The 72,089-nt window shown below is 35.8% G+C and overlaps 5 protein-coding genes across 6 annotated transcripts; 4 read left to right on the forward strand and 1 right to left on the reverse strand.

Moving 5' to 3' along the window:
- The first annotated feature begins 6,720 nt into the window (after positions 1-6,720).
- Positions 6,721-7,685, forward strand: LOC132309253 (MLO protein homolog 1-like). The gene is made up of 4 exons (XM_059807575.1): positions 6,721-6,837; positions 6,999-7,056; positions 7,206-7,418; positions 7,570-7,685. Exons 1-4 carry the CDS (start codon positions 6,721-6,723, stop codon positions 7,683-7,685), a joined length of 504 nt encoding a protein of 167 aa, XP_059663558.1.
- Positions 7,686-13,285: 5,600 nt separating this feature from the next.
- LOC132309254 (MLO-like protein 12) lies at positions 13,286-17,151 on the forward strand. The gene is made up of 6 exons (XM_059807576.1): positions 13,286-13,505; positions 14,266-14,306; positions 14,413-14,586; positions 15,170-15,214; positions 15,285-15,413; positions 16,429-17,151. Exons 1-6 carry the CDS (start codon positions 13,286-13,288, stop codon positions 16,858-16,860), a joined length of 1,041 nt encoding a protein of 346 aa, XP_059663559.1. The 3' UTR covers positions 16,861-17,151.
- A 7,290-nt stretch (positions 17,152-24,441) lies between these two features.
- Positions 24,442-25,458, forward strand: LOC132306418 (fasciclin-like arabinogalactan protein 13). Its single transcript, XM_059803802.1, has one exon. It carries the CDS (start codon positions 24,554-24,556, stop codon positions 25,286-25,288), a length of 735 nt encoding a protein of 244 aa, XP_059659785.1. The 5' UTR covers positions 24,442-24,553; the 3' UTR covers positions 25,289-25,458.
- Positions 25,459-40,865: 15,407 nt separating this feature from the next.
- On the reverse strand, positions 40,866-42,232 carry LOC132309255 (uncharacterized). The gene is made up of 2 exons (XM_059807577.1): positions 41,600-42,232; positions 40,866-41,435 (listed from the first exon to the last, which is right to left on the reverse strand). The coding sequence occupies exons 1-2, from the start codon at positions 42,230-42,232 to the stop codon at positions 40,866-40,868; spliced, it is 1,203 nt and encodes a 400-aa protein (XP_059663560.1).
- An 18,217-nt stretch (positions 42,233-60,449) lies between these two features.
- Positions 60,450-70,090, forward strand: LOC132306419 (prohibitin-1, mitochondrial). 2 transcript variants are annotated; one of them, XM_059803803.1, is made up of 6 exons: positions 60,450-60,580; positions 62,408-62,595; positions 64,635-64,751; positions 67,741-67,911; positions 68,670-68,882; positions 69,481-70,090. In XM_059803803.1, the coding sequence occupies exons 2-6, from the start codon at positions 62,419-62,421 to the stop codon at positions 69,673-69,675; spliced, it is 873 nt and encodes a 290-aa protein (XP_059659786.1). In that variant the 5' UTR covers positions 60,450-60,580; positions 62,408-62,418; the 3' UTR covers positions 69,676-70,090. The 2 variants fall into 2 exon arrangements, with proteins under 2 accessions (XP_059659786.1, XP_059659787.1); XM_059803804.1 differs by lacking the exon at positions 60,450-60,580 and adding an exon at positions 62,037-62,110.
- The last annotated feature ends 1,999 nt before the right edge of the window (positions 70,091-72,089 follow it).

The raw sequence follows: 72,089 nt of genomic DNA on the forward strand, positions 1-72,089 counted from the left end.
ATGAATATTCATACTGTTTAAAAATTTGACATAAAATATGCCCCTTTTGCCTTTTATCCTTCGGAAAGTATCGAAGGCTTGTTTATAATCTATAATAACTTTTATGTAAGGTTCTTTTGTGTGTTTTTTTCCTCTATATATATTTCCCCTACACCTTGTTCTCTCTTTATATATTTCCTTTACGCCAACGTATTCTCTCTTTGACAGAAATTTGAGGAAATTACAGAAGGATCAAGTTTCAATCGTGTTCCACATGTGGTAGTGGTTAGCTGAGTTCATTGAATCCGTGTTCAATTATTATTGTGGAGTTTGGTCCACCCACTTTTTTTTAAAGGAGGAAAACGAACCACAGGCAAGAAAAAAAAAAAAAAAACAAAAACGGTGATGATGAAGTGCTTGTATGGTGTTATCGCAAAAGAAGAGATCACAGGAGAATTTGAATTGTGCGTCCATTATGGAAGTAATGATGAAATGAAATTTCAAGATTGCCCCTTCATCCCCCCCCCCCCCCCCCAAAAAAAAAGTTGAATTGTAGTGATGACACCAAGACGGTGAATTGCGCGCGCATAGTGGAAGTAATGATGAAATGAAATTTCAAGATTGCCCTTCATTGTGCTCCTATTAAAGTTGAATAGTGATATTTGTATCCATTTATTGCAATGAATAACTATTGTTTCACAATACAAGTAAATAAAGAGCCCGACAGTGTAACAAATCGGTGCAAGAATAATTTTTTATTAAAATTTGAGTAATGATATTTGCATTGATTTATTACAGTGAACTACCTAACCAAATTTATGTATTTTTATAATACATATACTAAATTTATGTATTTTTATATGTATATATGAAAAAATTCATATAATATTTCCTAAAATTTTATTTTCTAAAATTATCTCTTAAATTTTGTATTTTTTTTTATTTGTTACTTTTTAAATTTGTTTAATTTTCTTTTAAAATAAAATCAAATTTTCCTTTTTGAATCAAAGTCTAATTTTTTTTGCCATTCAAAATTCTCTCATTTTTCTTTCCTTTTTAAAATTTTTGTTAACTATTTATCTTTTTTAAATGACTCATTGACATATTATTTTGATAATTGATTTTTTTTTCCCTTTAACATTGTGCCTTCCTGAATTTAATTTCTGACTTGCTACATGACTAATTATGTGTTTATTTATTTATGAATACTAACCATGTGGTATTATTACTTAATGGATGAAAACAAAAAAAATGGAAAAATGGTGACGATGAAGTGCTTGTATCAGTGGTGCTATCGCACAAGAAGATATCACAGAAGATGAGAAAACTACCAAGAATGTGAAATGTGCGTGCATAATGGAAGTAATAATTAAATGAAATTCCAAGATTGCCCCCTCATTGTGCCCCATTTAAGACTGCAATTTAGGTGGGTTGGGCAAGTTTGAGCTATAACTTGAGCCCAACCCACTATATGAATACTAAACCCAAGTCCAACCCTAACCTTTTAATCAACCTTAACTATTTAACTCAAACCCAACCCATCCTTCTACTTTTAAATTCGGCCTTGCAACTCGAATTTAGATTCCGGATAAAAACTTCGGATTAATTCGGTTATTTATATGGCTAATTCTTACACTAAAAATTTAATATGATTTTGAATTAGTTTTAGATTAAATTACTCTTTAACAAGAAAAAGTTTAAAAACTTTTTATAAATTTTTAATAAATAACAAACAAATTTTTAGAAATTAATTCTCCTAAATGTTAACATACAATAAGTTAACATTTAACAAAAAAGGTTGAAAAAGAAAAAAAGTAATCATAGTTTAAATATTATATATAATATATTTTAAAAGTAGAAATATACATGAAAATAATATTATAATTCGGGTTCGGGTTGGTTCGGATTACTAGCATTTCAACCCAAGTCTAACCCTAATTAAATTAGGGTTGAGATTTTTTAACCCAAACCCAACCCTAATTGTAAAAATGATTGCCCAATTCTGTGAAAAATTGGGCTGGGCTCAGATTGGATACGGGTTACCCAACCCAAGTTAAACCCCTAGCCCCATTAAAGTTGAGTAGTGATACCTAAGTGAAAGTTTTTTATTAGTTATTTATGCACAATTCCACTTCCTGGCAATTCAAGGTAACAAATCGGTACAATAGTCATTTTCCATTAAAGATTGAGTAGTGATAGTTACATCGATTTATTACACTAAATTACCTAATCGAATGTTTCTGATTGGTTATTTATGCATAATATATGTAAGGGGAGGTTTTACTCTCTTATTTGTTACATAGATGGACCAATTAAAAAAAGTAGATTTTACAATTCATTGCGGTGCAAGAATCATTTTCCTTAAAGTTTTAGGTCATGAAAAAAAGTGATTAATTACTCTCTCTCCACAATTCATTGCAACAAATCGATATAAGAATCATTTTTGTTAAAATTTTAGATCATGAAAAAATTTCAAAATTCTAAAAATATTTGGATGTCCATGCCTTGCTACGTGACTAATTATGTGTTTATTTATTTATTTATTTATGGATACTAACTATGTGTTATTACTTCACGGATGAACAAAAAAAAAAAAAAAAAAAAACAGATATGGATATTGAATAGGTTAATTTTAAGAAAATTATAATTATTGCAACACCCACCCACCCTGACTGATGATGTGTATCCAACTCTCATGTGAATGGTTGATATGGTGGTTTGTGGTGAGCATTGCTCTTAAACAAAAGTTAATGGAGCATTGTAGAAAATTGAAATCCTGAATTTTGTGCTTTGAGTGGAGGCGTGGAGCAATACTGGATCCACTAACTCTGATGTTCCAAATTAAAGTATGATGTTAGTTTTACTTTACTTCATTAAAAAGGGATCAAATTTGCAGTCAAAAGTGAAAGTAAAAATAAAAATTGAACATTTGAGTCTTGAGCGGAAAAAAATTTGTCTGCAAAATTTTGATTTTTCAAGTTGAGATTTAGTATTTGATTTGGGTTCAATTTCTTTTTCTTTTTTTTTTTTTTTTTTTTTTTTAACAAAGAGAATTACAAATTTATTAATCACCCAATCGGATTCAACCCGGACTTGAGTAGTATTGCTCATAGCACAAGTTGGGATTGGGTTGGCATTTCAATCCACTAGCCTTCCCATTGTGTGCAACTTATAAATCATCCCTTTGGAGCTATTTAAAAATCTCTGCGGGGGCTAAAGTCTACTTTCCAAATGAGGAAGTTGAGTGTTCGAGTTTCGGTGGAGGCATAATAAATATATAGCGGATAGGAGTTTGCTTCAACTTTATGAAGTAAAAAAAAAAAAGGTCTCCACAATTTCCAATAACTACCACAAGCTTGTTTGGTGAAGATTGAAGAAATGTTATGGACCATAACAACCAACATTGTTATGTGTTTTCTGCAATCAGCAAGAAGGGGAGTTATCTATTACCCAATCTTTCCAGAAATTCGTAGATGGTTTTGAACTATTGAAACTTAGTGGTCCAGTCTAATCCAAACTCTTTGATTAAAAAAAAAGTGAACCAAAAAGATTGTATTAATATAATACAAAGGAACTTAAACATTAATTTTGATCAAACTGAACTACAAAAGTGACCGAACCATCTAATAATTTTTCTAATTTTTGTATGTCCTTTTTCATCTTAAACATTTTGGTACTTCCTGTCTAACTAAGAGACAAGTGATGGGGGTGGAGTGATGGATATCTTTAGTTTCTCAAAGAGCTATGACTTGCAGCCTAATCAAGTACTGCAGTTGGTAAGAGGGCATTGTTAGGGACATCCAATAAGCATCTAGATTTACTTGATTGGAAAAGTATTGAAGCTACAGATCAAGAGATTTACAGTATTTTTTATTTTTTTATTTTTTTTTCCCTGGACAAACTAGGAGTAGGGATGGCAAATTATGGCATGACACGATAACGCGACATAAGTTAAAAGGATTTGGATTTCTCATAAACAGGTTTTGGTCATAAAAAGGTCGACTAGATTAACCCGTTTACTTAACCGTGTCGGGTTAAGATTGTGGGGTTCAACCCGTATAACCCGTTTATGAACCATTTAATTCAACATATTATACTCGTGAATATGACCTATGTAATATGTTACCTGTTTTAACCCAATTACTATAGATAGTTAAGTCACTTCAACATAAACCTTGTGTATGCCTTGTGATTTTTTTTTTTTTTTTGAATATTTGAGTTAATTATGACAATTTTTTTCTATTATTTAGTATTTGATTAAATATTAAATGTCTCGTTTTGATAAACAGGTTATTAAACGGGTTAACACGTTTACCTATTTAATAAACGGATTGAATTAGTGTTGAGGATTTTTTACACGATTATTAAATAAATTGGATTTGGGTTTACCTATTTAGTATAATACCCTTACATCGACGCGACACGAACACAACCCACGAACACGAATTGCCACCCCTAACTAAGGGAAAGGAAACTCAAACACGGGCACACCCACTTGGAGAACTCGACGTTCTATTAACTAAGCCATTCGTAATGTCGCCAAGGGATTTACAGTAGAAGGGTTACTTGGTTCCAATTTTTTTTTAATTATTTTCTGTTAATTCCTAAACCTCAACTACTACATTTCCCTAATTAACTAGTTTATATATATATATATATATAAGATAATTTCACCATTAATTAACCAACCACAAATTGACTTTAGTCCCGTCTTCTTTCTAAGAACATCCGCACTAGTCTCTCCGAATTTTGTCTCTTCAAAAATGCTTTCGCTCTGCGAGAATGGGTACTCTATCAGGCTCTCCAAATTTTGGCTCTACAAAAAAAATATATTAATTACTTAATTAATTTTTTTTTTTTACCTTTTTCAAAACGGCTACATTAGTAACCGCTTTATTCCTAACGGTTATATTTGTAACGGCTATATTTCGTGTATTAGAATTTTTATTACGTAATAATTGTTTAATATTTTATGTAATGATTTTTTAATATTAAAAATAATGAAATTGTTTCTCAATGGTAATATTTTTCTATCAAACAATATTTTTGCAAATTATTAAAAAAAATTAGGATTGATGTTATAACTTTAAATAATACATTATCCATTATGGACCAAAACAAAAAAAAAAAAAAAAATCAAATTAAAAGTTTTTTTAAAGCAAAAAAATTTTAAAAAATTAATTTTTAATGGAAAAAAACAAAAACAAAAAAAAACAAAAACAAAAAATTTTTTGATTTATTTTTAGCCCAAATCAATTTTGTTTTTTTTGGACAAACAGTGCCACAATACATTTTTTATTTAATAAATTTTTTTTTTTTTTTTTAAAAAAAAAATATGCTCAAATAACTCATTTTTTTATTTTTTCCAAAAAAAACTTGTAGCCAAACAGTGCCATGAGGCACAGTTAAAGAAAAATGCTCCCCCAAAAACAACTCCAAATAAGACAAAAAAAATTACAGCTGGCTTGGGCTCGTGGAATACCACGAGCCAACCCGCGAGCCATTGTGGGCCCACCCATTTTCGCACATGTCATATATAATTAAACCTCTACATATACAAAATATTTTCAGCACATAATTAACTAGGCCAATTAGCCTTGCCTTCGGGTTGCCCGTCGCAATTAATCAGTTGTCACCAAAGAGAAATATGCACGGCTATTGCTATTAACTTACTGAACTCATCAATTCAACTGTGACAAATTGACAATTAACTGAAAAATAAATTAAAAGTTGTCAAAAATTAAAGGGACTTGTCTGTACAGGGACGCCACAATTCCATAATATAGTGTGACCAAATGTCTAGAAATAAGTACAGTATTGATGAGGTTTGCTGACTTTGGCTAATATGTGGGTATTACTTGCCTTTCAATTCTACGTAGAATGATGCAACTATATGATATACATACAGATCTTATATTCACTAACCTTCAAAAACATGGTATTAAATGGTGCATTTGACCTCTCTCTCTTTTAGAGCTGCAAGTTACCTGCACAATGTCACTTAGTAGTCAGAGTAATCAATCCAATCTCATCTTTAACTTATATAATCTAAAAAAAAAAAAATTATAATAACTTACCAAAATCATTGATATTCAAGCAAAATTAATTTAATATTTCTTCTTTTTTTTTTTCCCATAGTCTGCAGACTTCATCCCAATCCTATTTTCTTGATTTTAGAATGGTTATGTAAGGAACGGGTCCTAACTACAAATTATTGTTTTTGGGTTAGAAATCCTTGTGCGTGTGTACAAGTTGTACTTTATATATCATATTTATAGGCCGAGACAACTCTCCAAGTTTAACTTATCCCCCAAATGACATCACAAGTTTAATCAATTTGACATTTAATAGGCATGTACAAGAATTCTTTTTAAGCTATAGAGTCGGAATGACTAGCGTCTCTCTCTCTCTCTCTCTCCCTCTCTCTCTATATATAGATACATACATACAAGTATTATGTACGTATCTTAGGTAGTCCGTGCATATATAGTATTGGAACTGATCTCTAAACTAGTTGACTTGCATGCGCTGACAAATGGCTGAAAGAATTGACTACAGAGATTTTCAACCAAAGGGCCCTTCCGTCTGCTGTACGGAAATAGAGCTATCTGATGGTGATGTGTTTGACAAAACCTCCAGCTTATGGTAGTCAGATAACGCTCACAACAACTTGTATAAATTTAGGAGAACATGGACTAAACAACGTTAGAAGCTAAGAGAAGAAGAGTTTTAAGTTTAAAGATGGACAGAGAAAAACGTACACTCGAAGACACACCCACATGGGCTGTTTCCATCTTTTGTTTTGCTTTCTTCTTCATCTCTTTTATCATTGATGTTGCTCTTCACCATCTGACTCAGGTATATGTGTGTGTATATATATATATATATATATATATATATATATATTTATATATACACACATATAATGTATGTTTGCACACGTCTTTATGTGCTAATGCATGTATGTGTACGTTTGAGTGCATGTTTGAAAATTTGAGAGATGGTTTTGCATGTTCCAGTTTCTCAAAAGAAGAAGCAGCAAATCGCTCAACAATGCTTTGAGAAAGATCAAAACAGGTTATCTACAGCAATCATACTGTTTCATCTCAGCAGATATATAATTTTTTCATATGCATTCCTAAGATGCCTAGATTTTCATGCGTTGATCACTCAAATTTTTAGGCATTATTACCTGACTAAATATTGGTTTTGGACTTAAAATGCAGAAATGATGATACTGGGTTTCATATCATTGCTTCTTACCATAGCAGAAGAAGTTCCCGTATCGAAAATCTGTGTTGCCAAAGCCGTAGCAAATTCTTTCCTTCCTTGCAAGGATCCTCAGCAATCATCCATAGAACCTAATGTTTCATCTGCAGCACAGATCTCAGACTTCAATTCGAACACAAACCTTAGTGGAATCACCAATGATCCCTTCTGTGAGGAAAAGGTGAGGAACATTAGTTAACCATAGTGTCAATCAGTATCATTAATAATTGATCAAACTGCGATAACATACCATGTTCAATATGTAAAATAGGTTCACATAATGCAAATTATGTTCTTTTGTTTGGTTGATAAGGAGTACAGGGTATGGTTTCTCTGGTGTCAAGGAAAGCAATTTTGCAGCTAAACATCTTCATCTCAGTCCTGGCAGTATTCCATGTTCTGTTCTGCATATTGACAATGTGTCTGGGGATGACTAAGGTACCAGAACAGTTATTAATCTTGCATTAACTGAATGGTGTACTGATCTATTGTCTCCAATCAGTGACACAACTTTAGTAAAAAGAAGTGGGATTTTTAGGATTATTTATGATATACTGGGAATGGTTCAAACTGACCACAAGTTTTGATCCATGCGATAAAAACATAGTTTTGATCAGTTTTCTTATATGATATAATGTAAAAAGTATATCAAATGAGCTATATATTCTTTACCCCATGTACATCTTCAATTACTTTTCATTAGATTCAATTTCTAAAAAATCTCAAATAATATTCCATGTCCTACTTTTGGCTATTGTTTGATAGCCTCTTGGTATATCTCAATAATTTCCCATTCGATTCCTCAAGAATTTAAAAGTTTACCTAACCTGTGATCTAGGGGTAAGATTTTGAATGGATTAGTCCCACTTCCAAACGGGGGTAAAGACAGCTTCAGCTATATGTGTGTTTGTGCGCGCGTGTGCAATATACCATTTTCGTATGACTGAATGAAACAGTAAGCTTCCCAATTCAAGTTCCAAATTCCAATCCATGAGTAACCTTTACAATCTAAGTAATCACATCATGAACAATTAATTTTGCATGGTCAATTAGTATCTAAAACAGCGTGGACAATTTATTCCCACCTTTGAAGAAATCCCCTTGAAACAGAACAAACACTATGATGATTGAATTACATTTCTAAATTTCATAATCCAAAAAGAATCAATATTACAGCAAAATTCAATAAAAAAAATAAAAAAAAAAAAAAAAAAAAAAAAAAACCCTTCAACTTTTTTACATTTGCAAATAACCCCTTTGAACTATAAAATCTTCAAAAAGCAATCCCTTGAACTATTGTAAAACCTTGAAATTTCCCCTTGCCGTTAATTTTCTGTTAAAAACATAAATGGGTTCTATTTAGACCAATATGCCCTTTGTCTGGACCAAATTACTTCCATATAAAAATATATGAAGGGATCAATTTTCAAGACTTACACAGGAAAAATGAGTTGGGTTATTTCAATATAAGATCCTAGTGTCTTGACTCAGTTTTGGATAACTTTGTTATTTCAAAATTAAATATCTAACTTAATTTTTCATTCTCATTTTTAAAGTACTTACGTAATTTAATCACTTTACTAACATTGAATGATGGAGGGGATTATTTGCAAATCTTTTATAATTTAGAGGGTTCTTCGATGTTCAGGGGATTATTTGCAAATGCAGAATAATTCGAGGGTTTTCTTTTTTCATTTTGGCCAAAGTATTATATATATGTGTTTGCATGTCTGTATATATGCATTCAGGTAAATATACATTCACGTGTGCATATAGTTACTATCCCATACTTACCTTATGGTTGCTTCTGCCTAATTTTAAAGCACAAAGGTAACGTTTACCAGTTACCACTAGGAAGGCAATTAAGACTTGAGAAAATCTAAGATGAAGGCCCCATTCTAGCATTTTCCTTAAGATTTATCTCAAACCTAAAACATAGCTTATCAAATCAATCTCTGAAAAAGTTCCAAATTCATCTTCAAAGGCGTGGCTTCTCTCATTTCTGTAAAATCAGAATCAATAACTCCACTCCTTTTTCTCTCTTTTCATATCCCTTTTCTTAATTGTTTCTAGTTTAGTAATTATCAAGATTTTGATCACTATTGTAGGAAAATATCATTGATTGGATGGTAATCCACAGTGCCCAGTCACCACCTAGATTGGCCCAACTTTTAATTGTGACGTTCCTACAGCATCTATGATAAAGTTTGTGCACACAATACACTTTTATGGAAATTATTATTAAATGAAAGTGAATTATATATGTTGTCATTTTTTTACTTGCTTACTAAGAAAAGCTTGCTGCTGCTACTCTCTCCACAACAATAAGTGACTAGTCCTAAAAAAAAAATTGTCAACAGATGAGGAGATGGAAAGCATGGGAAGAAGAAACTCAAACCATTGGGTATCAAATTGCTAACGGTAGTAACATTACGACCTGTTATTATATTTTACTTTTTCAAGTAGCTTATGTACTTTTTCAAAAAAAAAATTTACCATTTCATTGCATATCCCAAATGTTCCCTTTTTACCCAGGGAAAAAAATGTTTCCCTTTTCGAGCTGGCTGAAACATTACAGTAAATTCAAACTGATCTTTGCATGCACCTGGGAGCTCATCAAGTCACAATATAAGCACCTGATTCAACACTACAAAGTCCCTTTAGCTAGGTGCATGTAGAACTCTCAAGCATGTGTTTTCTGTAAGGCCTACTACGCTTCACAACCACCATACCATGGACCTATGTACTCCCTCAGGTAGCTTATTCTTCAATCAAAGCAAGGCTCCCTACCACCTCACCATAAGGACAACCTCCTTTACTTGAGAATCACTTAACAACCTCCCGAATTCATATAGTTTGTCTCTCTACTCCCCTCCCCCACCCTCTAACACTCGCACCACAGGAACACAGACTAGTGATAATATTCATTACAATGAGCAGTGTGAACAAAATAAAGAATAGATTAATAGCCTAAAGTGAACAGTATTTATTCAAAATGTAACCATGTTGCACCACCAGATAATGTTAAAAGAACCAGGTAAAATGCTTCACTTGACATTTTTCATGTATTCATTCCAACCCTCAATGTGTTTAAAATCTAATATTATGTCAATTTTAGAAATCTAATGTTGAATCATCAGTAAATTGAGATAAGGAAAATCCAAAATTTACAATGTCAATGATTATCTATGCACTCACAGAAGCAACAAAGTTAAAGTAGCATGCAACAATGAGGTAAAATCAAAATGCATGTGCATTGTATCTGCATGTAACATATCGTATATTTTCTTGTTCTTTCTGCATTCTTTTTGTTTAATAAAATGTTGGAAGTACAGATCCAAGGAGATTTCAGCTCACCCGTCAAACATCATTTGGGCAGCGACATTTGAAGTTCAGGAGTGACTATCCTATCTTTCTTTGGCCAGTAAGTCTGTTCCTTTCCAGGGGGACACCTGTAATAGTTTAGACCATATATTAAGCGAAAACTGACAAAAGTTAGATATACAAACTAATTCTTATAAGCTTGTACAAATTGGCCAAATTATTCCTAAAAATGTAGCTCCTTGACAGTTTCAAGTATTTTAGATAAAAAACGGAAGTGATTTCAAATATAACTGACTAATGAGCTCATAAAGTAACTTTGTCTTTTCAATTCAATAATCAGTCACGGCATCAATATTTGGTTTTTTATATGACATGAAAATAAGTTCCCGAAAATCCAATCTGTAACTTAAAATCGCAAAATTTATTTTAAAATATCCATTGTCATCAGTAGTTTCCTATTATTTTCATGAGACAAACAGTCAAATATCATGAAAATATAGTCCTGAGGAATGAATAACTTTTAGGATATACTTCTCTCACAACTTTGCAATTTCAACACCTTTGAAAAGCAGGTGTGTGTCTGCTTTCTTTTAACTTTTTGTTTTGAGACCTTCAACGGTGATGTGACTGTCAAAGAAAATTTTCTAACATTCATGGTCTTTAATAAAATTCACAATATCAAAAGTTGATTAAAAAATGACAATAACCACTGTCAAAGTGTCAAGTTAATTATCAAATACATATACATGCACACTTCCTTGCACATGCACATACAAAGAAATAGCAAACAAGCTTTTTTTGCCATCAGAAAATTTCCTTGAATTGGTTCCACATTTACCATTGACATTTAATGTCCTCTCTTTGGTTTAGGCTTGTTTTATAAGACAAATCAGTGGCTCCGTCTCAAAAGCTGATTACTTCACACTTCGCAATGGCTTCATAATGGTAAGCAAGAACATCTCAACCATAATGCCAAGTAGGAAATTTAGATAATGGACAAATGGAAAGGGAGGCATTTTAGGATCCAACCTTAACCCAGCTTTTGTTCTTGAGCTCGGAAGAGTTGAGAGCACAAATTTTTCACCAACAGGTTGGGTACTAGGGTTAGGGTCAATTAACCCAGCCTGAAGGGCAATGAGACATCATTAGGTCATAGACTAGATATAAGGATTTCTAGCCCAAGTGATTGGAGGAAAAAAAAATATGACTATTTTCAAAGGGGAAATGTTGAAGATACAGACATAAGTGATCTTCAATTTGCAACCTAAATTTTCATTTTGTAATATAGTTCATCAAATTATATATTAATGTAACATAATATCTTCTCTTTTTTTTTTAATGGTAAAGCAAACACACACGCCCATATTTTGCCCCCACCTAGGCTCGAACACTCAACCTCCCCTTTGAAGAGAGAGAGCTTATACCATCTAGGCTAGAGCCTGTTGGCAATGTAACATAATATCTTCCATCAAACAAGAACATATAATACCTGTCAGCCTTCTATGAAGCAGACACTAGGCTCCAAATACCATCATTATCAATAGTAAAAAAGGTCATTATCCATGGCGGGATTTATTATATATGAACCTAATCTTTAGCATTATTTTTCAATGTCATAAATTCTTCAACGATAATTTTTTTAAAGAAAGAGGTAAAAAGTTATATACATGTGACTTGATTGAAACTGTTACCTTAGAGCATAATGAAAATATAGGATTCTTTACCAACCCCAAGTAGTTCAGAGAAGGCTTTGTTTCTATGTTTATTTTTATTTATTATCATTTTTGTTTTTTCCTGTTTTTTTTTTTTTTTTTTTTTTTTTTTTTTGAAAGGTAAATTAGAAGTATACTACTATAAATGGAGAGAACTGTTTGTAATTATACATTATATAGTATAAATCAGAGAAAGGCTTTGTTTTTTGTTGTTGTTGTAGGTTAAATGTGATAAAAAGGTCAAGTACGGTTGACCCATAGATTAGGGAGGTGGATCAGGGTTAAGCATTTCAACCTAACCAAATTAAGGGACTGGGATATTTAGGCCCTCGTATGCTTGAAACAACCTCAGCTAAACTAGCTTGACCTAGGTTCAACCCTTAAGCATGGATGAGGAACTGTGGACAAACCTTGAATTTGCCTTTAAAGCAGCAATACGAATGAGCAAGGCAAAAAGCATGAATAAACTGACCTGAAGTCCATGGCAGGGTTGATAAACCCAATTGTAACAATGTCCTTTTACAACTAAAATCTGGTTTTTCTTGCTTGGTTTCCTAGGCCCACTTTGCTGAAGGCAGCAAATTTAACTTCCAAAAGTACCTAGCAAGAGCTTTCGATGAGGATTTTGAGCAGGTGGTTGAAAAAAGGTAATGATCACTTTATCACAGAACAATGGCCACAAATATTTAAGACTGAGAAGACTAGAAAAAATATTTATAATCACAAGAAACTACGTTTTTACTAATAAGGAAGAACCAATAAAACCTAATAAAAAAGATCACACAACCAAAAACTAAGATTTTATAAACTCTCTCTGTCTCTCTCGTGCAGATTTTGGATCTGGATCTACTCCTTACTTTTCATATTCTTCGGCGCACATGGTAAGATAGCCTACTGTATCTAATTCACTTAGACTGTGCTTCTTTTGTTTGAGAACACAAAAGGACAAATTAGACTGCATCCATGCTATTGGATTACGGGTGTAACTGTAGACAGTAAAGATGGTAGGTGTTGTGGGGGTCAATTTTTGCCCCAACTGCCTAGGCTGTTCTTGTCTAGACTCAAACAAGGCAGTTGTGGGCAGTTCTTATTGTAGCTTGCAGATAGGCAATGATGGGGCTGTGTTGACAGAGCGAAAGGAAGTCTGTGACTTTGCCCGCAAACATAAGGCAGACCATTCTACTTTTGTGAGCAAAGTAAAGGTTGGGAATCCTTGTTCCTGTATTTTGTGTGCCGTGGCCCGTGTGTATGATTGTGTGTGCGGGTTGGCTAATACTTGATGCGACCAAGGGCCATTACATAGGCAAAGTTTAGGAGAAAATTTGACCCCTATAACAGTAGGTTAATATATATAAATGAAGCATAACATAAACATGGCACATAAAGCCTACCTTTATCCATAAAATGGACTTGCCCACGAAAATAAATAAATAGAGGATTGAAGGAAGTCATTGATATAGAACAAATAGTGCTTTGATACCAATTGACACAGGAGAAGTAGTAACCAGAAAGAAAGAAAGAAGGGGATGAGAATGAGAAGATGAGATGAGACTAGACAAAAGAGGTGAGTAGACAGACGAAAGGGATGAGAGGATAGATTGAATGGGGTAGGCTGGAGAGACTGAGGGATTGAGAAAAGCAAGAAGAAGAGAGAGAACAAGACACGGAGGGAACCCTAATCTACATCAATTCCTAATTTCATTAATCTTTGCCCCTTCTCCAAAAGTAGAGGCGGAACACGTGTGGCTCATCAATGAAAATCATAGCTCGTTCTCCATCAGTCATTCTCCTTCAAAATATAGAATCTATTTGTTTTCGAAAATAAAATAAAAAATTTCTTGATCTCAATACGTGAAACCTTGCATGTTTTATAGACCAATTTCTTCCACAAAACTAAGAAAAGCCCCACACTCTTTTCTTTAATTTGTAGAAACAATTATGTCTCCATTTCCTCACTCAGTGTAAACTGATTTATCTGCAGGGTTCTACAACTACTATTGGCTACCTTTTATTCCTCTAGCGGTACAATGAATAACTCTAATATTGTTATCTTACATACAAATACATGCTTAAAGGATCGTGCTCTCGTTAATTTTTGAATTATCTGCTTTCATATCTTTTACTGAAGATTGCTATGGTTGTGGGGACAAAACTTGAAGTTGTAATAACCAAAATGTGTTTGGAAAGCTACAAAAGAAACGCTGTGATTCTAGGGGCTTTTCCAGTGAAGCCCAATGACGAACTTTTCTGGTTTCGTCAACCTAAGTGGCTTCTTCATCTCATCCAGTTCATCTTAATCCAGGTAGAGAAAATCAAAGAAAATTTCATTTACACATATCTTAACAAACACACCCAAAATCACACACACAAATCACCAGAGAGAGGGATGGAGAGGGAGAGACTCAGACAAGAAACTAAGTCATGAGCAAAAATGAACAACTAAATGCACATAAAATGATTAAAGGAAAATAGGAAACTAACTCATGAGCAAAAATGAACAATTAAATGCACATTAAAAGATTTAAAGGAAAATAGGAACTTTTTAGTCATATCACCATGTCTTCCCATTAGAAACAAAATTTCCCTCAACATAATAGCGCAAGCAAGATGTGATTTGCTTGTCCTTATATTATGTGCTATTTCATATTACAAAATTAATTATGCAAATATAATATCTGTAATAGCAAGGAAAGAAGTAAGAAAATTCAACGGAAATATAATAATGCTTACTACCAAAAAGTAATGTTGTTGTTCAGGCAGGAGCAAAGAATAAGTTATGAATTACTAATTGTTAAGTATATCTTTATCAGATGAAATTATCCTAAATGAAGCATAGATGTCCATATTATGTGCTTTAATAAGATTATGACTACAGCTCTTGAATTATATTGCAGAACTCCTTTCAGCTGGCATTCTTCACTTGGACATGGGTAGGTATCTAAAGTTGGTAAATACAGAATTTTTTTCACATTTTATGCTGACCCCATTGGCAAACTACAGTATGAGTATGGCCTAAGATCTTGCTTCAATAGAGAAGATATGGACATAGCCTTAAGGATTGCTACGGGCGTGATTGCTCAGTTCCTTTGTGGTTATGTGACCCTCCCTCTTTATGCACTCGTGACACAGGTACAGATTCACATATCCCATCCAGAAAAGACCAAATGCAATAGATGTTTCTAGGAACCATGAAATGAAGAAAATTTATTTCCTTTACATAGCATCTGAATGCACGTAGAAATAACTTCAGACAGAATTACTCGGTCAGAAAGAGAGCATAAAATTAAAGGCACTCTTCTGATAGACATTCCAATGACAGGCAATAATGCAAAGCTCTATCCATCATGTTTTTATTTACTAGAAACTAATATTCTACAATTCAGGAGAACTGACAAACAGAAAGTCAGTTAGTGTCACAACCAATACTCCAACTAGAAGAATCGCTGAAAATAATTTAGTGGCAAACAAAGTGAGCAGCTAGAATGCCTAATGACAATTCAGTGTAAGACACCAAGGAATGAGAATGTACCTCACAATTCCCAACAACTTCTGGTAATGTTTCTGGTGCAGGTTTACCAAAAAGGATATTCATATATATATATATGCAGGCGCAATAGCTTCCCACTTAGCACAGAACAAATTTATTTGATAAATAAAAGCTCTTGTTAAAGTACATCAATTAAAGAAGTAGGGAGTCATACCCATGTCTGTATTTATATTAAAGGAGGAGGGAGTCATACTCATGTCTGTATTTATATCAGGTAGAAAACCTAAAACTATCAACAAATAGGCTTCAAATAAATTGACCTAGCTGATCCCTTTGACAGTTATGCAGCCCCAAAGAGAATTATATAGCCAATATAGACAGTCCAAAAATAAACCAAAAATGGTCCTCAAGTTAAAGGGCTGAATCAAGAAACTCACCTCTAGTGCAGGCAGATTGCTGTACAGTCTATCCAATTAGTATAACACCACGACATATGGAATACTTTCTCGCAAATTGTGTCAAATGACCCAAAACAAAATAAACATATTCACTCATAAAAGATCAGTTCGTTGATAAGCTTCTAATTAAAGTGTGTCAATGAATAACTTCTCTGCTATATCTGATAATATTTTTCATCATGATCAATCAATATAACAGATGGGTTCGAACATGAAGAAAGCTGTATTCAGTGATCTTATAATTAAGGGTCTCAAAAACTGGCATAAGCTTGCAAAGCGCAATATTTCCAGAAACAGATCAAGTGTGATCATCTCAACAGATTCATGGCCTATTGACAGCACTGAAACTTCATCATCGGACAGGAAAAGCTTATATAATCCAAAGGTTGGCCACCTTCCTCCCTTAGAACTCATGCTCTCTCCAAGCCAAGAAATCACTGAAGAGACAACGCAACACTACCATATTCCTCCAGCAGTTACAAGCTTATTAAGTCCTGAAATCACTGAAGAGAAAACACCTCACAAGATCGTGGCTAGAGGAACCTATGACGGTGAAATCTCATTTGCAAGCAACTGGAAGGACTTGGTGAGTGGAAAGGGCAGTGAAGACATCTCTTTATCATCAGTTTGAAGACGACCCTGGGTTCATAACTGACTTCAATCTCTAATATATCGTTCCTTGTGAATTCTTCGTCTTATAATGAAATTGCTAAGTGCATACTGGTGCAGACATTCCTTTTTCTTTTTTCTCTTTTTAGTAGGTAAGATACACACACAAGCACCCACTATGTGCCCCTATAGAACTTGATCCCCCAACCTCCAATCAAAAAGTTCTCTAATTCCTGCCTATTCAAGGGGAAAGCAGAAAGCACCACTTCAATCTCAATTGAAAGAACTGACACAAATTGTATTCTTCTTTGGTAGCTAAGAGCAAATGGCAAATTTTCTACTGACAAAAAAAAAGGTAGATCTAGGACATTGGTGGCACATTTTGGAACTACAGGTGTCCCTATTACAGCCCCAAGTAATTAACAAACTCAAAAGTGTTTCAAGACCAACTGTAGAGAAACAATCAAAGACAAACTTCAATCAAATAAGAATGTGCATAGTTGTAACAACAAAGTCCATCAATAACATTGTCGTAGTTCATGCCATGCCACAAAATATTCATTTACAGAATTCCTATTACAAACACTACATCCTTGTTAACCCCAGGGGATTGCACTGAATAATTTCCTTGAAGAAGTAACATGCTGCACAAAAGTTTTGAACCGCATGGAACTCTATACTTCATTGAGGAAATTTCATTGTTCATAAGGTTTACACTAATATTTCATTTCTTACCAGAATGACACATGATATCCCTGAAGTGCTCCAGAAAATTCTTGAAATGGAAGCCATGTTGCTCTAACATTGACCTTTTTCCCACACCAATAAGCTTCCTGTTAATTTCCATCGTTTTGAAAAACTCCTCTTCTAAAGCATCCCAAGTTCAAACTGTAATAAGCAGAGTCTTCAAATTAAGTTCTTATAGCATCATAGCATTATTGAAATGGTTGATTATGAGTTCACATAAAGTCCAACAGCCCCTTGCACCAGAGTCTTCTATTTGTTCATCAAAGAGGACCAAGACTCCTTATCAAGGATTATCCACGTGGCCAGTAACTCTATTGCATTCATGTTACTCAAAGCTAAATATGTGGTACCAAGGCCTAGAACTTAGAGATATCTCCTCTCCTTTCAAAATGAAAGGTGAAGGGTTCAAGTCTCCCCAAGGGCATTCTGGAAGTCTTTTGCAGGGGAAAAGAAATGCTTAAACATGCAGTAAAAACCAAATTGATGTAAAATTTGGGTAGAATAATTTTTGTTATAAGTTTGGGGAAACAAACAAAAAAGGAAAAAAGTATATATTAGAATATTGTCAAAAACCACCATATTTCTTAAACTTGGCTAAAATATCAGGGAAATGGTTCAGAATTTATAGCAGAATTCAGCTAAATAATCTAGAAATTGAGGGCATACAATAATTGTCCATTCATTGGTTGACCCGAGCAAAGTTCAATTTCACCCAATCAAACTACAAGGGACACTACTCAGTTGAGTCCGTTCTAGTCCCGCAACAGTTGGGTTATAGCACTGAGAACTCAGGACAGACCTAACCTTTGGTATTTCACAAAGTAGTTGCTCTGAGAACCCATCAATCTACAAATTAAAAGAAAAACACAGCATCTGCAAATCTGAGTTTTGAAGTAACTGTACTTCACAAATTAAGTCCATAATTTAATCTGCCTTGCCAAGTAATGATACTTCACCATGTCAACTATTACAGGAGTTCATGTCAAAATCACGTGACAAGGGACACAGGTACGACGCATTACAGACACTGTGATACAATAGGTGTGAAAGAAATAGGACATGCATACGGCAGGATATGTCAAAAAATAACAATATAATGTATTATAAAATATACAAAAAAACAAAAACAAAAAATATTGCTTATTTTAACCACAGTATCTTGACTGAAATCACTAATTTGGAGCATAGAGTTAGATGGGTGTTGTTATATTTTAAAGGTGCATTGAAATCCCATTTTTTGACATATCCTGTCGTATCCATGCCCAACTAGGAATTTTATATTCTCAAGTTTCCTTCAGCGGACATCTAAGTTTAGTTTCAAGAGAAGCTTCTTAGTACAATCAACAAGCCTAGCAAATGTAAAATGCAATACCGAATTTTGCTCATAATTCATTTTCTAACTAACCTCTTCTAAAATTAATAACTGAATTAACAAAGAAATTCCGAAAACTTCATGGTGACCACATCCAATGGAATTGCAGTTTAGAGGGAAAAGTCTAAAAGAAGCGAGCAAATCATTCATAATTGATGCCCTTCTGGAAAATACTACATAAACAAACAGATTCTCAACCAGAAATCAAAGGTTATTCATCAAAAAAAGTCAGTCAAAACGCGTACCTGTGATCGTTGCTGAGAAAATCACAAGTCCATCACCATTATTGAACTCAAACCACTTCTTTGTCCGGCATAACTTCATCAAATAGCACCACCCAATTCCACCAACAGTCATCAAACCACTCACCACATACACAATCCCGGTGGCTATCGCCATAATCAACACCAAAAACCCAAAGAACAAACCCACAACTTGTAAACGGCATGCCACCTCCCAGCGGCGACCAGCGAAAATCAGACGACGGGCGAAATCAAAGAAAATTGATGATGGTGTGGTGGCTCAAAGTTCTCTGTGCAACTCAGCCTTGAGTCCACTATCGAATCGTTCAAATCCGTGCGCCCTCAGAATTGCGAATATCCCCGCCAATGAGCCGCGTTTGATTTACAAGGGCTGGATCTTGAAGGATGATCAAACCCTAGAAAGCTACGGTATTTTAATTGATTCTTACCATATATATGTGGGACATTTTGCTAAAACCAGTGATAGGCTCCAATGCCATCGATGGATCTCTATCAAATGAACATCCAACGTAGTCAGCATCTGAGTATCCCTCCAATGCCAACGTCCCACGTTTGAATAACAGTCTGTCATCTAAAGAATTCGTTTGACGACTGTCCAATGTAAAGTAGTTGGTTCATGCATATGTTGACACACTTGATTCACGACCTATGCTGGATTAGGCTTAGCAAGTGTAAGATATTGTAGAGCTCACACAATACTGCGATACTCAGTTACATCATGTAATATTTCATCCAATAAACCAACTTCTATTGTGCCAAAAGGCGTGGTGCATGATTTAGCATCTTCTATGTTGGAGCATATAAGCAAATCAAGAGTATATTTCTTCTATGTTAGGTATAAACCATCACTGGATGTATAGGCTTCCATTCAAACAAAATATTGCAACGATCCCAGATTTTTTATTGCAAATACTGTTGGAGTTATGTTTCAAATTGATTTTATTAATCTATATTTATGAAGACTTTAAGTATTTTACAAACGCTAAACTTAACCTGATACATTTAATCTACTTTAGTTAATATGTTATTTATGATCATAATAAATATATCTTCATTAATACTAAGTTAATTACATCCTCACTTATATTGGAGTAAATAGAAGGTTTACCTAGCCTACAAAAGACACTCTCAATACAAGTAAGAGAGAAAAAAGAGATTTGAAAAAGTATTTTCAAATTATTGAGTTTGAGTGTATGAGTTTCATATTTTCCGGACGGAGATAAATATACAAGTTCATAAAGAGAAGTGCAACATTCATGAACATACAGATTTGATATCTTGGCTTAGTTGAATCCCGAAAATAGTACTGCCATTTGTCTTCCGTTTGTACGTGGAAGAGACTTCAATTATCTTTAAGAAACGATTACGAGCCTCAAAGCCTCAATATTTCCCATTTCAATATATTGGTTCTAACAATTTGAAAATAGTTTTCTCTCCAATGGATTCATTTTTGTTGTTGTCCAGCATTGTTTATTCGGTTAATTTCTGAACCGAATATCCAGGTTTTTTATGGTAAAAAATATACCAACGGTGGAAAGGAAAATTTTATTTTTCCTTCAACAATTGAAAATCGTTTTTGTCATGACTTAGCTATGTCCAACTATTCTGGGGGACAAAACATTATCTGAACAAGTTTTAATTTGATCAATGAGAAGATATCAAGGTGGATTGAATTGGCATATCATCCTACTAATGTTATGTTTGGTGTGAATGGAATCAAATGAAGGTGGAATGAAATGCATTTGTTTCCATTCTTTTGTTTAGTGTGTCACATTACAAGTGGAATGGCCATTCCTAAGGAATGCCCATTCCATCAAAAAGGTGGAATGCCCATTCCACTTCTTGAGAGGTAGAATGACCATTCCATTCCCGCCAAGAATTAATAAAGTAATAAAATAATTTAAAGAGATAATTCACGCATACACACACTATATAAAATATAATACAATATATATATATATATATATCTATATGCTGTTTTTTCCCCTCCTCTCTATCTCGTTTATTTTTCTCTCTCTATTATCTCTTTCCCTTTTATTTTTGCAAATTAATTTTTTTAGTTAATTTTTTTTACTAATAATAAAATGTAATTTAAAGAAACAATATAAATTCATTTTATTCTAACTTTCTTACCAAACATAAGAATGAGAATGAGATTCCATTTTTACACATTCCATGTTTACAACCAAACGGTGGAATGAGAATCATTATTCTCATTCCATTCCATTCCATTCTCATTCCATTCCCACCTCTATTCTCATTCCATTCCATTCTCATTCCATTCCCACCTCTATTCTCATTCCATTCCAATTCATTCCACCACACCAAACATGCCCTAAAGGTGACCAAAATTCTTCCATACCTAGTGGGGGAATCGTGTAACCCAATATCCTATGTTGGTGGGCACAAGAGTAATTGGATGAAATTGCACTTCTGGTAAGCTGGTCATTCTAAAGGATGAACACCATATTCCTAATATTCAAATGAATATGGTTTATAATTCCTTTCCTTTCAAGTGTGGCTTCAAGGTTATCTTTGAATTTGGTATGTTATTTGAAATAAGCATTTCATTAAAGGTATATCTAAATTTGTAAAATACTTGTTTTTATTTGAAATAAGCATTTCATTCAAGACTTTTATTGAATCTTAACTTAAAACTTTTTCAAATAAAAACAAGTATTTCAAATAAGAATCTTAACTTAAAACTTTTTCAGACAAGAATTATAATTACTTAACAACAAGTATTTTCGAACTAAATGCAAATAAAAAATAGTTTCATTCCTTCCAAGTACGACAACAAAGCTATAATTTTTTTGATGCTAGTAATTTTTAAAAATTTAAATAATAAAAAGAAGAATCACTTTAGATGCGAGTTAAAGATCAAAGTGGTTAGACATGTAAATATAATATGAGTTGAAAGTAGCTTGTAGTGCATACAAATACAACTGATTGTGGATCTCTGGTCAATTGTCTGATAGAGAACAGAGCTCATAGCAAGGCCATGAGAGCTCCCTCAGGGTAGCCTTACCTTGTCCATTAACACAACTTCATTTTGCAATAATTTCTTCCAAACTCCGATTAATTAATTATCCAACCAAGAATATGAATGTGCAATTAATTAAATAAAGCACAACTGACCAACAGTAGTTGAGCATGGTAGACTTGAGGTGTTATTATGAACAGACAGTTTTCCTTTTGTTTTTGGGTTGGTGAGAGAGACTAAGAGGTTATATGTGACAACCTAAGAATGATCCACCTGTTCTAGAACTTACTAGGGCATATTATACATAGAACTTGGTCCCACAAATATTTACTTTTCAAATATCTACACAATGAAAACAAAAAAAATTTAGAGTACAAAAAATGGAACAATGCGGGAATTCTCTCAATCAGCACATGACAAAACGGACCCACAATATGTATATATATGTATATATACGCTATTAAAGAATAAACAATATATATAATGTGATATGCATAGTAAGTTAGAAAAAATTGAGGAGGACAAAGCGCCCTTCCTAAAATGTAACAATATATATAATGGTCTTGTAGGGCTCCAACATATATTATGTTTTTTTTCCAACAAGTCCAGAAAATAAGAGTATTTTAGCCTTGTGTCGAATTGATGAGGTCTAAATTTTTTTTTATATAAGTTCAAAAATGTAATCGGTATTGGAGTTATATAATAACAAATATTAAAGTAAAATAATAATTATAAATTACCATAAAATCATGTTAATTGCAATTGAAATCAGAATAAATAATGATCACTAACAAATACGTAGTATTAGGTGTTCAAAGAATATTGTTCAGAGGTTAATTAGATGTATTATTTTAATATATCTGCCTCTTTATATTTATATTATTTTATATGCAGGTTGTTAAAACTATACATCATTGTCTACAAAGCACATAACATGTCGACGAGGCCAATGTGGAATACCATTGGCTTGAAGGTGCGTAATTGGAATAATGGACCTACCAAATCATCATACATGTATGTATGTGTGTGTGTGTGTGGTATATATATATATATATATATATATATATATATAATGACATGCTATGTTGTTGTTTTCTGTACAGATAGTGAAACTAGACATATGGTAATGGGCGTCCCACATGCCATGTTATGACAGGCTGCTTTTCATGTACACCTTCTGTTTGTCAATTTTGATTAATTAATTTTTTTCAATGATTAATTAATAAGCTGCTTTTCATGTACACCTTCTGTTTGTCAATTTTGATTAATTAATTTTTTTCAATGATTAATTAATAAGTTCATATATATATATATATATATATATATATATATATATATATAAATCTGTCATATATTATATAATATGTAAATCTGTCAGCTACTTAGGTGGATGTGGTTAATATATTCAACTTAATTTAATTCTGAAATGTAGAGTCCAAGGGCATTAAACTGGAGTTGAGCTGGATTAATTATCCTACATTATATTTGCATTAATAGTCAATTGGGCAACATGGTTAGTTGAAGTTGTGTTTGGTCCCATTTGATATAATTAAATATAATTTAGTTTGTATTCTATATTCATAAACATATATACATCAATGAAATCTCAAAACAAATAAAGATAATAATCGTCAATTAAAAAAATTATTATGAAGTTCACATCTCTTCCAAAATTGTAAAATTATTATTATATACATTATAGTTCAGTGAGAAAAAGAAAAAGAAAAATGATTTAAGATACTGCATGGTATATCTAATTTGCTAAGATCTCATTAATCAGGGATAAAAAAATATGAATAGAATTATCGTTCAAATTAATTAAAAAGTTTGTCTTGCTATTTGTTTCGACAGTAAAAGTTTTGTGAATAGTCATTTGTAATGAACCGTTTATCCTCATAAGAAAAGCTATGTTGTAATGAGTGTCGCAATGAATTGAATTTTCCTTTAAAACAATGTTTATTTTTATGTGTCCATGCATATAATGTTTGATCTAATTAGTGAGAAAAGCTTAATTGGAAAATAAATATATTTTTTGGTGATTAAAAATAAATTTATTCAGACAAATTAACATGTGGATTCAGTAGTTTATCCATGTTTGATCTAATTATATTGTAAACTATGGTAGACCCGATATTGTAGGTAGACCTAATATTGCATACTATGGTTTAATATATAATTTCTTTCTACTTTTTCATTTTTCAATAGTGTTTGTCTTGATTCAAAGTCCACAGACAGCTCATTCCAACAAAGCCTAGAGGCCCTTAACACACACACATCTTATCCCATAAATGATAAATCCCACCACTTCCAAACCCCAAGCTCCACCACCACCACCACCACCACCACCACCATGGCTTACACACCTATCTCTCTCATTCCTCTAGCCTTGCTGCCACTTCTCTTCCTCTCCTGCCCTCAAACCCTAGCCCAATCGGCTCCGGCCCCGGCCCCCTCCGGCCCAATCAACATCACCGCAATCCTTGTCAAAGGCGGCCAATTCACCACCTTCATCCGCCTCCTCACCTCCACAACCGACGTGGCCAACCAAATCAATACCCAAGTCAACAGCTCCACCGAGGGCATGACCGTCTTCGCCCCCACCGACAATGCCTTCGACAACCTACCGGCCGGCTACCTCAACAACCTCGAATCCCAAAAACAAGTGCAGCTTGTTCTGTACCATGTCTTGCCAAAGTTCTACAGCTTGCCTAGTCTCTTGACCGTCAGCAACCCGGTCCGGACCCAAGCCACCGGCAACGACGGTGGAGTCTTCGGCCTCAACTTCACCGGCCAGGGCAGCCAAGTGAATGTGTCCACCGGCGTCGTGGTGACCCAAGTCAACAACCCTTTACGTACAGACTTTCCATTAGCTGCGTACACGGTGGACAAAGTGTTGTTGCCGTTGGAATTCAACCAAACCAAGTCTCCAGCACCCGCTCCGACACCGGCAACCACCACCGTGAATGGCACAAAGACCAATACGACTGTGGCGGCGGAGCCACCTTCGAATGGATCGGGACGGATGAGAATAGGGTGGGGTTTGGTTGCAGGGATGGGGTTGTTTTGCATGGGGTTAGTGTCATGATCGAACAGTAGATGAGTGTAGTGTGGTGTAGTGCTATGTGGGTTTGGCATCTATATCTACATGCATTTTTTTTTTTTTGTTTCTTATGTTTCTTAATTTTCTTCTTTTGCTTTATGCATTGCTTGATTGTTACTTCATATATATGAGGGGTCTGGTTACTTTTGGTTTTAGTTGCATTAATTTGTTTTATTGCAATGATGTAAATGATTTCTTGATTATATCAACGTCACATGCATGTGCCTTGAACATAAAAATATGAAAAATGAGAATATATTCCATGAGTTATCTCTGGTGTGAATCCACACACACACACACACACACACACGTAGAGGTCAAGGGCAGACCGACTAAGCGAATTGCATGAGAGGGAGGGATTTTATTTTTATTTTTTTTAAATGTGAGAGGGGGGCGATTTTGAACAATAATAACATATAATGAGTATCATTAGAAAATGATTGAGAATATTTTTAAGATTTTCACAAAATAAAATAACGTAGGAACATTTTTAAAATTTTCACAAAATTTATAAATAAATAAGTTTAGTGTCCCCACTGAACTCTTGATGAGTCCCAGGCTCGCATGTGTTTTTTACTAAAGCTGAATCTTCTTTTGTTCAATTGACGATTATCGAAATCACTCTGGATAGAAAGTGGACCCATAAACAGAGCGATCACAATCTCCAAATACTCGTGCATGTGGAGAGTTTAGTTTATATGGCGTATGAATAATTCAAAAATTAACATCAACACTGACTGGACCCGTTAATAACAACGGGATTTTGATTCCAATTCGATCTGACTAGTAATTCAGAATTAAATATTTAATTTAATAATTTGATCAAAATTCGAATCTGATAATTCCATAAATTATAGTGTTCTATCATATATATATATATATATATATATATATATATACATATTTGTGACAAGAAACTCTCACAACACTTATGTTGTGTTTGATATGTAAAAATGGAATAGAATGTAAGTAGGAATAAAATGAGAATGTAAATGGAATGGAATGATCATTCTCATTTTATTGTTTGGTTGTAAATATAAAATATGCAGGCAGTGGCGTAGCCAGGAATTTCTTCCGGTGAGGGCAATTTTTAATAGCAATAATATATATATATATATAATTTGAACCAAAATAATATATGTAAAAGTTAAAACATTGATTCATAACATTTCTATTCAGTACACTCACAAATGCCCTCGACGATTTTTCATATTCTAAAAGCGTAAAATAATAATATCATTGTCAACATTACTAAATATGTCTCTCTCAATATACACAACCATCATATCATTTATTCATTGGTCTTCCATTCGATTGCGCAGTCGAGTTTTCAAAATATTCATGGCAGAAAAAGCCCTTTTCCACTGTGGCAGTAGCAACTGACAAAATCAATGCCAATTTCAAAAGCAAGTAAACTAATGGATAAGCCTTGTCTCTTTTTGTCGTAACCATTCTTCGAGCAAAATCACCAATTCCTTTTTAATTTGAAAACTCCTCGTTAGAGCACATGTCAATAATATAAGTGTTAAGTTGATCAGTTGATCACCAAGTTTTAGGAGGTCTATAAAATTCAACAAGTCGGATTAGTTTTTCCTTGTCAAAAGAAGCGAATGAATCATATGGACACAAACACGATATACAAATAAGCAACTCAGTGTTTGACTTACTGAAACGACTATTCAGCTCTTGAAGTTACATGTCCAACACAGCATAAAACAATTGCACATGATAGTAATGCAAATTTGTGATTTCATTATCTTTACGTCGTGATCGCCCTGGAGTTACAAGTGTATCATTCATGTTGGGAACTTCAATACCATGTTTTTCACAAAAAGAAGAAACTTGATTGAGTAAAGAATCCCAACCACTGTCTCTCATCATTTGAAGTTCTTTCTTGCATACTTTAATCAAGGACATAGCATTTACAATGTCTTGATTTTTCTTTTGCAGTGCCTTTGACAATTCATTTGTAACTCCCAAAATAGCCCTCAATAAATGGAGAGTAAAGACAAAACTGAATGACTGCATGAGTGTCAATAAAATTTTTGCTTCAGATCTCTATTCAACATATGATCTATCATCTATAATTATCTCAAGCACATCAATAACAGACGAGAACATGGAAATCAAGCTGATTAAAGTATCATAGTAAGAGCCCAAACGTGTATCACTAGCACGCTTCAAAGTAAGGTAATTTACATAAACCTCTCCTATGGTTTGTCATAATTACATGTGGCACCCTTCCTGTTCCGGAAATTACGCAGACCTCCCTGTGATACCCCCAGATTTTCGGATGTGGGTTGGCCAGGCCCACGCCCGATAACCCAAGGATATCAAATCAATTAGCAATTTAACGAACACAGAATACAATATAGGAAACAGGAATAAATAAAATTTTGCTGAAAAGAACTAAAATGAAAATCCTTTAATGGAAAAAACCTCCGAATAAACTTTATATACAAGAACTAGTTTGAATACACCAACTTCTCCTTTACTTCTAATACAACTCGGGAATCCATCTTGTGGACCCCTACTAAAAAATATTCCAATACTGAACATGAACAACTGCAAAGAAAACTAACGATCATAATGAGAAGAAAATACTCCTACGTCGTCGGTGGAATGAATAACTGTATCTGCTCAGCACGATCAAGCTCTAAGCCTGGAACTGACGAACACCTGTAAAAATAAGAGTGGGTCAGGCCCACATGCAAGTTCTATCCTAACTGCAATCCAGACAGTGACCCGATACGCAGATACACCCTAGATATCTCAGCAATAGCTATCTAGTCCATACATATATAAATATCCACACTAAGGGACATTCACTGGACTATGTAGGGGGTCTCAACCTGAATAGAAGGCAACATGCAAAAACACACCCAAAGGTGGGCATGAGTACCTAGACCTAACAGGGTACACCTCAACCTACTATAACCAGCTACGCATCCACTGCATATACGCACCCTAACCAACGAGTCTGAGACTCAAGCTCATCTCGCGGTACCATAATCATATATTTAAAATCCGTCCAAACCAGAGTATGTCATTCAATTTCTTTGTTGATCTAACATAAGACGTATAATCAGTTAATCACTCAACTTACTCAGTTGATCTGACTTAAACAAAATTAGGATTCAATATTTTACAATTCTTTCCTTTAATCCAATAGGTTAGGTATATGCGTTTTGAGCTAAACCATCCCTAGTATGACACCGTCCCATACTGGTGCATACAACCCTCCATATCCATGTAATTGACAGAATATATATTAATCCAGCAATTAAAATCCAAAACCATGTAAAAATTACAGACTATGATAAATAGTACAGCAATTTAATATCCAAAATCAAAATCCAAATAATTGCAGAAACGTATTTAAAGTTTCAGCAATTTAAATCAAAGAGTTAACCCATGTATTGTTTAACAGTTTATCAACTAGCATCCAGAGCATGAATATATCAGTTTTAGTAAATCAACAACTCTATCGTGCAATTTAAAAAATTTTAAAATCACAATATTGTCCAAGAATTTGCTAAAATTAATTCTAAATTACTTCTAGCAATTCAGTTCCTTTTATCCGTCAAAAGCAAGCTAGGTTGCATACTTGTATATTGTTTTATTGTTCTTGCACCGAGCCATAAACTATGCTATGAGTCCAATTTGTTAATTAAAAGACTTCCTTATGCATCTAAAATTTAATTTAGAATCATGTTATAACACTCCAAATTGTCAAATTAAAATTAGACAATTTTATTTCCTTCCAGCCGTTAACCGTAGGCAAACTTGTTAATTAGCGCACTTTTAATTCTATTAAAACAAAGGGGTATTTTATGCAATTCAAGACCTTGATTACATGTTAAAATAATCTTTTGAAAACCCCATTAAAGTTTTAAAACTGTTTAGAAACCCCAAGTGATCGGTTGATCAACTAAACATCAACCTTCGCAATAGTACGAATCATTGTAAAATAGGGCTATTGGTCGGGTAAGTCGAACCACAGGGACTGCGCTAGTCTAATACAACCTAAATGTCTAGAATCATTCTTAGAATGATGAAGGGTGTATAGAGGTTTTGTTGGATGTCACTTAAGCTAGGAAATTAAAAGTGCATAAAACAATAAATTGCAAGAATTCAAGGGAGTCATCCCTATACACATGCTAGGTTAAGATTAATTTAAGGGGAAAACAACATATATGATAGTCATGATACATAACAATACTAGGTTGCTATAATATCCTTAAGAAGTTCATTTAAATAGAAAGGCAAGAATAAACCATCAAAGGTTCACATGATCAACTACCTAAACTAAAATGTAGCTTAGAACATGCTTACTAAGCCAAGGATTATCAAGCCCTAATTTAAATGGTGAATGCACATAAAGCTAAGAATCAAGTATAGCCCATCAAAGGGAAACCCTAAGCCATGAACTATCTAGGTTCTCCAACTCCATGCCATTAAAACCATTCCATGATCTAACTTCCATTGTCACCATGGAAGTGCAAGCAATATGATTAAGAAAAGCAACCATCCAAGACAAGATGAATAACTCACAATAATCATTTAAAACATTCAACATTCATTACAACAAAAATGAGGCTCTTGATCATGGAAAGACTATCAAAAATACATTGCAATCCCCAAAAATAAACTATACTAACACATGCTTACAAGGGAGGGGTTTCATCACCTCCCTAGATGAGGTTTAGTTGCCCATTGGTGAGCTAGAAGAAGGAAGAAGCTTGAAGACCTCCTCCATTTTCGTGCTCCCTTCTTCAAGCTTGAAGAACTCTCTCCCTTTGCTCTCTTCTCTCTCTTCTAATCTTGTAGAATATGGGATAATGATATGTGTGGCCTTCCTTGCCTTATCTACCACCAAAAGGTCACCAACCAACATCTCCAACCACTTCATTAAAGAGGAAAGCAAAGTGAAGAAACCAAGGTGCAAGTGGGCTGAAATGAGCCATTTCCGAAGGGCATTCTGCCCAAAATTCGAGCACTCTAAGCAAGGCCTCGAGCACTCGAATTTAGTGTAAAAATGCCCATGCTTCACTTGCTCCGCCCAGACCTACTTTGGTTAAACAGCCATAACTTTGCACTCCGAACTCCGAATGATGAACCGTTTGAAGATTTAGAAAGCTAATTCAGAGCTCTAAATATTTTATGTTTTGGTGGAGATCCAATTCTCAAGGATAGTTGGTCGAAAATGAAGATCAAGGCAGAATTTCATTGCTGCTAGGCAGTTCTGCGCGCCTCTGGTAACAAGGCCATAACTCTCTGCTCCGAGCTCCGAATGACAAACCGTTTGAAGATTTGGAAAGCTGATTCAGAGCTCTAAATCTTTTATGTTATGAGGGAAGTCCAGTTCTTGAGTTAGGAAGGTCAAAATGGCGAGCAAAGTTCAGGATCCACTGCTGCCAGAAATTCAGCCTTGTGCCTTTTGATGGCCAAAACTCCACAAAGCCTTGATTTTGCTCCTTTTTTGGCAAATGGACCTGAAAATATATACATACACACAAATGAAGATAATCTACTTAATTAAACAAACAACGGACTTAACTAATGCAATTTAGGGCGCTTAAATATACAGTATTCAGCGCTTATCACACCCCCAAACTTACATTTTGCTAGTCCCTTAGCAAAACTACAATGAAAAACTTAATGAAAAGACAACCATGGGCTTGCTACTGCAAAAATATCATCCATGGTAAAATAAGATATATACATTGCTCAAAAATAACTTGAAATAGAAAAAGAGCTGGAGATGGGGTCATTGGGAAGACTACCTTGCATATATGAAGCATTGATACAAAAATTGGCTAAATACATTTCCACATACATGCATCAACATCAAAGTCTATATAAATAACTCAATTATCATCTCTTGAATGGAAATCAACTCTCGCTTTAGTGAAAGTGAATTGGATTCTCAACATGCGGCTTTTACTTTCTTTTCCAATTCCAAAGCACAAGTTTTCAAATCATTAAATTCCCCTTTAAATGAGGTCCCTAAGGCATGATTTTATTTACAAGACAACTTTTGTTGCTTATTGACAATTTATTGTAACTCATAAGTGAAACATAGAATGGTTGTGCAATGCTGAAGTCCCTTAAGCTTTCTAACCAACCTATGTAGCAAGCGTTAGGCCAACAACTCCCAAACCAGATGGCTTTAGGGTGTTAAGTGTAGAGACACTCCTAGGGCTTAATAGCTCAAGTTGGAAAGGCTACGAACTCCAACGAACCATGTTTATTACCAGTTTATTTTTTGAATGACCGTGCAATGTTTAAGTCCCTTAAGCTTTCTAACCAACCCTTGTAGCAAGCGTTAGGCCAACAACTCCCAAACCAGATGGCTTTAGGGTGTTAAGTGTAGAGACACTCCTAGGGCTTAATAGCTCGAGTTGGAAAGGCTACGAACGTCAACTGGTCATTATTTTCTTTCATTTTCAGTTTTTTTTTTTTTTTTTTTTTTTTAGACAACTTAAATCATGCCAAAGATATTCATCCATTAGGTTCATCAAATTAGATTAACTAGGGCAAGGTCAAGGTCAATCAAGTTGCATGCCTCACAGTTAAGTTTCCAATGTGCATCTGTGCATTGTGAAGCTTAAAAGAGTGTCAAATCCAGCGAGAATTTAATTGAGACATTTATACAGACTAATTTGAATCGACATGATCATTTCAACTCAAATTTTTCTTTATTTTCACAAATGTCAATTGCTTCTATACACAAGGTATTAAACATATGCTTCGTCTCCGACAAGTGTCAAGTTATACTATCATTGCTTAGCAAAAATTATGAAACCAAAAATGCACCCCCAAACTTGAATGTCACATTGTCCTCAATGTGTGAAGACAAGCATACCAAAATAAGAGCAAAAAGGGGGGAAAAGAACAATAATACCAAGTGGAGTGACGACGACGTAGATGTGCAGCCATGTGAGTGCGCAACGGCGTCCCCCAAACTTGGACATGAAGACCTAGCAAAACACAACTAATATACAAATGTAAAAGCATAGGCTCTTAAGGAAAATCAAAACAGAATTAAAAACACTAACCTGAATTGTAGTGCAAGATAAAAATCCAAACAAAACACAAACGCAGACATTAGCCACAAGTGTAAAATGGATAGCAAAAGAATGCCAAAAGTGTGCCATTTTTTTTTTGAATGGCATGTATGAGGGTGTTGTGGAGGAATTGAGGATGGGGTTGATTGAGTGCGAAGGGTGGTGGGTGGTTAGGGAGTGAAGGTGCCGATAGAGAGATGGTGGCATGTATGGTGGGGTGAGGTGAGGAAGTTTGGTGAGGTTGGTTGGATGGTTGGGAAAAAAAAGGATGCCGAGAGGGGCATGCATGGGGGTTGCATGGTGTTGGTGTGTGTAGATGCCGAGAGAAAGAAGGCTTGTGTGAGGGTTGGTTGGTGAATGAGAGAGGGGTGAAGTTTGGGGTGGTGGTCGGTTTGGTTGGTGTGTGCATGGTGTTGATGTGAATGGTTGGGATTGTGTTGGGAGGGTGGCCGTGGAAGGCATGCATGGTTGAGGATGATGAGGGGTTGGTGTTGTGTGAGGTGGTTTAGGAAGGTTGGCATGCATGTTTGGATGGTGCCGATGGTGGTTGGTTTCATAGTTGGATGCCTTGGGTGAGAAAGAGATTTCGAGCACTCCAAATGGGATTTCGAGTGCTCGATTTGAAGACAGAGAGTTCGGTATGTTGGGTTATAGTGGGATAGCAACTGCGAGCACTCGAAGCTTGGCCTTCGAGTGCTCGAATTGGAGACAGTGGTTGCGGGATGTTGGGCTGAAAATTTAGAGCACTCTAAATGGAAGCTAGAGTGCTCTAAATGAAGGCAGTGAGCGTGGGATTGATGGTTCACATTTAGAGTGCTCCAAATAGGAGCTAGAGTGCTCTAAATGAAGGCAGTAGCTTGGGATGAGATTGGTTCACATTTAGAGCACTCTAAAATGGAATTAGAGTGCTCTAAATACAAGCAGCAGCCTCGGAATGATGGTGGAGAAGTTTGGAGCAATCCAAATGGAAGCTAGAGTGCTCCAAACTTGGGCAGTGAGCATGCAAAATTGGTGTGGTAATTTGGAGCAATCTGAATGGGATTTGGAGGGCACGAAATTGGCTCAGTAGGCTAGGGGGTGAGCTCGGCTGTGAGGACTGAAACAAGGAGTGAAAGGGAAAACATGCAAGACAGTGAGCACCATGGAAGTTGAATTTGTTGCAATGGAATATGGAATGTGAGCAACATGGAAATGGAAGCTGTTCAAAATGGAGTCCATGCATGGAAATTCCATGCATTTGCATTTGCAATCTCATTCCATGGGAGACAGTGAGCACTATTGCATGCACTTTCATGCATTTTGATGCATTTGCAACATCATTCCAGGAATTTTGCAAGTTGGCGACTTGGAAACAAAAAAATTTTGCATGTCATTCCCATGGAATGGAAGAATTTCTGAAAATTTTCAAATTGTCTCATAATGATTGAATGAACTGAAGAAAATTTTCAAATTGCATCATCTTTGGAAAATTTCCAGACTTTGAATGAATTTGAAAATTTTGGAATTTTTGAATATCTCTTCAATGCAACATCACACAATTCATGGAAAATTTTTAAAACTTAGCACTTTATCTCTAAAGCATGGAAAAAATTTTAAAATTTGCAAATTCAGTCCATTCCACTGCATGGATGGAAAATTTTTGGAAAAATTGTCGAATTGCTCAACATTTCTAATGCCTAGATGAAAAATTTTCAAACTTTGCATTTCATCTCCAATGCATGGAAAATTTTGGGGAACCATGATCCAACAATGCGTTGAAAATGAGAGGTTGTGCACATGAGTTGCATGCCAAAGATCCTATGAACTTGCTCGAAAGCGATGGAAATTTCCGGGAATGAAAATTAGAGCTGAGAAGGTCTAAGAGGCCAGTCTAAAATTGCGGAACGCAACTGAAGATCATTTCAGAAAAATCAAATTTTTGGCTTTTCGAAACCATTTCCCAGAAAATTTCAAGGCTCAGGCAATTGAAAGGAGGGAAGCTTGGAAATTGAAAGAATTGCTTTCCATGAGTGCTAAATTTAGCGTCGATAGCTAGACGCACCGAGATCAGGTTAGTCCTCCTTACCCTATACCATGTCTCTCTAGAGATTCAAGCTTCCCTAAGTAAAAAAGTTCGTTTGGAAGCAGAAGAAAAAGAGCTTGAAGACAAAAGTTGGAAAGAGGTAATGGAAAGACCTCAATCCACTCTTCATCCTCAATGAAATACTTTGGACTACGGGGCTGATTTGGATTATAGGAAGATGGAGTAGGTGAGAGTGCACCTAGCAAAGGCTTTTGAAGGGTCACATTGAGCACGGGAATGGTCGACAACTTATCCTTCAAATTTTCAACATCCTCCTCACACTTATCCGGCGGTTCGGGCTCAACAACTTGAGACAACTCAAGTGAGGGAATGGGATGAGATGCAAGCTCCCAAGAAAGAGATACATTTGATGTTGACCAAGGAAGAGAATGAATAGGTGGATGAATATTAAGCAAAGAATTCACCTCCGAAATGGAATTGTCAACATTAAAATCCTCACAATTGAAATGAGCCAAACAAGCTTTTAGAGGATCCTCCATTGAAGGAGGTGCATCAAGCAAAGGATTATGTAGGGGCTGTTTTGGAGTAGGGTAGACAATCTCTACATCATTATTTTTCCCATTTTGAACCACAATTGCTTCATTTTGATGTGGGGCAACAATTTGATCTTCAACCACCATTTCATCATTTTCACATGTAATAACCACTTGATCATTCTCATGATGAAAGTTACTAGGAGTAATCTCATCATTCATAGAATTTTCTTTTGGATTGGCCATAAATTCAAATGAAAATGTTTCCTCCTCTTCATGATTTTTAGCATTAATCCTTTGTTGAATTTGAGATATTTGGTCATCTATCATTGCACTAACTTGGGACTGGTGATATGGTACCACTTGATTGATAGACTCTACTGTGGATTGCATGCTAGCAAGGGAAGCCAATAGTTGATTGTTGGAGTCCATCATTTGCGTGTGCATAGACTCCATCATTTGTTTGTTAGCAACAATTAGCTCATCCAATGGAGACGGTGGAAAAGGAGAAGAGGGCGGGAAAGGATGATCATTGGGTTGAAAAGGTTGCATATGAGATTGTGGGGTTGAATTTCCTATGTCATGCCACAAGAAGTTTTGTTGGTCTCCCCAACCCGAGTTATAACCATTGAAGTATGGATCACTACCCGGTTCAAAGAAATTTTCATTTGGTTGCTCTAGATAGAAGTCCGAGAATTGTCTCGTTGGAAGACATTCTCTTGTATGATGTGTATGACTAGAGCAAAATGCACAAAACTCATGTGGTGTGTAGAATTGAGTTGGAAGATAACTATTCTCCATCTATGAGTAATTCAACAACACACAAAGCAATCAACACAACACTTCATCACCATAACCTCCACATACAATGTTCCCTTTCTCCTCAATTATCAAGACAGAAAATGTAAATGGCCACGACAAGGACCGATGCTTGAACACAAAATATAAACAAGTTAAGAGCCTCGACAAGGGCTTCACAACTAAATTAAACACATACACAATATTCACAATGCGAAACTAGAAGTCAAGAGACTTACCTGGGGTCCTCTAGACTTACAATTTGCTAGCAATCCCACGGCGAGCTCCGAGTCCCTAGAATCTTACAACACTTAAAACACAAAGGTGGTCAAAACACACAAGGAATATTCACAAGACACAATATTCACAATCAAACTAAATTTAACCCTAGAAACTTTGGTTGCTAAACCGTTTGCAGTCCCCGGCAACGGCGCCAAAAATTGATCGGTTGATCAACTAAACATCAACCTTCGCAATAGCACGAATCATTGTAAAATAGGGCTATTGGTCGGGTAAGTCGAACCACAGGGACTGCGCTAGTCTAATACAACCTAAATGTCTAGAATCATTCTTAGAATGATGAAGGGTGTATAGAGGTTTTGTTGGATGTCACTTAAGCTAGGAAATTAAAAGTGCATAAAACAATAAATTGCAAGAATTCAAGGGAGTCATCCCTATACACATGCTAGGTTAAGATTAATTTAAGGGGAAAACAACATATATGATAGTCATGATACATAACAATACTAGGTTGCTATAATATCCTTAAGAAGTTCATTTAAATAGAAAGGCAAGAATAAACCATCAAAGGTTCACATGATCAACTACCTAAACTAAAATGTAGCTTAGAACATGCTTACTAAGCCAAGGATTATCAAGCCCTAATTTAAATGGTGAATGCACATAAAGCTAAGAATCAAGTATAGCCCATCAAAGGGAAACCCTAAGCCATGAACTATCTAGGTTCTCCAACTCCATGCCATTAAAACCATTCCATGATCTAACTTCCATTGTCACCATGGAAGTGCAAGCAATATGATTAAGAAAAGCAACCATCCAAGACAAGATGAATAACTCACAATAATCATTTAAAACATTCAACATTCATTACAACAAAAATGAGGCTCTTGATCATGGAAAGACTATCAAAAATACATTGTAATCCCCAAAAATAAACTATACTAACACATGCTTACAAGGGAGGGGTTTCATCACCTCCCTAGATGAGGTTTAGTTGCCCATTGGTGAGCTAGAAGAAGGAAGAAGCTTGAAGACCTCCTCCATTTTCGTGCTCCCTTCTTCAAGCTTGAAGAACTCTCTCCCTTTGCTCTCTTCTCTCTCTTCTAATCTTGTAGAATATGGGATAATGATATGTGTGGCCTTCCTTGCCTTATCTACCACCAAAAGGTCACCAACCAACATCTCCAACCACTTCATTAAAGAGGAAAGCAAAGTGAAGAAACCAAGGTGCAAGTGGGCTGAAATGAGCCATTTCCGAAGGGCATTCTGCCCAAAATTCGAGCACTCTAAGCAAGGCCTCGAGCACTCGAATTTAGTGTAAAAATGCCCATGCTTCACTTGCTCCGCCCAGACCTACTTTGGTTAAACAGCCATAACTTTGCACTCCGAACTCCGAATGATGAACCGTTTGAAGATTTAGAAAGCTAATTCAGAGCTCTAAATATTTTATGTTTTGGTGGAGATCCAATTCTCAAGGATAGTTGGTCGAAAATGAAGATCAAGGCAGAATTTCATTGCTGCTAGGCAGTTCTGCGCGCCTCTGGTAACAAGGCCATAACTCTCTGCTCCGAGCTCCGAATGACAAACCGTTTGAAGATTTGGAAAGCTGATTCAGAGCTCTAAATCTTTTATGTTATGAGGGAAGTCCAGTTCTTGAGTTAGGAAGGTCAAAATGGCGAGCAAAGTTCAGGATCCACTGCTGCCAGAAATTCAGCCTTGTGCCTTTTGATGGCCAAAACTCCACAAAGCCTTGATTTTGCTCCTTTTTTGGCAAATGGACCTGAAAATATATACATACACACAAATGAAGATAATCTACTTAATTAAACAAACAACGGACTTAACTAATGCAATTTAGGGCGCTTAAATATACAGTATTCAGCGCTTATCACCAAGTGCCCAAAAAGTAGCTTAAAAAGTCACAGTACGCATGAAATTGGGTAGAGTCTGCTCTTGGAAAATTAGAGCAGGCTGTAATCAGCCTAGAGCCGGCTCAGAGGAGTTTAGAGCCTGCTCTTGTTGAGGTAGAGCCTGCTCTACTCTTTCTAGAGCTGGCTCTACTCATGGGAAAGCTGAATTCCTCCCCCTCTGAGAGCTTCAGTCCGTTTCTGCTTCATTTCAGTCTGTTTGCTCTGTCTCTGGACCATTCCTACCACTCTGTTGATTTCTAAAACTCATCTTAAGTGTCTTATAACACCCTAGTAACATTCCCATGATTCGTTTACAGATGTTGAAATTAAATTAAAACTAAATTTGTTACCGAAACAAAACATGCTTTAGGAACAAAACTGAAACTATTTTGCAATATCAATTCCATTCAAATCCCCTCTGTTCCTCTTCACTACTGAACTTAGGAGTCTTATCTAATCCCAGTAGCATCCCAATCATTCGTTTACAGTTATTGAAAGAAAATACAGTAACTAAAATTCCAATAGAATTTACATGCTTTAAGAAAACAAAACTAAACAGACTTGCACGAATTGTAACAGATTTAATTTCAACAACGAACAGCCATCAATATAGCATATATTAACCATGTAAATTCCAGTTCCTGATTAATTAAACCCTAGAGACTATCTAGGTGCACAGAACACAAGCCAAAGGGAAGGAGGAAGAAAAGAACTTGCCTTTCGGTTTCGGTTTGAAACCTTTCAACGTCGTCTTCTTCCTAGACTTTTCGGCGATCGTGATCGCCGTCAAGGAGTCCTCTGCTCCTGTTCTAACCCTTAAACAGCCCTCAAGCTTCCTCCTTAGTCCGGCTTACAATCTTTGGCTCAAACCCTACCTTCCTCTCCTTCAGTTTTTCCCTTAAACTCTCTGTTTCACTCTCTGTATTTTCACTATTCGTGAATAAGGTTTGTGCTTACAACCCTAAGCAGACCCTTATTATTTTATTTATAGGCTTAGGAAAAGATATTAACCCTAATTCTACTTTAATCGTAGAGACGAAAATCAACAATTCCTTACATCTCTAAGGCGGCTTAATTAAACAAGGCGGTTTTATTCAAATGTGACAGTAAAGAGACAAAACCCTAATAATTTAACCTATTTAATTAAATAAAATAAAAAATAATTAACCAATTAATTAAAACCACAATTAAATTACATAAAATAATTAACCAACAAAACAATTCAAAAACAACCTAAATGACAATTAAATTAATTAAAGACTAAACAATTAAATCAAATAAAGAACGAATAAATAATTTAATCAATTAAACCTAAACACATAAAACACTTAAAATAAATAGTAAAATCTCAATTATATCCTTTTTAATTTTAGGGGTATTACACTCCCCTACTTTTTAAAATATCCTATACAGACCTCCCTTCCGTTACAGTCAACGCCAGTCAACAACGAAAAATGATGACGTCAACACCTATTTTTTATGAAATGCCAAAAATACCTTTGCCTATATAATTTTAGATTATATTTAAAATATATATATATATATATATATATACTCTCTCACTCCACCGGAGAGTGGAAATAATATATGAATTGGAGATTGTTCGTTTGTTGTCACGGATGCTTGGAGTAACTTTTGGAGGGAGGGTATTGTCTTTTGAACCAGTCGAGGCATTGGCTCGGTGGTAGATTTTTGAGATAAAGAAACTTCCTTTGATTGAATTCCTCACGAATTGAATTTTGGAAATTGCAAGAAAAATCAGAGAAACTTGAAAGAGAAGTCTTGAGAATTCCTGAAAAGCATTACTTCTGACATTCTGAAATACGTGATAAAGAAGGGATCAATTCCCACTATCCAGTGAAGTGAGAAAGTAGGAATAGGGTGGGCAATTGCCTTGCACGGTGGCACCGACGACATACCACAGACTCTACCTCCGGAACACCGGGAGCCACGAGAATCGGCCCTCGGCTATTGCCTGCAGATTGGCGTCACGGGTCTCAAAGCCAAACAGTTTGCTTTGGACGTTGTAGAACTTGCGGTATCTCTAATTCCATCATCTCTTTCTTCTCGTCTTTATATATATATATATATATATATATATATAATACTGAAATTTATGGTTCTTACACTCATATCATCAATTGCTGGTTGATGATGCATATATCATTTGCCTGACTCAAATAATATAACAAATTAACAATGTTTGAGCTTCCTTCACCATAATTCAATTCTTTTTTTTCTTTGTTTTTTGGTTGCTTAAATTTGTTGCTATAGAATCTAAACCCTTATGGGTTTATAACTCGACAGTTCCCTGTAGAACCCAATTCTTTCTATGCATGGGTCTCACAGACAAAAAGGAATTCTTATTCCAATCCTTTATCCCATATCTAATGTAAAACCCAATTCAAAGGAAGCCTCTAAATTGTATATATATATATATATATTGTTGTAGCCACTACAGATTTAAAAATACCCACATCAAAGCAAGTCTCTGTTTTATCAAATTTTCTGGCATCCTCCGGCCATTTGATCTTCAAATTTTCTTCTCTTGGACTTCAATTTGTAACCTCTGCAAATCCTAGATCTAATGTATGCTACTATATACACACAATAATCCACCATGATACTTCTCCTCTCTCTCTCTCTCATGGATGCTCTCTACAGGCCACCAAATACAATCGATTTTCTTTCTGTTTTTTGCTTTAAGCTACAGTTCTGAACTGATCTACTTTAAGCTATAGTTCTGAACTGATCTTAACCTCAAACAGTTGTGTTAGGCTTTTCCCCTTATCTTGTTGGCCCACGGCGGTTCAATTTGGGCTAGATGAATTGTTTGCATTATGTGACAGAAGAAGAAGGAGAGAGAGAGAGGGATAAGGGGTATTTAGTCATTTACCATAGAGAATTAAGGGCATTTCAGTAATTTTGACAGCTCCGTTAGTGTATTTAACGGTCCGTCACACATAAGGGAGGTTCGTGTAGGATATTTTAAAAAATAGGGGAGGTTCGCGTAATTTCTGGAACAGGAGGAGTGCCGCCTAAAATTATGACAAACCATAGGGGAGGTCTGTGTAAATTATCCTTCAAAGTAGTATTCTGATTAAGACCCCGTCCACTTTCAATTTCACCATTATTGAGTGCTTCAATAACCATGGTAGCTTGTTTTTCATGAAGAATATCACGACGTTTACATGAAGCCCCAACAACATTGACCACATTAGCAACATAGCTAAAAAAAGTAGTGATATCAACATGACTTTTTGCAACTTTCACAAGAGCCAACTGTAGTTGATGAGCAAAACAATGGACATAAAAAGCACATTCATTTTCCTTTAAAATTAGTGTTTTAAGACCATTAAATTTGCCTTGCATATTACTAGCTCCATCATATCCTTGCCCGCGCAATCTAGTTATACTCAGTCCATGCCTACAAAATAGTTCATCAATTGCCATCTTAAGTGAAAGAGCAGTGGTACTTGTAACATGTTCCACACCTCTAAAACATTCAATTACATCACCATCCATATTCACATAACGAAATACAACAGCCATTTGTTCCTTTGTTGATATGTCACGAGATTAATCAATCATAATAGAAAATAGTTCATCTCCAATATCACTAATAATAACATTAATAGTTTCAATGCAGCACCATTCACAATATCCTTTTGAATATCAGGTGAGGTTAACTTAAGATTTTCAGGAGCATTCTTTAATGCTACTGATTTAACATCCTCATTATGATTAGCAAAAAACTTTAAAAGCTGGGGGAAATTTCCTTGATTACTTGAATGCTCATATTCATCATGACCATGAAATGCAAGCCCTTGTTCTAACAAATACCGAATGCAATCAATTGATGTAGTCAAACGCTTTCGATAATCAATTCGAGTTTGGTCTGATTGATTGAACATTATTGTTTGAATGTGTTGATTTTGATTCTTTAAAGCTTCATATTGATTCCAAGCTTGGTTGTGGGCATTATTTGGCTCTCCAACATGAATTTGAAGTCTGTCTTTCTTCTTCCAATTTGAAAATCCTTCACTAACAAAAGAGTCACCACCTGATTGTTCTCCTATATTATGCTTAAAAAGATAGCAATGTAAACAAAATAATGCATCTTTTGAAATACTGTATTCTAACCAATTAGAATAATCATTAAACCAATCAGGAATAAATCGTCTTAACGCTGATGCTTGTCCAAATTTCTTTTGTGGAAATTTATGTTTTCGAGGTTGACAAAGACCCTTTAGTATATATGCTCTGCGAATTTGGTCTTGAATATTGGGACTGTAATCTATAATCCTAGTTCGTAACCCAGGATCTGAAGGAAGATTTGGTAAGTCAATTTCCATACAACTTTTTTTTGGGTTGTCATCATTTCTTTCTTGAGGTTGATCTGAAGGAAGATTTAGTAAGTCAATTTCCATATGACTTTTTTTTGGGTTGTCATCATTTGTTTCTTGAGGTTGAGGGGATGGTAAGTCTTGTATTTCTTTGTAATATCTTTTCAGATTATTCATTACTGTTTCAAAAATAAGTTCATTCAAATAATGAAATAAATATACTAAAAAAACAATCATATTCAATGAATGAAGAATAAGATATGAAAAAAAAAAAAAAAAAAAAAAACATAGTTACTTAAATCTAACTGTTCTAATATATTATATATCACATATGTAAAAATAAATAAAAATAAAATTACATAATAATTGATAACCAATTTCATTCCAAAAAATTTCATGGTAAGAAACATTCTTAATAACTACCATGTATGTCAATCGATTCATAATAAAAATTCATTCATATTAAAAATAAAATAAAAAGCAAAGATATGAAGATAATTAACTTTATAAGTTAAAACCATATAATTCAATCAATCGTAAAATTTGATAGAGTAAGTGAATATGTGATTTCATTGATTTGGGCTGCAAGCCTACAAATAAAAAACAAAATTCTTAAATCATATTTATAGAATAATAATTAGTAACACAATTACACAAACTAAATTTTGAAAGAACAAGCCCTAAAATAATTTTGATAGAAATAACTAATATTTTTTCTAATTAAAATTATAATATCAAATAATAATCATAAATTTAGATGATAAAAAAAAAATAGTACGACTTACCGAGTTTTTGTCTACTGGTAAAGTGGTATGGTTGTTCCGCTTGTTTTTTTTGGATTGTGAATTTGTGAAATGTTGAAGACTCGAGAAAAAAAAAATATTGAAGACTGAAAAATTGAAAATGCGACGAAAACAACGCATTTGCTTGTGGTAAAGTCAAAAATGTGAGAATATCTTGTATTTTTTGGAAAAAGTAGGAAAAAATATAATATTTTGAGAAAGTAAAAAAAAATATCATATTGTTTTGGAAAGTAGAATATAATATTTTGGGAAAGTGAAAAAAATATTATATTTTGTGGGAAAGTGTAAAACCGTGAACGAGCTTTTAATTATGTATATATAGTATATATATGTGCACTATTAAATTTTAGTACACATACAAAAATCTTTCCATTAAAAAAAAAAAAAATTTTAAAAAATTAAAAGTTCAGTGGGGGCAACCGCCCCCACTTGTCCCCTGTGGCTACATCACTGTATGTACGAATAGAATGATAATAACCATTCAAGTATTTGGTTGGACCAATTTTAAATTTAGAATAGAATAAATTTCAAATTGAGTTCTCCAAAATATCCTTATTAATAAAAAAATAAATTAAATTAACAAAATGACATTCTTCTATAATTTTTTAAAAATAAATGATGGTAGCTGTGGTGGTGGATGGTGGTGACGATGGTGGTGGAGGTGGAAAGTGGTAATGGTGTAAGTGGTAATGTTGGAAGGCGGCGGCGGTGGCAATAGTGGAAGGCAGCGGTGTTGGTGAAAGGCGATGGCATTAATGTGGTGGTGGTGGTGGTTGAAGGATATAGTGATGTAGGTGACGGTAGTGGTGGAAGGCAGTGGAGGTGGTAGTGGTGGAAGATGGTGAAATGCAGTGGTGGTAACAGTGGCGGTGATGGTGGAAGGCGACGGCGGCAATGGTGCTACTGTAAGGCGGTGGTAGTGGAAGGCAGTGGTGATGGTGGAAGGCGATGGCTGTGGTAAAAGATGGTGGTGGAAGGTGGTGGCGGTAGATGCGGTAAAAGAAGGCGGTGTTGGTGGTGAAAGGTGGAAGTGATTGTGGTGGAAGTTGGTGGTGATTTTTGGACTTAGAACATGAGGGTTTTTTAGGAAACTAATTTTTTTAAAAAAAATTACTTGGGAATGGAATGGTCATTCCATAGGTTTAGTTGTTGAATGAATTTTCATTCTAATGGAATTGTCATTTCCACTCTAAATTGCATATCAAATAAAGGAATGGTTAGAATGGGCATTCCATTCCGTTTCTGCACACCAAATGCAACATTATGGAAGAGACTCCAACTATTTACCTTTGATTTAAAAAAAAAAGAAAAAAAAAAGAGAAGAAGATTACCATTAGGTCACACCACATGCCTTGGTATCATGGACTATGCTTAATTAAATCAAATTTTCTTCAATTTTTTTATAGGATGATCGAATTGCAAAAAAACCCCCCTCGACTATCACTCACTTGCAAAAAACACCCTTTATGAATACTTTTAGCAAGAAACCCCCTTCGACTATACTGAGGGGGGTATTTTAACTTAACATCGTGTAACAATTTTTTGAGATAAATTTTTGGACCAAATTACCCCGTAACGGAAGGTGGATGAGAATGGTGAGTCCGACGGTCGGGTGATGAAATTTGAGTAGCGAGGTTACTGTAGTGACTCGATTTTAGCTATTTCTTTCCTGTTCCTCGGGTTGGGTAGCTGTCAGAGAAGGGCTCGCTGAAACATGGGTAACCAGACGCACTCCCAATACTGGCATCTCCGGTGTTTGACGACGATAGAAAGTTGATGTTGAAAAGCCAGATCACGCTAGTCCCCACATACGTCGTCTACACCTTCAAGTCCTCGATACCCCCCATGAACTAGGTCTGTAACCGGCACTGAAATTAGCCCTACATACGGCACGAGGCCACTCCTCTCCATTTTATCGGTAGTTCCGTGCTTTAGGCGATTGATCAGAGTACTTGATCGCGTCGACACCAATATTGTCGATGTTAACGGCGAATCGGAACATCGGTGTTTGAGTGGAAGGGAAGATCAGGAACTCTAGCAAAGATGTAAGGGAATCTTCGGAGCTTCTTTTGCCGACAAGTAAGTGTGTTGGAGAGGGTTGAAGCGACGCCAGTGCGTTGGAGAGGGTCGAAGCGACGCCATATTACAGCGTGATGTTCCTCTTCCTCGGAGCTGGATGAACCTTCATAGTGTGGTGATGAGATCATTCCCAACGGCAACCTCATCTGGCAGTCCAGCACCACCGGCTACGGCGTTTCCTCTGCTGCTGCTCTCTCTGTCCCGTCGGCTGTCTCACTCTATTGATCTCTAAGGGCAAAGCTATTGTAGTTCCTAGTGGGCAATCCCTTGTCTCATGGTCTGGGATTTTAGTGAAGGTGGGGACTGGCGTGAATCGACTATTTTTCATCCAGCTTTTCAATTGGACCATTCATTTCTCATTTTGTGCTTCTTGATTTCTAAACTACTGTAACGATACAAATGAAAAATAACTAGCTAAAAGTTTCTCCATAAATGGTTGTTGATAGGGAAAAATAAACCTAACATATCTTAACCTAACAATAGAGGCAACTAAGTGTTGACCAGCCGCCAGATCTCGTCTACTTTCGAAGGATAATAATTCGTTATCAAGGATAATGATTTCTATTGGATAAGTTTCATGGGATAATGACAAATCTTATCAAGGATAAGATTTCCATGTGATAAGTTCTATGCGATAAGAATTATGATATTCCCTTATCAAGGGTAAGGGAAGTAAAATAAATAGGAAGACGACTCGGGAATAAGGTACGATGAAAAACCTATTATTAAATCCCTGCCTTCTTTTTAGACCTCCGGTGACTAACTTGATCGTCGGAGAGCTCTTGGTAGGCACCACACCGGTAACGTCAAGGTTCATCGATCTTCTCCTTTCTTCCTTGCAGGAAAACGATGTCGTATCGGACTGCGTGGATTTCACCCTCAACAGTTGGCGCCGTCTGTGGGAATTACGATTTCTTTATATATTGTTCAATTAGGTATATGCGTTTGCGGTCCGGTATAGTTACCGAAGGAATACCGTTGCAGGGATCTGGTCAAGGGAAAGAGTCGGGTGAGAACCTAGATGTCCCAAACGACCAAGAACGGCTTACAACGTTGGAACTACAGGTCCAAACTCTGAGTCAGGGTATGGATCAGTTGATCCAGCAAAATGTAGCGCTCCTGCAACAGCTTGTTCCATCGGTTCAACAAAACTTGCCACGACAAGATCTCTCAAATCAAAACGGAGGTAATAGGAATCTTGAAGAGCAGGATAATTATCCTCCCCAAAATGAGACCGAAGTGGAACAAAGCTAGGTGAGAAATCGACATAGAGAGGTGGTCCACCCATCTCTCCCACGAAGTTCCTGACCTCATGAAGGCACAGCTTTCTGTTTTAAGGAAAAGACAAAGAAAATTACTTATTTTGATCCGCAAATCGAGGATCTCAAGGGGAAAATGGAAGATGTAATGCAAGCTATGAAATGGAAAGGTCCTGCCGCCATAGATGACCTGGTACAAAGGACCAACTTGCCGTTCATCCCCGCCGTTATGAAATGTCCACTGCCTAACAAGTTCAGGATGGCCTCGTTCGAAAGCTTCGATGTGACCAAATATCCCCTCGATCACCTAGAAACCTTTCAAGGTCTTATGCATTTGCAAGCCGTGCTAGATGCAATCATGTGCCAAGCTTTTCCCACTACACTTAAGGGATCGGCAAGAGTTTGGTTCAATAAGTTGAAGCCAGGAACCATTAACACCTTCGAAGAACTGAGCAAGCAATTTGTGAACAACTTCCTTGCAAGTCAGAGGCATAGGAGGCCAGCCACCTACCTGTTTACCGTGAAGCGACAAAAGGGCGAGTCGATCTGGGAATACATCACCCAATTCAACACAGAGATGTTGCAGGCAGAAGAGGTGAATGACAAGATGGCTTTGACCGCTTTCATAGGAGGACTCTGTAATACCCCTAATTTCAAAAGCATAGTCCTGGTATTTATTAAATTGTTTAAATTGCATTTATTTTTCATTAACTTGTTTTCTTTAATTGTCTTTTTATTTGAATAATTGTTAATTGTTTTATTTTGTTTACTAAATTGGAATTATATGTTTAAGTGGTTAATTGTATTTTCTTGCATTAATTGGACCTAATTGTTTAAGTGTTTTTAATTAATGAGTTGTCTTTTACTATTTTACTTACTATACTTATTTAATTGATTTAATTACTTAATTCAGTGTGTTTATCTTTAAGTGAATTATTTTAATTAAATTTTTTGTAATTGGTTTAATTATTTAAGTGCGTAAATTAGGGTTAGGGTTTTAGGTTTCATGGTAGCCGACTCAGTATATATAGGGTTTCTTCTTGTATTACAACTAGAATTAGGGTTGTGTATTACAAACACCTATAAATATACATGTACGAGTTCTACCTAGGGTTTTAAAAACAAAACCCATACACGTAGTGAAAATATAGAGAGCAACAGTTGTGGTTTTGAGAAAACAGAGAGTGGAAACTTGAGAGCTTATAGAGAGGGATAAAGGAAGGAAGCTAGGGTTGTGGGCTTCAACTATGACTAAACCAAGAGTGACGGAGGTGGAACAATAGTCGGAAACTTTGTCGGAAAATTCAGGAGACGACAGTTTAGAGTTTCAAATCTAAAACTCAAGGCAAGTCTCTGTTCCACTCTAACTCTTTAATCTGTGTTCTGTACATGCTTAGAAAGACTCCAAGGATTAAACCAAAATTAAAACGGATTAAATAAATGTTTAAATTCATCTTGAATGCATGTTTAAACTGTAATAAATCTCGTGAATCAAACTGGTGCAAGTTCTTAAAGTTTCTGTGATTTGATGCATGCTATTTTTGGGTTTAAGCTTGGTTTAATTGGGATTATTATTGCATGTTGGGGGTTTTCAAATAATTTGGGACATTAAATAAACACCAGAACAGGAGTTTAAAATACTACAGAGGCTCTAGACTTCGCCAGAGACGAAGAAAACGAACAGGTTAAGGGATACGGCTCTCAAAAGAGGAGAGCCGGCTCACCAAAAGGGTGGAGCCGGCTCTACAAGGGGTAGAGCCGGCTCCACATGAAGTGGAGGCGGCTCCACTAAGGGGGGAGCCGGCTCCAACTTTCTGGAAGTGGCTCCAAGCCCTTTTTTTGAGGTTTTGTGTGGTTCTGGGTCCGGTTTGGCATGTAGGGAAGTATCTGGGTTATTTCAGTTGCTGTGAATGGTTTGGATAACTGTTCCAGAGTTGTAAAAACTGTGTAGAAGCATGTTAATGTTATTGTGTTAAAACTGGAAATAACTTAAGGATTAAACAAGGAAACTGTATGTGAAAGGTTAGTTGATTAACCGTAGAACTGCTTACTGTTTTGAGCAAGTTTGGTTTCTTATCTTGATTTTAAATTGTTATTCATATTGTAACTGTTTAATAAGCATATAGTTATTTATTCTGGAAAATGAGTATGCTTAAGTGGATATTAATTGATGTTCTAAATATACGGTATACTGCATCAATTATGATACTGTCTAGAGAAGTTAATGTGTGATCTTATTTCATTTATATCAAAGACTGAAATAGGACTTCTAAATGTTATACTGTATGCATTAATTGGCTGTATACATGTTAGACTATATTTATGCTAAATCTTGAAAATGGTTGATAAGTATTTATTTCTGTTTTGTCAACCTTGTTAACTGGAGGATGGTATGTACCGGTATGGGACGGTGACATACTAGGTATGGACTAGTTCAGACACTAAGTCCTACCTAATTGGGATTAAGGTACGGATTAACCATATAGGTTAAGTCTATCACCTACTTGTATCATGTCAACAAAATAGTTGGATGACTTAATATGGTTTCGGGATGGATGATTATACATATACTAGACCACTACACATATGGATGGTATTTTGTATTAGGAGGAGTACGGACTTTATATATTTATTATATGGTACCATGGTATGATCTTGAGTCTCAGGACCATGGTTAGGGCGCATATATCGCCTAGGATGGATAACTGGACATGGGTGTTGTTCCCTGGTAGGTCTAGGTACACATGACCACATTATTGTGCGATTTGTATGGTATCTCTACTCAGGCTGAGACAGACTTATTGAACTAGTGAGCGTCCTATAGTGTGTACTATATATATACTTATGGACTACTCTAGATATTGTTGAGTCTTCCTAGGATGTATCTGCGTATCGAATTACTGTTTGGATTGTAGTAGAATATGACTTGCATGTGGGCCTGACCCACTCTCTTATTTTTCAAGTGTTCGTCAGTTCCAGGGTTAGAGCTTGGACGTGCAGAGCAGATACAGATATTCACTTCTCCGACTACGTAGGAATCTTTGCTATGTTCACCTTTAGCTTTTATTTCAGATGTTTTAGTTTTGGGATTTTAATAAGGGGTCCACTAAATGGATTCCCGAGTTGTAACCTATGGAGTTTTGGAGTTTGGTTTTAGCAGATTTCAATAATTATATTTTAAGGATTTCAATTAGCATTCTTCCAGCTTATTATTATTATTATTTATTTCATCTTGTATTCTGTGTTCGGTTACATATTAATTGTTTGATATCCCTCGGATTTGGGCCTGGGCCTGATCAATCCGTGTCTCAGATCCGAGGGGTATCACAGTTGGTATTAGAGCACTCCAGGTTCAAGTGTCTCTAGGATTTTATCGTATAAGATTTTCGCGTAGCGATCTCTATTGTTTAGAGCTTAAGTTTAGGATTCTATGTAATCTTTACGGTTCAGTTTAATCGTACTGATGTCTGTCTATCTGTGTTGACAGAATGGCTAACGCATGAACCAGACGAAATAATTGGCAACGAAGGGAAGCAGCCCGTAGGCAACGTCAGGAGGATGAAGGTCAGTTCTATGAGGAACAAGAGGAAGTTCAGCAGACTCGGGATCAGGGAGGAGATCCAGAGTTTCCTCCTCACCTCAATGACCTTATTGCTCGGGCTATAGAAGAAGGGGTAACAACTGCTCTTCGGAATCAGCCTCAGGTACAGCCGGCACCATTACCAGCACCAGTACCAGCATCGGTTGTTCAGACTGATATTTGGGAGAAGGCTAGGAGTTCTTTCACAAAGGGGAGCTCACCTGAGTTTACAGGCTCCACCGATGCGAGAGCAGCTCACCAGTGGAAACAGGATATCGAGCGACATCTTCGTTTGGTTCAGTGCACGGAGGTTCAGAAGCAGATGCTTGCTACCTTCAAGCTAGTTAGGGATGCACTGCAGTGGTGGGAGTCAGTTACCACCATAGAGGAGAGAATGGCTTTGACTTATGAGGAGTTTAGTGCACGTTTTGAAAAAAAGTATTTTCCTTATGCAGTCAGGGCAGCCATGAAAACTGAGTTTCTCAATCTGCAACAGGGAAACATGACAGTGGCAGAGTATGAGTAATAGTTTACACGTTTGTCTCTCTTTGCACCAGAGGAGGTGGATACAGAGGAGAAGAAGCGCAACAGTTTCGTCAAGGGACTGATGTGGTCTATCAAGAGAGCTATTATAGGTAGTCCAACCTATACTACCTATGCTCAGGTGGTAGACACCGCACTACAGAAGTACCAGTTAACAGTGGACATTAGAAAGGCCAAGGGTGAGAAGCGGGGTGACATAGACTCTACTATTCAGTCAGCTGAGAAAGGGAATGGGAACGGATACCGACAGAATGACAAGGGTAGATTCCAGGGATAGCAGCCTTGGAAAAAGCATAAGGGTGGATCAGATGCTCCCAAGGATGTGGCATCTATTCAGCGTCAGTAGAATAGGGGATTGCATGCAGTATAGGGTCAGCCACAGGCTAACCGACAGAGGAAGCCATTTGGTACTTTCCAGGGTAGTTGCTATACTTGTGGAGAGGATAGTCACACTTCCAAGTAGTATCCTATAGTTAGACAAGAACAGAGACAGGGGCAGGGATAGCATGTGCAGCAGGGGCAGAGGGCGCCAGTGCCTCTACCAGCTTTACAGGTTCCTCGGATTCAGGGACAGACTTATCCGGCATTATCGGCACCGCCGCAACCTCAGGGACAGGCACCGCAGCAGTTACATTATGGCAGGGTGTACAACCCTAAGCCACAGGATACGTAGGCACCTCAGGCTATTGAGGGTAAGTTTCCTATACATGGTTTTCATGGACGTGTTTTATTTGATACAGGTGCTACACACTCATTTATAGCTAGGACTTTTGTTATTTTATCTGGGATGACGACTCGGGTATGCAGTAGACCACAGGGTATTTCTACACCGTTGGGCGATACAGCCATTCTTCATGAGAGTGATAGGCCTGTGGCACTAGATATTAGCAGACTCAGGTTTCTAGCCAATCTATTGGTTCTGGACATGCACACTTATGATGTGATACTTGGGATATATTAGTTGTCTCACTACCATGCCCAAGTTAATTGTTTTGATAGGTTTATTATGTTTACTATACATGGTCAAGACATGTATGTCGTCGCTATGCCGCGTACTAGCGGAGTCACTAGCACCTATTTGTTCTATGTGGAGAAAGGGACTACTGTATCATTGGATAACATACTAATTGTACAGGATTTCCCGGATGTATTTCAAGAGATTCCAAGGTTGCCACCTAGTCTCGAGATTGATTTTGTGATAGACTTAGCTCCAGGCACTACGCCTATTGCTAGGGCACCTTATAGGATGGCACTGGTGGAGATGCTTGAGCTGAGGGATCAGATTCAGTAGCTACTCAGCCAGGGTTTCAGGCGCAGGAGTACGTCACCCTAGGGAGCAACCAGTGTTATTTGTGAAGAAGAAGGAGGGTTCGCTCCACTTGTGTATAGATTACAGGGAGTTGAACAAGGTTACGATTCGTAACAAGTATCATTTGCTCAGGATTGATGACTTGTTTGATCAGTTAAGGGGAGCCACATACTTGTCCAAGATTGATCTACATTCTGGATATCATCAGTTGAGGGTTAGGGAGCAGGATGTTCCTAAGACCACATTTCTTATAAGATATGGATCTTATAAGTTCCGTGTCATGCCGTTTGGGATGACTAACGCACCAGCAGTGTTCATGGACTTAATGAACAGAGTCTTCCGGGCTTATTTGGATCAGTTTGTTATTGTCTTTATTGATGACATCTTGATCTATTCTCGGTCGGAGGACGATCATGCTAGGCATCTACGGATAGTGTTGCAGACGCTTCATGAGCACCAGTTATATGCCAAATTCGAGAAGTGTGAATTTTGACAAAGGGAAGTGAAGTTTCTGGGTTACGTGGTGTCAGAAAAGGGGATAGCAGTAAATCCAGCCAAGGTTTTAGCTGTGGTTGAGTGGGGACAGCCTACTTCACCTACCGAGATTCGGAGTTTTCTCGGATTGGCAGTATACTATCGGAGGTTCATTTAGGGGTTCTCTAAGATTGTGGGGCCACTCACTCATCTAACCAAGAAGGGTGTACAGTTCATGTGGGATGAGCACTGTCAACGAGCTTTTGATGAGCTCAAAAGGAAGTTGACTTCTGCACCGGTTCTGGCTACTCCTCAGAGCGGGATTGAATATATTGTTTACACAGATGCTTCGTTGCAGGGTCTTGGATGTGTTTTGATGCAAGAGGAGCGATCGATTTCTTATGGATCTCGAAAGCTTAAGCCTCATGAGCTTAATTATCCACCACATGATTTGGAGTTGGCAGCTGTGGTCTTTGCTTTACGTATATGGAGGCATTATCTATTGGGTGAGTCCTTCAGATTATTTAGCGATCACAAGAGTCTGCAGTATTTGTTCACTCAGCGGGAGCTGAATATAAGATAGCGCAGGTGGTTGAAATTCGTGAAAGACTATCACTTCTTAATGCAGTATCACCCAGGGAAAGCGAATGTGGTAGCAGATGTACTCAGTCGCTGACCTGTTGGTAGTCTTTCTGTTCTGTTCGCTATGGAGTGGAATGCTTTAAGGACAGTGGATGAATTGGTGGATGCTTTCATGGCTTGTATGGTAGTTACACCTTATATTATTCACAAGGTTTTGAAGGCACAATTCACGGATCAACAGTGCATTGACAAGGTTGCAGAGATACCTTCCGGAAAGGTTCCATTCTACTATGTTGGGGCTGATGGAGGTTTGAGGTACAAGGGACGGTTAGTGGTACCTTCTGCTGATGATTTGAGAAAGGATGTGATGACAGAGACTCACCACTCTGAGTTTTCTGTTCGTCTAGGAGGCGACAAAATGTATCAAGATATGAAGCGGCAGTTTTTGTGGGCAGGTATGAAGAGGGACATTGCTCTATTTGTCTCACGATGTAATACTTGTCAGATGGTCAAAATTGATCATCAGAGGCCGCCAGGAGCTCTACAGCCACTACTGATACCGGAGTGGAAATGAGAGATCATTTCTATGGACTTTGTGGAAGGGTTGCCAAATTCTTTCAAGGATCAGAACTCCATTTGGGTTATTGTGGACAGACTAACGAAATCGGCTCATTTCTTGCCTATTCACACTGACTTCACTTCGGAGCAGTTGGCGAGGCTTTACATATCAGAGATTGTGAAGTTGCACAGATTTCCATTGCCTATTATATCAGACAGGGATTCGAGCTTTGTGTCTGGATTCTGGAAGAGTTTTCAGCAGGCTTTGGGTACAGATTTACACCTTAATACTGTTTATCATCCTTAGACTGATGGACAGACTGAGCGGGTGAATCAGATTATGGAGGATATTCTTCGGTCGTGTGTTCTTGATTTCAAGGGCCACTAGGAGGATTATTTGCCACTTGTGGAGTTTGCATATAACAATAGTTTCTAGAAGACTATTAGGATGGCACCATTTGAGGCGTTATATGGCCGACCGTGTCGATCGCATGTTTATTGGATGGAGTTTGGTGAGAGCAGATTCTTGGGTCCTGAGTTCATCAAGGATACTTCCGAGAAGATAGCTCCTATTCGAGATCGCATGCGTACTGCCCAAAGTAGGCAGAAGAGCTATGTTGATCGTCACACTCGTGCTTTGGAGTTTAAAGTTGGAGATCAGGTTCTACTCAAAGTATCACATATGAAAGGTGTCATGCGCTTTTAAAAGAAAGGAAAGTTATCACCACGGTTTGTCGGTCCATTCATGATTACGGATCGAGTGGGAGCTGTCGCTTATCGATTGACACTTCCAGATAACTTGGATCGCGTACACAACGTATTCCATGTTTCCATGTTGAGGAAATTTTTACGAGATGAGGATTGGTATCAGCATATCGATATTAGGGAGATTGAGTTGCAGCCGGATGTAACTTATTTGGAGCCACCGTGCCGTATTGTCGACCGTAGGGAACAGATCTTTCGTAACAAGGTTATCCCTTTAGTTCGTGTCCAGTGGAGTCATCACAATGAGGCTGAGTCCACTTGGGAACGGGAAGATGTCATTCGCTCGTAGTTTCCTAATATATTGGAAGAAGGTAAGAGCGAATTTCGAGAACAGAATTCCTTTTGTTAGGGGAGAATAATGTAATACCCCTAATTTCAAAAGGATAGTCCTAGTATTTATTAAATTGTTTAAATGCATTTATTTTTCATTAACTTGTTTTCTTTAATTGTCTTTTTATTTGAATAATTGTTAATTGTTTTATTTTGTTTACTAAATTGGAATTATTTGTTTAAGTGGTTAATTGTATTTTCTTGCATTAATTGGACTTAATTGTTTAAGTATTTTTAATTAATGAGTTGTCTTTTACTATTTTACTTACTATACTTATTTAATTGATTTAATTACTTAATTCAGTGTGTTTATCTTTAAGTGAATTATTTTAATTAAATTGTTTGTAATTGGTTTAATTATTTAAGTGCGTAAATTAGGGTTAGGGTTTTAGGTTTCATGGTAGCCGACTTAGTATATGTAGGGTTTCTTCTTGTATTACAACTAGAATTAGGGTTGTGTATTACAAACACCTATAAATATACATGTACAAGTTCTACCTAGGGTTTTAAAAACAAAACCCATACACGTAGTGAAAATACAGAGAGCAACAGTTGTGGTTTTGAGAAAACAGAGAGTGGAAACTTGAGAGCTTACAGAGAGGGATAAAGGAAGGAAGCTAGGGTTGTGGGCTTCAACTATGATTAAACCAAGAGTGACGGAGGTGGAACAATAGTCGGAAACTTCGTCGGAAAATTCAGGAGACGACAGTTTAGAGTTTCAAATCTAAAACTCAAGGCAAGTCTCTGTTCCACTCTATCTCTTTAATCTGTGTTCTGTACATGCTTAGAAAGACTCCAAGGATTAAACCAACATTAAAACGGATTAAATAAATATTTAAATTCATCTTGAATGCATGTTTAAACTATAATAAATCTCGTGAATCAAACTGGTGCAAGTTCTTAAAGTTTCTGTGATTTGATGCATGCTGTTCTTGGGTTTAAGCTTGGTTTAATTGGGATTATTATTACATGTCGGGGGTTTTCAAATAATCTGGGACATTAAATAAACACCAGAACAGGAGTTTAAAATACTATAGAGGCTCTGGACTTCGCCGGAGGCAAAGAAGACGAACAGGTTAGGGGATTTGGCTCTCAAAAGAGGAGAGCCGGCTCACCAAAAGGGTGGAGCCGGCTCTAGGACTTGTAAAGCCGGCTCTACAAGGGGTAGAGCCGGCTCCACATGAAGTGGAGGTGACTTCATTAAGGGGGGAGTCGGCTCCAACTTTCTGGAGGCGGCTTCAACCCCTTTTCTTGAGGTTTTGCGTGGTTCTGGGTCCGGTTTGGCATGTAGGGAAGTATCTGGGTTATTTCAGTTGCTGTGAATGGTTTAGATAACTGTTCCAGAGTTGTAAAAACTGTGTAGAAGCATGTTAATGTTATTGTGTTAAAACAGGAAATAACTTAAGGATTAAACAAGGAAACTGTATATGAAAGGTTAGTTGATTAACCGTAGAACTGCTTATTGTTTTGAGCAAGTTTGGTTTCTTATCATGATTTTAAACTGTTATTCATGTTGCAACTGTTTAATAAGCATATAGTTATTTATTCTGGAAAATGAGTATGCTTAAGTGGAGATTAATTGATATTCTAAATATACAGTATACTGCATCAATTATGATACTGTCTGGAGAAGTTAATATGTGATCTTATTTCATTTATACTAAAGACTGAAATAGGACTTCTAAATGTTATACTGTATTCATTAATTGGTTGTATATATGTTAGACTATATTTATGCTAAATCTGGAAAATCGTTGATAAGTATTTATTTCTGTTTTGTCAACCTTGTTAACTGGAGGATGGTATGTACTGGTATGAGACGGTGACATACTAGGTATGGACTAGTTCAGACACTAAGTCCTACCTAATTGGGATTAAGGTACGGATTAACCATATAGGTTAAGTCTATCACCTACTTGTGTCATGTCAAAAAAATAGTTGAATGACTTAATATGGTTTCGGGATGGATGATTATACATATACTAGACCACTACACAGATGGATGGTATTTTGTATTAGGAGGAGTACGGACTTTATATATTTATTATATGGTACCATGGTATGAGCTTGAGTCTCAGGGCCATGGTTAGGGCGCGTATATCGCCTAGGATAGATAATTGGACATGGGTGTTGTTCCCTGGTAGGTCTAGGTACACATGACCACATTATTGTGCGATTTGCATGGTATCTCTACTCAGGCTGAGACAGACCTATTGGACTAGTGAGCGTCCTATAGTATGTACTATATATATACTTATGGACTACTCTAGATATTGTTGAGTCTTCCTAGGATGTATCTGCGTATCGGATTACTGTTTGGATTGTAGTAGAATAGGACTTACATGTGGGTCTGACCCACTCTCTTATTTTTTAGGTGTTCGTTAGTTCCAGGCTTAGAGCTTGGACGTGCAGAGCAGATACAGATATTCATTCCTTCGACTATGTAGGAATCTTTGCTATGTTTACCTTTAGCTTTTTTTTCAGATGTTTTAGTTTTGGGATTTTAAAAAGGGTTCCACTAAAAGGATTCCCGAGTTGTAACCTATGGAGTTTTGGAGTTTGATTTTAGCAGATTTCAATAATTATTTTTTAAGGATTTCAATTAGCATTCTTCCAGCTTATTATTATTTTTATTTATTTCATCTTGTATTCTGTGTTCGGTTACATATTAATTGTTTGATATCCCTCGGGTTTGGGCCTGGCCTGATCAACCCGTGTCTCGGATCCGAGGGGTATCACAGACTCCAAACCTCCAGATTCTTGTTCGCCTTATCCAAAGAACCTCCCACTAGCATGGCAGAGTTGTTGATCAGAGCGCAGAAACATATGAACGCTGAAGACGCCATAAATGCACGGAAAGGAAAGGAAAGAGAGGACAAGAAGAGGTCAGCACCTCTCACCAGGGAAGAAAAAGATACCAGTTATAAGAGATCATTCTTCAGCTAAAGCGATAGGACATATAGTGAGGAGAACTCAGATAAGTATACCGACTAACAGTTGTCTCACAGCTAGAATTAGCCTTATCAAGTCATTCAAAATAAAGACTGAGGGCATCTCAGTTCATCATTTCACATATTATTTTATTTTCCAATAAAGTCACCATCTCCAATGAGATTGATAACCCTCAATTTCTACGCAATAAAATATTATGTTTTCAGTTACCTACCTATGTGGTAATATCAAGCTCAAAATAATCTATTTAACCCCTTAAAGGGACCAAGGGGCGGCAACACATTCTTCCCTTATTAAAGGGACAAGAAGCCGACTACTCATTCTACACAGAAGGGTGAGATAATTAAAACTTTCTTCATTTACTAGAGAGACGAGACAACTACCTCCCGTATTACAAAGGATGATAATGAGTGTCCTATATTAAAAGGATCCTGGTTAAATGAATCCCGTAATCAATATCCCCATATTATAAGGGATAGTAAATAAATGTTCTGTATTAAAAGGACTCGGACTGAATGAATCCCGTAATCAATATCCCCGTACTATAAGGGATAGTAAATAAATGTCCTGTATTAAAAGGATTTGGGCTGAATGAATCCCGTAATCATATTCCCGTACTATAAGGGATTATAATGAGTGTCATGTATTAAAAGGATCTGGACTGAATGAATCTCGTAATCAATATTCCCGTACTATAAGGGATAGTAAATAATTGTTCTGTATTAAAAGGATCCGGGCTAAATGAATCCTATAATCAATATCCCCTTATTATAAGGGATAGTAAATCCCTAACTAAAGGGACGAGTTGAGTAAAACTCGTAAAATGTAATTACCTTATTAAAAGAGTGATGACTTGAGTAAAACTCGTACAATTTAATTCCTTACCAATGGAAGATTACCCAAGGGTACAAAAAATAAGTACCCAAGGGAAGAGTTCCCGAGGGTACCAAAAAAAAAAAACCTAACTGTTCAATGAACAGTACCCGCGGGCACTGTTCCCAAGGGAGCAGTACCGGGGGCAAAAAAAAAAAATTATTTTACATTGCCAAAGCTAGACGAGCAAGCTTGGAAATGGGGGGCAACTGATAGGGAAAAATAAACTTAACATATCTTTACCTAACAATAGAAGCAACTAAGTGTTGACCAGCAGCCAGATCTCTTCTACTTTCGAAGGATAATAATTCGTTATCAAGGATAACGATTTCCATTGGATAAGTTCCATGGGATAATGACAAATCTTATCAAGGATAAGATTTCTATGGGATAAGTTCTATGTGATAAGGATTATGATATTCCTTTATCAAGGGTAAGGGAAGTGACGATAAATAGGAAGACGACTCGGGAATAAGGTATGACGAAAAACCTATTATTAAATCATTGCCTTCTTTTTAGACCTCCGGTGACTAACTTGATCGTCGGAGAGCTCTTAGCAGGCATCACATCGGTGCCGTCAAGGTTCATCGATCTTCTCCTTTATTCCTTGCAGGAAAACGGTGTCATATCGGACCGCGTGAGTTTCACCCTCAACAGTTGTTAATGACTTTTTTTTTTTTTTTGGGCATAAATTGTAATAATTTTAGTATTATTTGGATAGAAGAATATCGTTAGAAAATTTGGATTTGACTGAAATTGGTGTTCACCGGATTTAATGAATGACTAAATAATGACCCAATCCATAATGTTGAGGGTAATTTGGTCCAAAAAATTGCCTCAAAAAATCATTACATAGTTTTAAGTTAAAATATCCCCTAGGGATTTTTTGTTAAAAATATTTATAAGAGTGTTTTTTTGTAAGTGAGTGATAGTCGATGGGTTTTTTTTTTTTTTTTTTTTGCAATTCACCCTTTTTTTTATATTTTTTTTAATATCTAATTTCTTCTCTCTCTTTTTTTTTTTTTTTTTTTTATTTTGTTTTTTCTTTTTCTCACTTACAAAAAATAAAATAAAAAACTCTTGACAAATTCGATTATTGAACCAAATATCCAATTGTCTTTAAACCATTATTCAATCGATTATATATTCACATCAGTAATTACATTTTTTTATTAAATTTGAATCGAATCAAGTCTCATCCTTTATAGGGATTAAAAGGCAAAGTGGCTTTCAAAACAATATTTGATTAACCAAGACAAGACTTGTGACAGGGATGATTTATGCGCATGTTAGGTAAGTCAATGAGATGTTAACAGAGAGCCGTAGGTACGTGAGATCTATCAATCATATTATAAATTTAATAATTAGACTAGTGGGTAATTAATTAATCATCTTAATTTAAAGCTTGGTGGTGGACGATGTAAACCGCGTCTAGTAAAAAATATCAACACATTGGCCAGGACTACTTACATCCCCTATAATCTATTCAATTATCAAGTGATGGTATAATATACCAAACGGCTAATGATTTAATTTTCTTATCTTCAAAGAAGAGGGAAGGGGTTCGAGTCTCGACGTGAACAAAAAAATATGTGTGGGCATAAATTATTAATTTTTTTTTGGTAATTATATATTAAATTATCACTAAGGATTATTTAGTTCAATTCAATTATTTTATTTTATTTTTTAAATTCCAAATTGAAACCAAAGCATTAAATCAAATGTGGACATATTTTTCATGTATGCGGTCAATGCCCAAAATACCTACACTATTGATGAATGTGGTCACGACTCACGCCCAAAATTCACCATACAATTTATTAATATTTTATGAGTTGCTCAATTTTGTTCCCTGCGTTCCAATTCTCACAATTAGTGACTCAGTTTTGTTATTTTCACAAACTCGTTCTTGTGACTTAGGTCAAGATTTTTCTTTATTACTAGCTGAATAAGACCCTCTGGCTCGAATGGTATAATCTTTTCAAGAGGTTGAGAGTTTGAGTGGAGGCCGTCTTGATTGGGCCAGAAGAACCAAGCCACTATCCAAAGACCCAATACATGACCGGCCTACCAGATCCATATCTTGCTTGACAAGTTAGTGTAGAATGTTCCTAAAATCGCCCAAAAAAATGAAAAATTCGATATGTCCTAAAACCCTAAATTCGCTAAACCCCTTCCCTCGCCTTTTGAACCTTATAAAGCCCTAAACCCCTCTCTCTCTCTCTCTCTCTCTCTCTCTGGTTCGATCTGGTAAGCATATCTTCATTTCTCTCTATTTCTCTCTCTCTCTACACGTTTATTACATATTTGTCTATATACTCTTTCTGATTTTCAGTTCTTAGCAAAATTGCATGCAATTTCTGGAGCGGCAGAGCACAGTTCGAATTTCTCCAACTATTTCTTTCTGAAATTTTGTTTTATGCTCTATATATATAGGTATATTTGTGGATCTGTTGTGTATGTTCCGAGGATCGTGTGTATTTTTGCATTTCACTCCGAACCTTGAGAAGCTACTAAAATTAGGTTTAGAGATATATTGCTATACTGAGGCCGAATAGGTTTTTTCAAGGTTTATATATAATATCACAGTTTTTGTCTAGATTCTTCTTCATGGTATAATATTGAAGGTCTGTCGATTTCGTTTACAGTTCAAGTTTGTGGAAATGGGGTTCTTATCTTGTTGTTTTTGTGATTTTCACATTTGAACCTAAATTTTGATGATATATCTGTTCATGGAATGCGGAAAGTAAGGGGAAAAAGCTATGCGCAGTTATAGGTAGAAATATCTGGTTTATTGGAAGTGGTCTTTGTTGCCACATTTTCATTCCTAATAGCCATTGGCTTCCTTGACAAGTGCGGTCCATTGGGCCACTGTTAAGAGGGAGGAAATGGCAAGGACACAACCTTGTTTGTTTAAGAGAAATTTTTGCTTTAATAAAAACAAATTTCTGACAGAAAAAAAAAAATAAAAAAGAAAAAGAAAATTAAATTTCTAAGTGTTTTCCCCATTCCTATGGGTTATGAGGCGGCGGTGGTGGTTAGGTTTTGTGACACTGGTCTTTGGTTGATGGGTTGACATTGGTAGAAGCATGTTGGTTTACTGGAGTTTGATTGTGCAAGTGATAGTGGTTATTCATGATAGGAGTAACACTGTGACAGGGAAGCTTATGTGTAGAATATATAGTTGTGCTTGCTTTTCTATATTTTCTATTGTCTCCTGCATACATTAATTTGTGTATTGGTGGTTGCTTTAGTTGTGAATGGAAAATCAATTGAACAAGATGCAATGAGATTAACTTAAACTTGGTTTGGGAATGTGATCACTTGATTTTAACATGCTTTAAAAATGTGGAGAACGATTGTGGTGTAGAACAGTTAAGTAGGGCGGTAATGGTGGTGGAGTGATGGTGAGAGAAAGAGAGTCGAAGTTAGAGTGCTTTCATACACACAACACATATACAAAGATCTTTTTCATTTATTTATTTATTTGTCTATTTGTGTATATATTTGATCTGTTTGTATACTGTATTTTATTCTAGTATGGAAAAATGAAAATGTGGACATTTCATATAGTCAATTCAGTGAATTCTTGACTGGACTAAAATTTGTTTTGTCTATTAGTTTTGGTGAACAATTTTTTTCCCATAAAATATTGGAAGACTTCACAATTTGAAAAATTCACATTCATTTTTGTTCTTACATCTAGGAGCAAGTTAGCATATGAATGGCGACTGTCCAAAATTGAATTTTGTCAGTTTTTCACTATCTGCAGACTTCCAGGTTACTGTGTATATGATATAAGCACTTGTAAACCTTTATTCAACATTTGGTATTGAAACTATGAAGATATTATGGGGAACAAAATAGTCTTTTCTATTAATGTTGATTATTTCCTTAAACATTGTCAATTTTGTTCATCATGTTCTCTCTCTGTAGCCTCCTTTTTTACCAATCCCTCATTTTCTTTTGTATATATTGCTGATGGTTTTTTTTCCCTTTCAACGCCCTTGAATTTTTTTGTGAATCTTTAAGTTTATTATCTTCATTCCAGTAAAGTTTGATTTTACCTGTTCTCAGCAATTTGGAACATGAATTTCAACAATTTTCGAGTTCCCAAGGTGCCAGGTGGTGGTGCTGTTCCTACTTTACTTAAGCTGGGTATTATTGGTGGGCTAGGTGTGTGGGGAGCTTCTAACAGTCTCTACAATGTTGAAGGAGGGCACCGAGCAATCGTTTTCAACCGTATTGTTGGTGTCAAAGACAAGGTTTATGTTTTGCCTTAACATCTTGTATTTTACATGAAAACTTGCACTCGTATTTCTTCACATTGTAGTTAGATCTAAATTTTTTCTCTTACATGTTTAAAAATATTCCAGATTTTCCATGTGTTCTCTTAGTTTTTGCAATTTAATGTGTTTGTGGCTTGTTATCTTTCTTAGAAGTTTCCTTTAAATTCCCTTTTGAACATCTTATATTTATTTTGAAATGATATGTCATCTAGTTTGTTTATTTAGTTGTCTCAACAGTACCTCTAGTTGATGACTTGACTTTTTAACTGAATACATGGGCAGAAAATTGTGGGAAATAATTTAATTTGACTAACATTTATTAATATTGATTAACACAAAAGAAATGCCGAGTGTATGTGTCTGTGATTTTCAGTTGAGTGTGAACATTTTTTTTCTTTATATTGCACTCAAATGTTCTCTTCAAGATTGTTCCATGTTCTCTCTTTTTTGGTGAGTGTGAATCTTAAGTTTCAATCATCATGATTGGGCTGTGCGTGCCTGTATTTCTAATGCAAGTTCAGTTTTTAAATATGTTGTACTTTTTGATACTTGCTTTGATCTCCACAAGATATGCGTTTTGGTTTCGATGCTTGATATGATTTTAGTATTTATTAATTGGTTAAGTATTTAGTTTTGAACTGCACAATAGTATATGTAGTAAAAGCTTGTTTGATGGTCTATTTTATGTAGTTTACATAATGTAGCAACTTTTACTTTCATGTATGCAAGATATTTTTTTTTTTCTTGACGTCAGCCTTATTACAAACTTGTAGACAGTTGCAATTCCAAAGTTGCATAGACAACGCAACAATGTTTTCTATAAGCATTGACGGAATAATATTAAAGCTGGTTACTGCTGGGCGTGTTGCTTCCTGTACAATAACTATCCTTTGGAACTAATATAAAGAACTAGTTGGTGTAATCTCTTTGTGTATCCTTTGGCTTGGAAATATTTAACCATGGTGCTCTAAATTAGTCACAACTCTTATATTTCCAGTTAAACAGATCTTGAAAATGGGTTGAATGGGTGAAGAACTAGAAAATTAGATGCACATCTCATCTCTTCCTGAATAGTTACTAGTAATGTAACCCGTTTTAGACTTGAGTAGTTATCATTTGATAAAATCCGCTTCGATACCAAATGTTTGCTAGTAAATAGAGTCCTGCACTGCATTTGGATTTCAACTGCTCTGTGGAATTGTCCTGACCTTTATATTTTTTTGAGAGGCAAGAGTAATTGACTTCAGTGAACAAGGTAATCGAGATTAGAAGAAGTTATCCCATTTACTTTTTGTTCTGCATCACATAACCATCTTAATGACTGGGTTGATTTGTTGTGGTTTTAGTAGATTACGAACCATGTAAATCACAAATAGACACTTAAGATATAACATTTTATGTTTTCAGCAACACTGTTTTTTAATAAATTAGGTGTCAAATATGATAGTTGCAAAGCTCTTGTACAAGTACGGTATGAAATAAACAAATGTTTTCTTTAGTGCCTGTATGATTTGCTCATTGAACAACTGGCAACTTTCTAAATTTTCTTTCCTGTATCATTGAATTATAGATTGTAATATACTCCCTCCGTCCCGCAAAGAGTGTCGCTTTTGGGGAATACAACTTTTTAAGAGTATTATTTTTTATGGTTTTTTTTATAGTAGTATGAAATGAATTTCCTAATATGCCCTTGTAGCAATTTATGAATACAGTACAAAATAGTTTGTCTTGACCCAACCAAGTGACCTTTCAAATTTGAATTGTGGGGTCCACAATAGCTTGTTTTAGAAGTTTTAATTACTTTTATAATTTCAAGACAAAGGGTATATTAGGAATATTTAAAAAATAGTGTATTGGATTTTGAAATATGACACTTATTTTGGGACAGCCAAAAAAGGAAAGTAGGACACTTATTTTGGGACGGAGGGAGTATGATTCATTGATTCTTCTTGATTTCTATGTTTTTACATTGTCATCTATAATTAATACCATGTTCTTACACTTGGATCATGCAGGTTTATCCTGAAGGGACTCACCTGATGTTTCCATGGTTTGAAAGGCCAGTAATTTATGATGTTCGTGCACGCCCCCAGATGGTTGAGAGTACTTCAGGGAGCCGTGATCTCCAGATGGTATATTCCTTTGCCTCCCTTGCCCCCGCCACACCCCCCCACAAAACACCCACCCACCCTCCCTTTTTTGTTGTTTTGATCGTGTTCAGTTTTTGCACATGAATTTGTTGCTGCAAATGTTGAACTCACATTGGAACAGTTTATTTGTTTCATTTTTTAAAAGCATCTTACTCATGAGGGGAATCTTTTTTTTTTTTTTTTTCTTCTCCCAATTTTGTATATATTTTTATTTTTAGAACTTAGAACTATCATATTTCTTACAGCTGTTTGGAAATGATGAAATTCTACATCAGATTTTCTTATTGTGATTTGATGTTGTGATGCCTCTGGTGCCGCCTCTTGGAAGTACCTTTTTCTTTGCATCCTATGGCATTCTTTATCAATTACTCATCCTTATAATACCATCCTCATTTCTTTAGTTGCACTAACTTAGAGAGGACTTCTTTTCTGAAAGGAGGGTTCTATATTTTATATTATTAGTAACGTTGCCTTTCTCTCTTGTTAGTTTTTGATTGTTTAGATGTTACTATGAACATGTTTGTATTGCTATTTTGTTCTCTTTGGTTGTTAGTCCTTGTATCTGCATGATAGTTTTCTGGGTTGCAGTAACTTCTTCTACTCCATTTTTGTTGGCTATTCTTCTCTCCGTATACTTCCCCCTTTCCTCATCATCCTCTCGCTCTCTCTCTCTTTTGTTTTATATATATATATTTTCCTGTTTTTGGTCGGTGGTTTGGTAGGGGGAACAATTTCCAATTTGTTACTCACTTGCAAGGAGGATCTAAGGCCATCTTTTTGTATAATGCCTCTTTTGTCTCAAATTATGGCCCAGTATTTTGGGGGATTGCTATGCTTCTTTCTATTTGGGAGCTTGTGAAGGGGTAGGCTAGGAAATATTGAAACCCTAAAAGACAGAGATAATGGTTATCTTCTCTTTTCTTACCTCTTTTGTTGTTTTGTGAAGAGAGAAATTCTAGAAGCAGAAAATCGGGATCAAGCAACTTTAGTCCATTATGATTGGGTCATAATTGAGTCACTTTTTTAGTTCCAGTGCAAGTATGAAGGGGAACTTCATGGCCTTACTTGTGTGAGTAGGTCGTGGTATATAGTCTTTTGAGGCTTATTATTGGAACATTGTACACCTTGGACTGAATTGAAAAAGAGAATTCATGTAGCCTACTCCATTCATTTTTGACAAAGATAAGGATGATGATAGTGATGATTGTGCACCTTGGACTTTAGTTTTCTTCTATTACATATGTTTAAACAAAAAGTGTTAAATCAAAGCCTTAGTTAAGAGTTGAATTGGGAAGCACTAACTTGTCCTGCAATATGTAAAGGTCTTTCCAGCGATAGTGGCTTTCTTGAATAAGAATTCCAGTTGATAAGCACCTTTAAAATGTGTTGCTTGGGGAAATTTTTAGAGAGAAAAAAAAAACTTAGTTGACAATTGCACCGAGAATCGGTGTTTATCACTGCATCATAGAGAAGAGGACAGAGTAATTTCAGATGATAAGCAGTTTTAAAACGTGTTCGTTGACAATGGCACCAAGAAGCTGTGTTTAGCACTGCATCGTAGAAAAGTGGACATAGTACACTACAATTTTCAAGTTATGACCCTCCTTTAATAGAATATATATGTGCTGTTGTATTTCTGGCACATTTATAGTTTCGTTGAGTAATTTTTCATGCTTAGATTGTTTATTCTGACTTTGTTTCCAGTTCCAATTTCGTAGCCGTAATGGTTTCAAGAATGCATACAGTCGGTTATAAAGGATTTTGAAACCTTTTATTTTCTTTAAAAAGTTCCTCAAAACTCTTGACAGTTTCGTATAATCAAGTTATTGAACAAAACGTTCAAGGAAATTTGGGGGAAGTTTAAAGGTTTGAGGAGTTTGAACCTATCCAATTCCTTTTCCTTTATTTATATTGATAGTGAAATATTAGATTCTTTTTTATTGTCTCCAAGAAAATAAAGAATGAATGGAGTGAGCGAGAGGGGTACCGTCTTTCTTATGAGTGATGATGTTGACTTGGGAAAGTTGATTGTTGGGAACAAGGAGGGGTGCAGATGATGGTGATGATGTTGTAAGACAACACGTGCTGGTGGTTTTGACAACAGCAAAATGTGACTTAGAACTTTTTATTCAAGAGTCGGGTGATATAGGACAGTAGGGTTAGGGATGTAATAGCATAGTGTTATATAGCTTTTGAGCCAGTATTTCATTATTGTACGAAACGGTAGCTTCATGTAACGGGATTTATATGGATGATAAGCGTAAAATACGCGTATGAATTTTTTTTAAAGCACGTATGCATATTTTAAAAGTACACGTATGAATTTTTAACATAAAATACACGTATGAATTTTTTTTAAAGTACGTATCAGCACTTCAGAACCATGATCCTCGCGGGTGAAAAACCTGCACCATACTTTATTGTAGCATCTTTTGGGCACTCTTATTTTCTAAGATATCTGCGCTATACATGTGACAGTCATGATTGATCCAATGTTTTTCATTCAATTTTTTGACATTTTATGAAATATGAAATTTCTATACTTCTTTAATAGCACTTTATTTTGGCCGACATCAAACCATCGAAGGGGTCTCTTGTAAAATATCAATTGTCCTCCCAGAACTATGTCATGGAAAAAAGTAAGTTCTTTGATGTTCTTCATGTCCCTTGTGGCATTATCTCTTTGGAGTTTTATAGCTATATGTAGCCTGCTTAAGTGCTTCTACTACTGATTAAGATCCATATTCCAGAAATATGAATATTTATGGTAGTGTCAGTTGTATAACAAATTTCTTGTAATGGCTGATTAATAACCACATTCCAGAAGTGTGTATATTTGTTTTGGTAGTTTCATTTGTATAAAAGAAATTCTTGTGGTTTTCTAAACAATCTTGTAGTTCAAATGTTTCTTAAGTGTAATCTTTGGTTATTTTTTTATTCATACTTTCTGATCTTTGGTTTTGCTGCACAGGTGAAGATAGGTCTTCGAGTTCTAACTCGTCCTGTGCCGGACCAGTTGCCTACAGTTTATCGTACTTTGGGTGAGAACTACAATGAAAGAGTTTTGCCTTCAATTATTCATGAAACTTTGAAAGCTGTGGTTGCACAATATAATGCCAGCCAACTTATTACTCAGAGAGAGGTAGGCAGCTGCACTGTTACTATATGACAATTTGCATTACCAATTTTAAATTTTGAGCTTTGCTTGTGATTGAGATTCGTGTTGCAAGGTTGTTGAGACTTGCAATGTCTTGTCATTTGTTGACAGTTAAGTTCATGGAAGAGTTTGGGCCTGTTTGGTTAATTATCTAAAAACAGTTTTCAGAGAACTCCAAAATATAGAATACTGGCATTTTTTTACCTGAATTTCCGGAGAGAGATTTCAGCAACCAAACGAACTTTTGAACTTTTTACTGATTTCCAATTTTTGGATACCAGAAAGCTGTTCTTTGGAAAGTGATTCAAGTAATTCCTTTATTATTTGATAATTTGCTGCAAAGATTATAGGATTAATAGCGAACACTGCCTTCCCCCTTCTTTTCCTCCAATTATTACCCAAGTTGGAAATAACCCCCTACAGTTTCACTTAACCCCCTGGACTATAATGGGTGAAAGACTTTTGCTCTGCCGTTAAGAACGCTGTATATTGACTTTTTTTACCCCTTTAGAAGGGCAGTTAGCAAAAAATTGGATATTTCAGGGTTTCCAAGTAAAATGGAAGTTTACTTGGGGTGGGGGGGTTTACATACAAATTAGGTAATATTTGGATGGATTTTTCTGCAATAAACCCAACATTATATTCCTTCCTGTATTTTGGCTTCTTGGTATTTAATGTGTGTACAATGGTAGGGAAATTTCTTGTTTATTTTGAGTATTCAGGAACTTATTTGTTATTTTTAGGCTGTTAGCCGAGAAATACGGAAGATATTGACAGAGAGGGCAGCCAATTTCAACATTGCACTTGATGATGTGTCCATCACAAGCCTAACATTTGGAAGGGAGTTTACAGCTGCAATTGAAGCCAAACAGGTGGCTGCGCAAGAAGCCGAGAGGGCCAAATTTGTTGTGGAAAAAGCAGAACAAGACAAGAGAAGTGCTATTATCCGTGCTCAGGTGAGTAAAAGATACTGAATCTCATACTTTTAGACTGTGATATATACTTGAATGAAAGTTGTTGCCAAAAGGTGGTTTTGAACTTAAAGTGTTCATCAGCTGTGATGGGAAGGATTTTTTCCCGAGTGTGGTCTGAGATTTTAATGCCACTTACTATCATAATAAGAACCTTTCTTTCTTACTCTATAAAAGATTTTTACTTCAACCCCCCCTCTCTCTCTTCTTTAAGGGTGGGGCTGTTTTTGGGGCAGAGGACGGGAAAATAAATTACTGAATGGAGTTTCTCTCTCTATTTTATTTAAACCATATTTTGATGATTTTTTTGGATGAACCGAGAGGAACTTGAACCATATTTAATTTGGTGGTTGCAATTTTTCCAAGTCTTTGCAACCTTACCTTTTTTGTTTGCTGCTTAATTGCATTCAAGTATTGAGTTTGTTTCCCCTTGACCAAAGCAAATGCATATCTCGGAACATCTTTTCACGTGGAATCGAACATTTTGTTTGTTTTATATTTATTTATTTATATACTTAAAAGACGTTCAAATGTTGAGCGGTTTTTCCCCCCATTAACACACATCCTACTCTGTGGTTACCAGGGAGAGGCAAAGAGTGCCCAGCTGATCGGACAAGCTATTGCCAACAATCCGGCGTTTATCACACTGAGGAAAATTGAAGCAGCTAGAGAAATTTCGCACACAATGTCGAATGCAGCCAACAAGGTTCTCTTGAATTCCGACAATCTGTTACTGAACCTTCAGGAAATGGAATTGGACAGCACAGGTAAGAAATAAATAAGCAAATCAAGTTTTAGACACTTCTCCCCCTCTACTTTTGTTTCGAATTGTTCAGTAGCGGGAAAATATTACATGTAATTGGCATGGAGGACATGTTAAATTATTCTGTTTGTTTTTGGATTCTCTGGATGGAAGGAAAATTTGATAAATGCTGAGAAACTATGTAAATGGGGGAGAGCTGAATCTCTTTTGGAAACTCTTGAGACCTGGGAGTTGTTTGATGACACTGAAAGTCAAGTGTTGAAACTTTTAGAATCTGAATTTAAGTGTTGAAGTTTATGTGGTAAATTAAAAATTACTATGTTTTTTAGATGTCTTTTTGAATTTAAAGTGTTTAGCATTCAGTGACAAGTGAAGTCACTAGCATTTGAAATTTTATCTGATTTTAAGTGGAGCTTATCTTTTTAAGTGATGTTGAAATTGTGATATCGAACACACACTTACTTTTGATAAGCACTTGATTCATTCAGAATTATGTGGTGAATTGGATTATAAAACACCACCTAATTGAGATCCAGAATCAGTTTGATATATTTTTGTGCAATTTTTGGCTGTTTTATGATTTGAACCTGAATTAAAGGTTCATTATTTCATGATTAGCAGGCTCTTAAAGATGTCTAAAATAGTAATTTCATGTTGTTACATTTGTAGAGATTCAAAGGGCGAATCTCTTTGCATGCTAAAATTGGGAGAGAAACTCGTGTAATTTCATTTTATATGGTGCAGAAAAATATTTATGTTACATGTGCATCGTGTCTGGAATTGGAGAAATTTAATTCTAAGGCTCCGATTTGATACTTCCGAATAAACCGTGATACAGTTCATCTGGTCTTACTTTATCATTGTCTACTTATCAAACGGTTTTCACGAGACCGAATTCGTATTCAATTTAGTTGAGAGGATAGTGGATCTCATTCCACATGATATAATCATATTACTATCACACTAACAAAAATTGAATTCCATTCGGTTCTTAAATCATTATTTTTTTTTACATAGTCTATATGTTGAAATGGGTATATTCCAATTGAAGGTATATCTTGAAATGGGTATATTCCAATTGAAGGCCTAGATTAACAATTTTGGTTTACTACTTCAAAATGAGACATTGGAAATGACTTTTGTAAGAATTACGGACTAGTGCAAGTTAGAATAATACTTATAATTTTGTTAATACTTCATAGATTTTATTAGGTAAATGCTAATCACTCAAATCATTGTGAGTGATTAACCAAATGATTAAAAATATTTCTACACGTGTTTTAAATTCTACTTGGATTCAACTTATAATGATATTTGACCAACGTGTGAAATTAGTGAGTCAAATTGATCTAGAATTTTAGATGGCATTGAAAAACACATTTTGTTTTGCTTCTTTGGAATGATATTCACGTTTACTGTATGTGTTTGAATTACATTTCCCTGTTTTCCAACACCATTGGGGAACATGTGGTCCTTTTATTAGTGTATCGGACCATTATCGAAAAAATTATCCAATGATAATTTAGTAGGCAATTCAACTGTGACTGTGAAATTTGAAATCTCCCAATACCATTCGAGAAGATGTGATCCTCCTCTTATTACATTTGTATCGGACAATTATTAAAAAAAATCCCCCAATAGTAATTTAGTGAAATTTGAAATCTCGGTCTTCAAAATGTTAAGCTGGCATAGAAACAATTACCAATCGGTCAATTAGTTGGTCGGTGAACTTTCGATACTCAAACCAACAAACAAATATCAATCGTGGTTAAGAATATATCATCATTTGACAAGAACATTTGGGTCAAAAAGAAAAGAATAGGGAGACATGGTGATGGGACTATATACAAGATTGAAGTGGAGGGGATCCTTAATTGATCTTCAAGTATGGGGGGCCATTAAGGGGGTGGAAAATCTTTTACGGTGTTTTGTTTGTTTTTTGAATCCCAAATAGGGTTGTCTTCAATGGGTACCATACATGTTTCAAATTTCTATTCAACAGAATTTTCCTAGTGGGATATGAAAGATTGTGTAGCGTTAGCCTTGGGTTTTTGTCCACTCAATACCTTGCTTCGATTATGAAAAGTAGATGATTCCAATCTCTACAAAAGTATTGTTTGAGTTTGAGTCCATGGATTCACAAAAGGGTGTGCGTTTGCTTTACTATTTTTAAAAAATTAAATTAAAAATTATTGAAGAGTAAATGAAAAAAAATTAGGGTCCGCTTGATTTGTAACTATTGTTTTAAGATAATTATAAAAGATGGGGGCATGTTTGATTTGTGATTCGGGGAACAGTTTTTTTTTTTTAGAAAACTGAAAACAAAAAATTGTTCTGAAAAAAAAAAAAACTGTACAGAAAACTTTGTTTGGTTCAGTTTTCTATAAACTCAGTTATAAAAAAATATACTTTCAGAGAATTGTCTTTTA

This window comes from Cornus florida, unplaced genomic scaffold, assembly GCF_030987335.1.
Source record: "Cornus florida cultivar Cherokee Brave unplaced genomic scaffold, ASM3098733v1 CherokeeBrave_3.0.0_Hap2_Chr05, whole genome shotgun sequence".
Classification (NCBI taxonomy): domain Eukaryota; kingdom Viridiplantae; phylum Streptophyta; class Magnoliopsida; order Cornales; family Cornaceae; genus Cornus; species Cornus florida.

Coding starts and splice junctions, on each gene's coding strand:
- LOC132309253 (XM_059807575.1), top strand. CDS start 6,721: ATGGACAGAGAAAAACGTACACTCGAAGACACACCCACATGGGCTGTT. Junction 6,838..6,998: donor CTCTTCACCATCTGACTCAG/GTATATGTGTGT, acceptor TGCATGTTCCAG/TTTCTCAAAAGAAGAAGCAG. Junction 7,419..7,569: donor AATCACCAATGATCCCTTCT/GTGAGGAAAAGG, acceptor TAAGGAGTACAG/GGTATGGTTTCTCTGGTGTC.
- LOC132306419 (XM_059803803.1), top strand. CDS start 62,419: ATGAATTTCAACAATTTTCGAGTTCCCAAGGTGCCAGGTGGTGGTGCT. Junction 62,596..64,634: donor TTGTTGGTGTCAAAGACAAG/GTTTATGTTTTG, acceptor TGGATCATGCAG/GTTTATCCTGAAGGGACTCA. Junction 67,912..68,669: donor AACTTATTACTCAGAGAGAG/GTAGGCAGCTGC, acceptor TGTTATTTTTAG/GCTGTTAGCCGAGAAATACG.
- LOC132306418 (XM_059803802.1), top strand. CDS start 24,554: ATGGCTTACACACCTATCTCTCTCATTCCTCTAGCCTTGCTGCCACTT.
- LOC132309255 (XM_059807577.1), bottom strand. CDS start 42,232: ATGGAAATTGACTTACCAAATCTTCCTTCAGATCCTGGGTTACGAACT. Junction 41,436..41,599: donor ATAATGAGGATGTTAAATCA/GTAGCATTAAAG, acceptor ATATCAACAAAG/GAACAAATGGCTGTTGTATT.
- LOC132309254 (XM_059807576.1), top strand. CDS start 13,286: ATGGTAGGTGTTGTGGGGGTCAATTTTTGCCCCAACTGCCTAGGCTGT. Junction 13,506..14,265: donor GGTTGGGAATCCTTGTTCCT/GTATTTTGTGTG, acceptor ATTTATCTGCAG/GGTTCTACAACTACTATTGG. Junction 14,587..15,169: donor TCCAGTTCATCTTAATCCAG/GTAGAGAAAATC, acceptor AGCTCTTGAATT/ATATTGCAGAACTCCTTTCA.